The sequence below is a fragment of the Anopheles marshallii genome, chromosome 2 (genome assembly GCF_943734725.1).
Source record: "Anopheles marshallii chromosome 2, idAnoMarsDA_429_01, whole genome shotgun sequence".
In the NCBI taxonomy this organism is placed as follows: domain Eukaryota; kingdom Metazoa; phylum Arthropoda; class Insecta; order Diptera; family Culicidae; genus Anopheles; species Anopheles marshallii.
The window spans coordinates 208,948-264,061 of NC_071326.1; the positions used below are offsets into that span (position 1 = coordinate 208,948).

The 55,114-nt window shown below is 41.8% G+C and overlaps 3 protein-coding genes across 3 annotated transcripts; 2 read left to right on the top strand and 1 right to left on the bottom strand.

The window, feature by feature from the left end:
• Window positions 1-3,027: 3,027 nt before the first annotated feature.
• Window positions 3,028-5,918, top strand: LOC128708982 (lysosomal alpha-glucosidase-like). Its single transcript, XM_053803965.1, has 3 exons — window positions 3,028-3,142; window positions 3,207-3,950; window positions 4,009-5,918. The coding sequence occupies exons 1-3, from the start codon at window positions 3,028-3,030 to the stop codon at window positions 5,916-5,918; spliced, it is 2,769 nt and encodes a 922-aa protein (XP_053659940.1).
• An 8,880-nt stretch (window positions 5,919-14,798) lies between these two features.
• LOC128707223 (rab3 GTPase-activating protein non-catalytic subunit) lies at window positions 14,799-19,578 on the bottom strand. The gene is made up of 5 exons (XM_053802173.1): window positions 19,503-19,578; window positions 18,646-19,429; window positions 15,546-18,585; window positions 15,228-15,425; window positions 14,799-15,029 (listed from the first exon to the last, which is right to left on the bottom strand). Exons 1-5 carry the CDS (start codon window positions 19,576-19,578, stop codon window positions 14,799-14,801), a joined length of 4,329 nt encoding a protein of 1,442 aa, XP_053658148.1.
• Window positions 19,579-28,012: 8,434 nt separating this feature from the next.
• LOC128709998 (adipokinetic hormone/corazonin-related peptide receptor variant I-like) lies at window positions 28,013-52,147 on the top strand. The gene is made up of 9 exons (XM_053805037.1): window positions 28,013-28,223; window positions 42,982-43,172; window positions 44,652-44,879; window positions 47,072-47,273; window positions 47,752-47,905; window positions 48,009-48,205; window positions 49,359-49,499; window positions 50,538-50,788; window positions 51,947-52,147. Exons 1-9 carry the CDS (start codon window positions 28,013-28,015, stop codon window positions 52,145-52,147), a joined length of 1,776 nt encoding a protein of 591 aa, XP_053661012.1.
• The last annotated feature ends 2,967 nt before the right edge of the window (window positions 52,148-55,114 follow it).

A 55,114-nucleotide genomic window follows, 5' to 3' on the forward strand; every position in this document is an offset into this window, starting at 1 on the left:
GAGGTGTATTCAAGGTCGAAGACCACAAGGATGGATTGCAGGTCATAAGAGTTCGTCCTTGGATTACGTCACGTAGTCCACTGATGCTAGGCGTCTTGCCTCGCAGTTGATTGTAAAGCACATGCATTTCATTTTGTTTCATCTCTATCCTTTTCGTCTTTTGCGTGGCAGTCCAAATAAAGTGAACTAAATCCAAATCCATCTAAATCATAAAATGCACGATTAACAGAATTTCAACAAAATCAGTTTCGGCGACGGTAGTTCACTTTGATTTTTTTTAGGTCAACGCTCCCTCAAACCACTTCAATGGTCGCTTTTCTCTATTTCTGTATGCTAATGCGCAAATGTATATCCACGACCAAACGATCCAGTACGACCAAAACCAGTATAAATTCCATTCCAAACTTCTGTACATGTGAAACCGGTGGATAAATATGTGGGTCATAACAGTAATGGAATCGTGTGGAATGATGACACGTATCAGAAATGCTAGTGATGAAAGGATTTTAACTGTTTTGTTGATTAAGTAAGTAAGTTATACTTACACTTCCTAACACAAAACTGGATTGATTGTAGAGTTCTTTTTTACTTTACATTGAAGAGATCCAGAAACTAAACATACAATCATTGGCGCGTATGTTTATGGTACAGTTTATCAGGGGAAGAAAAAAATATAAACCTACCCGCATGGAAACATAAGTCAGTGCCAACGCACACAATCACAACTCGTTTCAGGTTGTTGTGTAGTGGTAGTGGAAGAATTAGAAGGCGCTTGTTTTGACCGATACGTTCAACCAACACACGCTCACGAACGATGACAACACAACAAGTACCACTTGTCAACGATCAAAACATAACCAGCCTTCACTGGGGCGCTTTCGTATTTCAATTTCAATCAAACATTCTTTCAGCAATACGCTAGAGATCCACGTCTGGCAAAAACACACTAGAGATGGTGCAGCTACATCGGAATCTCACTGCGTAAATTTTGACGAACGCATTTGACAGCTGCTCGTCGTGCAGCGTGCCGTTTCATTTTCATTCCTTTTCATTCGCACACAGCAACCATCGCTTCAACAAACAATCACACACACATTCGACACTTTCTTTTCTGGTCACTTTTCTATTCTCTTGCAATTATCCACTTCGTGGCATGAGAATGCACGCATTCTTCGAACGTTGCGAAACAAAACAAACCACCAGTTTGACACACGGCACACGCACACACTGCAACACTTCCGGGGGATTCTATCCCACACACACTAGCGCATCCAGCGCAAGAGCGAACGACCCCACTGTGCTGCGTGTTGCCTCATCTTTCTCGCTCACTCGCCAATCTTCTTCCTTACGTTTTTTTTGCCATACAACACTTTCACCCGAAAAACTGCATCCAATTATGCGCTTTTGGGCAATTCGCAGCAGTGACTCACTTCTATAGAATTAATTTAAGGAATAGACCATTTAACGTGCTCTAACGACCGTATTATGATTCAAGATTCTTCACTTCACTGTAAAATGCACCAAAGCAGCACACACACACACAGACGTGTACGCACACACGTACCTTTCGCATACGCACGGTACACACGGCATGCAGCTGAAACTGTTTTTTTTTTCTTTATAAATATCAATTCTAAAATGGCGTCTCACCGTCAAACGACACTGAACGAGGGATAAAATAACAGATGGATCGTAGCACTAGTGATGATTTACAATCAATGCTGATCAATTTCGGAACACTTTTCATGGATGATAGATGGGCTCCATGGGCCAGAACGCTCTGCAGATAGCAATAGTCAACCCATCACAATTGCGAAGGTCGTCAAAGCAAGCAATCACAATGGGATGTTATGACGGGCTCTACCCCCTTCGACTGGTGCGGCGCCTGATTTCGCACTTTCTCGTACCACTATTTTAACTTTTATGTTGATTCCCAGGGCGCTTTAGATTGCCGCAATCATTCAATCATGTGAAATCAGATCAAATTCTGCTTTCGTGCTGGTTTCATCTTTCGGATTAGCATTTTCTTGACCGCGCGTTGTACCTTCTACTCCCCTTGGCCCATTTGGCGTTATAACATTTTTCTCACTTAATTCACTTCAATTATGGCGCGTATTAAATCACCTTCTTTCCACACGTTAACACTCATCGATAGCAAACGCGCGTGCAATGGAGATTTGCATACGACGGCCGTCTTTTGCTGCCCGGATTTTATTCGATCGCGGAGTTTTTCATTCAACTAGCACGGCGCGACTTTCGCGATGGAAAATATTTTTTCTCATTTCCACCGAGGGCTCTGAGCGCGCAGTGAAGAGTGCAATCGAGCTCACCAACACCACTACCTGTACCGTATAATGTCACATTCATCCAGTGCGCTCTGTCACTCACACACTCGCCATTTCCGTACCAGGCTACATTTGACACCGAGCAAAAGGTTGGATCATGAGATTTCACTGCATTCCCGCCATATTGATACGGGAGCAATAATTTGTACTTTTGGTGGATTCAAATAGTACTTCCTCCTTTGAACTCCGCCGAAAAGGATAAACCATCAAAATGGGTGCATTCTGCTTAGCTAAGCATATAAAATGTGCTGTTTTGCTTTCGAAAATTCTTTGTTTCGAAATTAACAGAAAATGAACTGGACATCTGGACATCGGGAATGTCTGTTAGCATCATACCTACTCGAAAATTAAATCTGCACTGCAACTTTGCCAATCTACATTAATAAAAACATATGAAACATCTTTAATCAGTCACTCCCACACCATCACACCGAGTTGTTCCACTACGACACCTTATCACCGATGTTTCCGTCCTGATAAATTCTTATCTTTGAAGTCGGTTCGCCCTACCATCTAACGGCCATCGTATATTGACGAGTGTAATTAATGGCCAATCTCCGCAGTGAGTGTCAGTTTATTACCGCCTGCCTGTCGGAAGAAAATTTCACTTTGATTGATAAAGACGCTTGAACGCACGCGCACAATCTTTAGACTAATCCAGTTTGCGATCAATACTACAGCCATGTTTCGTCGGCAGGATGGAAACAGTTCCAAAACGCCACACCAGTACGGTAACGGTAACGATTTTTCCACCGAAATGCGCTATGACACCACCGTGATTCCGGAATTCGATAAAAGTGCGTTCGAGTGTGACGTCGTGTCGAGCAATCAAATTTGATTCACGTTTTTTTCATATTCTAGGACCTGCTTTCATTCACATTCTACTACTGAACAAGACGATACGCCTGTTTGTAGTGCTTGGTTTGGCCAGTGTCGTAATACCTGCATTTGCGTATCTGTTTTTCTTCTCGAAGGAAATTGGTCATGGTAACAAGCGCGACATCATCGGTACATGCGGTCATCCGACACTCTACCACATACCCTGCGGATACCCACACAACCTGACACAGAGCGAGTGTCACTTGCTGGGTTGTTGCTATACCAGTTTGGCCACGTGTTACCACTCATTACCGTCGGAGCATCAGTACATCATCGGGAGTGATTGGACTACGGGCGAGCCAGCCATTCTAACCCCACACAGGCCGATAACTCCTTACGACAAGTCGGCCCTGCAGGAGGTTCGATTCGATGTCAGCGTTACGGAGGATACTGGAGGATGGTTCAGGTTCTTACTATCGAAGATGAATGCAAACGAACAACCTCCACTGTCCACTAACACATTGACGAAGCTAGAAACGGTCGATCACCAGGTGCAAGTCTACAGTCCTACTTTCTTCATTGAAGTGAAGCGCAAGATTGATCAGGAAGTGATCTTTTCCACCGCGCGTGGTCCACTGGTGGTGACGGATAACTTCATAGAATGGACGCTACATCTAGGAGCAGACATTTTGTTTGGCTTAGGTCGTGCCTATCTGGAGCCCGGTACCAAACATTTGTTATTGAACAATCAGAACACCTCCGCAGTGCCAATCATCATGGGTTACAGTAAGTTAAGGTACGTCTAACAGTAGTATCGCGATGTAACCAACGAATGTCATTCTAGACTTGAAGCTGAAACTATTCAATGGACTAATGTTCAACACGCCCGGACTTACGGAGGTGGAAATTGTGGGATCCCGTCTCATCATAGTACGAGCACAGCTTGGCGAGAGTTTCGATCTTCAGTTTTTGCCCGGACCCACTCCCGCCATGCTGTATCGACAATCGAAGGCCATCCTGGAGAACCAGTATACTCCACCCTTCTGGGCGTACGGAGTGCACGTGTGTGACCAGTCTGTGAAACGCAACCTTACTACGGTGCGTCAGAATTTGGAGCTCCTGCTCAACGACACCGTCATGTTTGATTCACACTGTTTACACAACGATATGTTCTGGCTCTCCGACACGATGACTATCGACAAGGACGTCGAGTGGATGTTGCAGCTGCTGAGAGACGCCGGCAAGAAGTTTGTCCCTTCGCTTGTACTCACTATAGGATACGGAGGAAATCCAACCTTCATTGATGCGCGTGAAAAAGGCATCCTGCTGCGTCACGCAGGGAATCAACTTGCTTACCAAGGCCGTGTCAGAAACCGTACCGCTGTCTACGTGGACTGGCGAACGAGTCGCTTGGCCAATCTCACCGAATGGTTGGACTTGCAGTGGGAGAAGGTGGTCAACTTGGAGGCGGATGGATACGTGCTGGAGGAAGCTAGTCCACGGGATGAACGGAACAATTCGCTACCACGCCCAAAGCAGCTGATTTATCAACCGGATGAGTTGAATGCCACCTTGGCGGATTTGTTGCCCTGGAATACGTTGCTCTCGGACAGTCTGCAGCTAGCGCTTTCCCAACATAACCTGATCGGTGTCCAAGCACTCGATGTCGTGCAGAAGAAGATTGCTTCATCGAATGCTTTCGTTGTGACTGGAGCTTACGATGTCCGTAGTCGGGCGGCAATACTTCCTTCCAACATCTCCTCCAGCTGGATATCGCTACGTAGTGAGGTCGACCGTTGCATAGGTCTGTCGGTAGTAGGTGTCAGCTTCACCGGTACTCCGGTGTGTGGTAATGCACCGCTTGCAGGAGTCAATGTTTCCGAGGAGCTCTGCATCCGGTGGTACCAGTTTGCCTCCCTATTACCACTGTTTCGTGTTACAGCCGATCGCACACCGAATAAATTCAGCCAATTCGGACGACGCATAATGCATGGCATTATTCGCAAACGTTTCTCGCTGCTCGACTATATGAACACCGTGCTGCTGGAGAACGCACCCTATCTACGGCCAATGTTTTACCACTACGAGGAAGCCTACAACTACACCATGGATCTGTGGGAACAATTCATGCTTGGCGAGGCACTGCTGGTAGCTCCCGTTCTATTGCCCCAAATGACGCAGATAGCTATCTACTTCCCGGACACGTTCTACGAGCTCTGGGGCGGTCAGAAGATGCCGGGCAATGATGTACTGCAGTACGCGGTGGTTGAGTCCGATTTGCCAATGTTTTTGCGACCGGGATTTATCGTTCCGATGCGCGATATCGTTGAAGAGTTGGCTGATCTTGCCAACGGCACTTCGATCCCTCTGACAGCGGAACTTTCCCGCCTGAAACCGCTTCATCTGGTCGGTGCGTTTGATTGTAACATTCGTCGGTGGAAATGTTCGATGACGGGTCGCGTACTGTTGCAGCCTGGCTTCCGGCTGGACTTTGGTATCGATCTTGACGATCGTGTCGCAATAAGCGTCAAAGCGAATGTCACCTCGCTCGAGGAAGCCCAGCAGGTTGCTTGTTCCGAAGGTGCTACGTTTAACGTTACCATCGGCAGTGTGCAGGTTTATGGCCATCCAAACACAACTCAGACGCTGTCGTTTGATTTTGGCTACGATTTCTGCCAGCAGGATAGCAAACGGATGGAGTACGCCAACTTGTACCGCAAGGGACCGGAAGATTCGTTTGGAAATTCGTCCTAAAAGCAAAACCGGTGTGCAGGAAGGATTAGTCAGCGGGTGGAGATACAATCGAGCGAAAATGTCCATACTTTTGCTCATTCGCCCAGTCTTTTTTGTATGCGTGTGGCCTGCTTCAGCTTTTGATTTAAAGCCACCGGTACTTAAACAATTCGCCGTGCACCCGCCTGTCATGCATAGTTATGGTAATTGGATATTTTAATATGCATTCAGCGTGCTCAATCCAGCCGGTTTCATCTTATCTGGAGTGTGTTATGGATTTGTGCTTCTTCCATGTGCGGCGGAAATTCTTTGTGCGTTGGTGGTGCGCTTTCACACCGGGTGATTGCCATTTTGCTTGCTGAAGCACAATTTCTATAAGACAACCGCACATAATTTTAATAAGCGTACTTGGAAGAAAATGGATAATGTGGACACCTTTCCGGTAGAGCAAAAGGTCAAGTGTCGGTGTCGGAGTGTATAAAGTATAGTTTTTTCTTATAAGGTCCCTATCTTGCCTCGTGTCTCATGTTCAAATAATAAAATGTATTTCAAAACGTATATATCACTCGCGGATTATGCGCCTGACGATTACTGCCATTAATTCGAACATTCACCTAACGACGGTCAGCACCATGCAAGGGAAACACGTTTAATTAAAGCTATTTCGATTTGCCGTCAGTATTTTACGTGGAATTAACACCCCCTATCGAGTGAACAAAAGAATGGACATGTATTATTTATACGAAGTGTTATTTTTATGTCTACACTCTTGAGCTCAGCCCCATGGGATGAGTTCGCTTTGACCCTGCACTGCGTAGTCTTTAGTCCTCATTAATCAGCACGAACAATCCCTCGCTTGATATGTCTCTTTACTGGTTTCGGATCTAACCGGACCTTTGCGTCGGCAAGTGTTTTCATTTTTGTAGTATCTGTCCGAGGACGATACTTAAGTGAAGCAGAACGTGGAATGGAGCTCCCTTAGACTGTGGGAGATGCGTGGTACGTGGGTTGATTTATACGATACCTTCAGCATCCCGATGGGGTTCATAACCAATTTCATATTCTCCACAAGGATGGTAGATAACCTCTGCAGGCAAAGGTAAACATTCATTGAAGAATATTTGGGCAAACGTTGTGAGACAGGCCCACCTTCGTTAACCATCAGAAGTCGTAGTTGAATGAATTCTCCTTCGGAATTCTATTCGTATCAGCAATGCGCAGACTCACCTCTCCTGTTCGTAAAGGAGAAAAGAGCATTACGCGGGATGGTAATGAGTGTCTTTCGTGTCACTCGAATTTGTGAGACTGCTAACTTCCCCTACTGTGCGTGTCTAGCACATGCAACAAGTGTTATACAACCGGGTGGGAATATCCTGGAGAGGTGGCTAGACGATGAATCACGCAGGCACGGAAGGATGGAAGTAAGTCTCAAACACCGTCCGATGACAAGTTCAAGTTCGTCCCGACAGACTTTCGCTTCGGCACAAGTCTGGGCCCTTAATGTTGGCTTTCGAGGGCATCAACTTTAATGAAGGACGGAAATACAACGCGCGTATTGCGGTTCAATTGCTTAGGATCACGATCAGTTGCAGGCTTCCTGGAATTTCCCACTGCGTGGTGGTATTGGCGCAGGTTGGAATGTTATTTAATGTTTTTAATCATACTATTGAAGGCATGATTACATATTAGGTTAATTGTTTTAGGCAAATTTTAGGTCAATAAAAATTCAGGTACCAAGGTTATTCATTTCTTCAGCTGCAAACATCTGAAATCAGTTTTTTGTAGCTAATAATAAACCGAAATGCTTCTGAAAAAGGGTTGTAACGTGAGTAAACTGAATCAAACGCCCTATTCATTCGTTACATCACCATTTTTTTTCTTTTCTGGTGCACCATTCATCCTTTGCCGTTCTTTTGTTGATATTTCCATCGAATTTCATTGAAAAAAAAAAATGGCACCGAAACCCTCAGACAGCGTAACACGAACCTTACCGATGCGGCTAAGTTTGTCATGCTGTCCATTTCTGCACTGTGTAAGCCTTTTCGCCTCTTTTCAAGCACCGCGTCCAAGAGCGGCTTGACTGATGTTTTATGTGAAATCTGGAAAGGCAACAGATTGAACCTTCGCAATAGTCCCACCGTGTAACGTGATAGGATTTGATGCCATCTAGCGGAAATTAATCGAATACCGCGAATACCGGATACTGGAAGGTAATTCATGATTGGCCCGTTTTGGGAGGCCACAGTTTGGGTTTTCTGTTCTGCGTCTGTGGTCTGCCGCAACAAAATTTTCCTCTTCGTTTGTGTTGTAAGTAATGGAAATGTTTTTTTATCTCTTAAGGTTTCAATAACTCGTAGTCTGTGGTATCGATTGGTTGGGAGTTTATTTTTTAAATGTTGCATACCGTGTTACCGTTACGGTTGATGGGTTGAGAAGAAAATTCTGGGGTAAGGTTGAACAGCGCCACTCGCATCGGTGAGCTTGTAAAAGGTTATGGACCTGCGTTTGAAAGCTTTACCACAAACATGACTGAGCCTCTCGACTGGAAGGTATATTAGTTCGCCGTTAACAAACAGACAGTTGAGGAAAGCTTACTCTGACAGCTGTCGTTAAGGGATCTTCATTAGCTTGTTGAATTAACACGTGTGGCTTTCATTTCCCGCACACTCATTAGTACAGGCAACATAAAATCGAAAATTAATTGAAAAGAATTAAACTCAACATCCGGTACTTCCACATTCACAGCTGTAATTGGATGTCCGCAATGTTATGTGCGAGAATGTTCGCATGCACAGAATTTGCGGGTCCGTGTCTGAATGTGTGCTTTGCAGGTGGAGTGTTCAATTTGTATTGCTCGGTTCAAAAGGATTGTGGGCGCTATTTCGCTATCCTTTCCAATCTAATTCGCGAGTGGAATTTCATAATATGAAATACCTTGAACAGTGCCAAAAATGTCAGGTTTTGCAACTAAACAACGGTTCGAAATGTACTGTTGCAATACGACATACTCGTCGAAAGAGGCTTACATTGAGAAATATTAATGGAAATCGTTTGCAAATGTTGCAGCAAGAAACATTGCCATTTGATAAATATTTTTGTGAGGATTTTCTTCCCGTCACAAAAAAAGGATTCAGATTCTTTAAAAAAGCACCCTCCCAACGTGCTAAGTTTATTGTCCTATTATTTACGCACTCACCATACGCTTTAATGACGCCAATTGTTGCTTTTTCGTACTTCTAGTTACTTGCTTTATTTACACCAAGTTGCGCTTGCCACACGCATTGTTTTAGCCTCCCACTTTGCTTGGTACAGGAAATCACACCTTATTGTAACTGTGTGTTTGAAAATTAGCATTTTAGCCCCATTGTTGCCGAAAATAGAAGTGGCTAATGAAAAATTCATAATTACACCAAGCATTCGCGAAACGGAAACAAAATGAATCAAATTTTTCACAAAACTTTGGTCCATTTTGGGGTTGGGAAAATGGCACAGCAAAGGAAACGGGGCTGGAAAATGGCATCGAATATCAAGGAGGAGTTTTGAACGACTGGTCTTCCGTAGCACGGGGATCACATTTTTACAGTCGCTAATGGCTGAAACGCGTACCACGAAGCGTAACGCCAGCAAGAATGGGGTAACGTACGGAAAAACCCCCTTTTCCATCCTTTTACTGGAAAATCCCCAAGAATTTCTCTTCGTTTCGGCTGGCTTACCGGTGCGGTTGTTGGATGTTTTGAATGTTCCGTAGATAATAGGATGCTATTTACCGAAATGAGGTTTTGCTCTTCGTGACGAACCAAACGAACGAACCTTGCGCGACCGAACAAGTGAAACAATAGTGAAAAAGTTTCAAATTATGGAGGAACCCCGTTTGCAAAACAGTAAACAGAGGTAAATTTTTTCAATCTAGTACGCTATGATGGCGGCATCAACACGCCAGCTTCGATGAAATGTGGCGAAGGAGAGGAAGTTAGTGTTGTTGGGCTGCATAATTAGCCCACGTGGTTATCATGGTACTACATTTAAGGTTAATAGTAGTGTAATAGCTCAAGGGGAATGCTTCCCGTTTTCTGATCGGGAATTTATGTAAATGTTTCATCAAAACTTAACGGCAAATTGAATTAAGTTGAAAACTCATTAGAGGAGCTGTATTATTGCATGCGATATAACGTTACTAACACACCCGAATTAAATAAAAAGTTTGCATTGCGGTACCCTTCCCCCTCCTCCATCATCACCTTTTATCGCAGGACTTGCCTACATAAATTGACTGCAGCTGTAGAATCATCCTATTATTGTTTGTCGTATAAAAATATGCCGCGGATATAACCTGTAGTAAAAGTTTTCATAGACCAACGCAACATCAACGATCCATACCCATAGGATCCAGTACACGAACAGGTGAAAAGACCACTTAATTGTGTTTGCGTTGAATGCGTTGTGTGTTTCGTTCCACACATTGGCGCTTGTGGGATGGAAAATTAAACTTTGGCCTTGTCTTTTTTTCGTCATTTTAAATACTTTCCCCATTTGTCGTGCTCCGTTATCTCGACACATACAGGCAGCACGATGGCAACGCATATGATATGATATTCCCAGTGGATTAACATGTACCTTTACTATACGGTACCGACCCATTTCATTCAGCTTCATATGGTCGTCATGTTATTATGGCTTTGATCCGTGCGGGATATATTCGCGAGGACAAATGTCAACAAATGGTAAAACGAAAGTTGTGAAAAAAGTAAATTTTGCCTCACATGCTCCAACTGTTTGTGACAATGCGATGAATGTGGGTACAACCGTCAAGGAGATATTTTGTGTTGGTATGAAATTTGGACCAACAAAAAATTAATTTGCTTGCCCTAAACGTGTTATCAACTGTTACAAATCCGTTGTTTAGTATATTAATATTTACGATGATGCTCCGAACGGGCAAACGAGATTTTTGTGATGCAAATTGTAGAGCTGCCGGCGGATGTTTGCGCGAGCTGTTTACTTGTGATAGATCCGCCTGAAACTATGGAATCTTCCTGACAAACTATCAAAAAGTTAACGTCGCCAGTCTCAGCAGAAAAGAGGAACTGAAACAGAAACAGAAACTGAACTTCCCCTGACGTACGATGCTAAGTGACGTATAAACTGCGCAAAATTTACATGCATTTCCGCCTCAGACAGAGCCAAGCTGATGGTTCACAGAACACCTACAGTCTCCGGTAGGTAGACGAGTGGTTGAAACATGCAGCTGCTATTTGTTATGATACGAACTTGGTTTTCGTATTGCAATTCTGTACGATGCTGCGGGCAATGTTCTGCGTAATCAACGACGTCCGTTGAAAGGCTCTAATGGCGAAGAGAGGTTACCTTAATGTCGTGTTTGGATGGATGAAGGTTTTGCGATGATATGCGCGACCCAGGAAGACACGTTTAGTCACGTGTTACACGTTTAGCATGAATATTTCATATTTCAGGAGTGTGCTAAATGTAAATAGTTCTATTTTCTAATATAATACTTCGTCTTAACGCAAGCAAAGATTCACTTTTCTTTTCTTCTTTCTTCCTGTGTCTGGATTTTCCGCTTGTTTGTCGAAACATGCTTAAAAAAGTTATTGTACTGCTCAATTCTAAGAAACCATTCAGCGATAACACGACTTATTCACCAAACTGCAATCAACACAAATCCATTTTTCCGCCCACTTTTGCACCTACCAGCCAGCAAACAAACGGCCTTAAATAAATAATATCGCTACGGCGTTTTTTGTATCTCTTTCCGTTTCGTTTCATGGGTTTTCAAACATACCTATTTTCATTCATACATAATTCACTGTCGGTTTCACACGCGTGGGTGGTCCATGTGGTTTCCTCCGACACAGAACACACTTCACGCGCAATCCGATGGAATCGCGGATATAAACTGTGACGGCACACATTCTATTGAAAACGAGCTTTTGCGCCAGAGTCTTGCTATTGCTTTTCGCTATATTCGTTTCCAAACACATAGGGTGTTTGTTTTTATTTCACGAATAAATAAAAATGCATCTCAAATAATTTAATTGCTTAGTGTGTGAAAGCTTTTCTGCGAAATACGCTCGCAGTTGATTTGCGCTGCAGCACAGAAGATCCATGATTAACAATTTTAACGAATTTTCGCCTTAAGTCGTGGTAAGCAATTATGAACATTAAAGTAATTCATTCCGTGTGTGCTACCAACAAATGTTCTTGTTTACCATCACGAGCTCAAACCCACGTAACAAACCCACCTTTAATTAAAAAAATTCTACCCCACATAAAAGGACCCCCGCACCTATGCGGAGAGTTAACCGATGCGTAACAATTGCCAATTGCGGTTTCTCTGATACCTGCAAAAGGTGGCGAAATCTGTGGTATGATTTTAAGCCTATTTGTGTATTGATTGTGCTACCGTCACACCAGCGGTGGTGACGGTGACGTTCGCACACTTCCATCAAATGGCTCGATTTAATGCTTAATTAGTGCAGTGTTCAACCGATTTCTCCGGCATGCTGCTGGTAGCCGGTAGCGAGAGACGCAAGGAACGTTTACCTGGTTCCTACCAGATGAAACATTCAAAGGAATCCTTCCTCGAAGGGCGCCACACCGTCAGCTGTTGATTTATTGCGTGAGTGGCGTTCATTATACCGCTGATGTTTTCCCGTGTCGTTTCGGGGAAAGCTTTGCCGTTGAAACGGTGAAAGGGCGTCCAGCCAAGCAGGTAAAGGCGACCCCCTCACGATCTGTGGTAAACGGCTACTGGTGAGATATTATTTAGATCGGAAAATGCGTTACTTTAAGGTTAACTGCTTGCAGTGTAAACAAGGCATCCGGCCACTATTTGCCAAACCCACACACGTCCACGCGTAGTGGTTACGAGCTTCAATTTGTTGCTTCACCAGAGCGCAATTTGTTGGTTCACCAGAGCGAATGTAGCTTAGGTATTTAGTCGACGAGAGAAGAAGGAGTTCGGTTTGGCCAGATGAAGCTACCAAACTTGATTTGTTTGTTTCAATATTACTACGGCGACCGCATCTTCCGTCTCTTTTGTAAGTAGTGGTAGATTACCGTTAACATCCGTTAGTATTTGCATTTCTTTTTTTTTTTAATAAGAATTAGAAGTACGATCCCAATGCCTTTTATTCCAGTACAGCATCTATTTGATACTAAATCCATCCTTTTTGCGATATGCTACAACATTAAGTAGCTTCTGAAAGCTAGTGGTTGACCATAAACATTATGGCAACCGCCATCTAACGTAAATTATCGAAACTAAGGGTGACCCCCCCCCCCCCCCCCCATTAAAGTGACCCAAGGACATTGAGAAGGAATTGCTTTTGCCGAGAATGTTTTCTCTTTGTAAAGCAAGTAAGAAACAACTTTAAGAGCAATGATGGATGGAGAGTCTAATGAGGATGTTAGTAAGCTTCATTGCCACCTCCGCCTATTTAGACAACGTACCATCGATTCCGGGGCTGCGTGGGCAAAGCACTGCGACACTTTGAGGGTTAAATAAGACATGCCGCCGTTAGGATAAACGACTCGGTTTGATTAATGGGATAACTTGATTAAATGCTTGTCAGATGCGCCCAATACTTTCGTCTGGAAGGAAATCACGTCATCACGTTCACGGAACGTCACCTTTCAGTCTCAGAAACGAGCCTGACGCTGACGAACGTAAAGGGTCTGTGCTTTCGCGAAATACCTTTTGTAATTTCTTGCCTACCAATGCAGTGATTCTTCTTGATATCAGCAGAAAATGGTTTGGATTCATTTGTATTTCATAATCAAAATCGTGTCTTAACAACTTGTATTCGAAACATCGAAATTAAAATTGTACTTGGTACTCATCAATCATAGGAAAATGAACCATGCGCTGCAACGTATTCCCTGCCACCAGTTGTGTACTTTAATTCATCTATGTTTAAGTTATATTCAGATTTCCATGAAAGTATAATTCTTCTTCTTTTCAGACATTCCTTGGAAACCACCATATTTTTTAAAACGAAATCTGGCATAATAGGTGTGATGACACGCTTTACTTAATTTCATTTCCTGAAAGAAAACCACTTAAATAAAGCTGATGAAAAGTCATTAGATTACGAGGAATGAATACCAAACATTTTAAATCCTTTCGTTACAGGTAATTGAGCATAACAGCAAGGCATTCACCAGGCTGTTGTCGTGTTGCGATTCCAAGTAAAACCTTTGCCTTACTAACGAGCATGACCACAACCGACACTTGGGTTTGTGGCCACTATCACGCAGCTTTATACTTTCGCGGGCGGCTCCACATTCTAACCAATACTGTCTGACTCGCAAAGAAAATGCAAATATTTATTACGCATAATTTAATCAGAAGCCGCACGGGAAATAATAACATGGAACTGAAGCTCCACGCCGTATTTCTCGGTAATTCCTGGGGCGATTGCAAAACGAAAGCGGAATCCATTGCGAAGACTCAAAAGGAAAAGACTTAAGATTAATTTACCTTCACTCATTTAGCCACGATATCTTGTCTCCTTCTGCGTCTGGCGTAATCGTATCTTACGACAGAAACGATGATTAGAATGCACGTTTTGTCCAAGTCAACAGGTGTTTTATTAACATTTTCGAGACATATGTTAACTGTACTGTGGTTGGATTTCTTTAGAATCGGTGCTAGTTGGTAGGTCGTCTTGACACTTTTACGAAAACAAGCACTCAATCATGAATCATCCCATACGTTTAAAATTGAATTGTAATTATTCACAATAAAACGAACCATCTCCCAACTCTCTGATTGCTAAATATGCGGAGGCTGGTAAAAATGACAAAAAAGAACAGCAGACACCGATATCACGTGGTTTTTTTAGAAGGATCGGCTCTTTACCAACCGTCTATCATCCGCTACTAATGTCGATGGTCTTTGATGGTGGCGCAAGCGTCAAATATTAAGCCGGCAACACGTAATTCCTTGGAGGTGCCCTTCGCGTTGACTGCCACCGTCGACAGGCAGTTGAAGGCTTTCTCGGTTAGTTTCGTTATCTTTTCGATAAACAAATCACTGCCAGCCGCCGTTGCCAGCGTGGTTTCGTCTGTCTCGACGGAACGCAGCGGTGGTCCGTAATTGTTGTTGCTTACCTTGTGCGTCAAACATGTTCAGCCGGTTTGGTTTACACACGGCAAAGGAGTGGATGGGAATAGGGAAAGGATATTCGGGATGTTGTGAGTAAGCAGAGAAAGAGAGATAAAGTCGATATTACATGAGTTTCAGCAGTAATGTTTCGCTTTTTGCGTACGTCTTTAACGATTCAGCAAGTAAACCTGCCCAACACTTACGAGCGTATCGAGATAGTCGGTGAGCAGTGGACCGACGGCAGCGATCTGTCCCCAGGCCGTCGGATTCGCCTTGGTGTATAGTGCCAAACGTCTACCCGCTATCGTTAGCAACAGGTTGGAGAACGTTTGGTCCGGAATAACGTTCTCCAGTAGCTCGTGTGCGTATGTGTCCCATCCATAAGCATACAGTTCGATTATCTATAACAAATAGGTTGATGAGCGTTGAATAATTCGTATAACATAATGTTCTTCGGAAATTGCCAATAAAGGAGAAAGGAATTCTCGCAATGAAATGAATTTGCGTTATCACACACTTACCTGATGCTTGCGAATGTCACCAAACTCGAGTTCCCACCCATCTGCAAGCCGCTCGATCGTGTCCATCCAGCTGTTATGGTCCGTATAGTACACGGTTTCCAAATCCTCGTGGATCAGTTCCATTGTTGCCGTTACCGTGCGGCACAGAAACTCTAGTCGCGTTTTTCGCAGCAGTTGGTCCGCCTTGGGTAGCGCATTCGTAGTGCTCTGTTGGCGATTTATTTCTGAAAAAAATGCCTGATTCGACATCCCGTCGAACAGCTGCTGGATGGGCTTATTGGCGTAGCGCACATGGAACGACGTCAGTATCAGCAGAACCGTCGCAAGTTCCTGATGTAATTTTAACAAAGCCATATTCGCTGACGATTGTTGTGTAGCTAGCGTCGTTAACGGTACAGGTCCTTCCTGCAACAGATCCTCGAAACGTAGCTCCAGCTTGTCGTGGTCGATGCTGCCAGCAAACTGTTCGAAAAATGCGAGGCAACATTCAAGAAACTGTGGCACAAGTGCATCACTGATACCGATATCCTGCAGGCAGAGCTTCTCCTTCGGCAGCCGACCCACTTTGTTGACCAGCTTCTTTGTGGCTTCGAGTGGAATTTTGAGATGCGCGTTCCATATCATACAGCAGAGACCGTGTTTAATCGAGTACTGCAATCGTGGGATAGCTTTGAGCGATGCAAGCCCAGCTTGCAGACAGGCCACATTTGCCATATTTCTACTCCACGCTCCAATGTACTCCCAGGCGAGCTGCGCCAGCAGCTGACCAGAATCGAGACTAAAGGGAAAGTGCAGCCGAAGAATGTTCAAGTTATACAGCACCGGATCAAGCTCTTCTTGTTCGTTATCCTCTGCAGACGGTCCATACTCAGACGTCAGCAACAGATTTGCCTTCATCAACGCTAACCGTCGATTCCGTTCGCGTCTGTTGTTCTTCTCGGATTCCTTCTCGGGAGAAGCTTCTCCGGCCACCGGCTTCGGGTCGATTTCCGTTGCTTCCTGTGGCACCTCGATTACTAACATTGGCGGATCGATTCCAGTCGAGGATACCCATTTCGCAACTAATTCCGACACTATGCCTTTGCCACCGGTTAAAATTTCCTTGAGGCTAACGATCGGTTTTTCATATTTCAGAGTAGGCCAGCGTGGGTTTCGGCATCGAATGTTTTCTACTAGAATCTTCCCAAGAATAGCTACGTCCTCTAGTTTGTAGATCAACAGCATCCACTGACACGCTTCCTGCGACACTTGCTCAAACTGTTCACTCGTGATCTGCTCCTCATCGCTTCGGCGACGTGTTTCATGCCGTAGGGCTTCGTTGCGACACATCAATGCTGCTAGTAGCCCACGCAATGCACATGGTGACTCGAGCAAATATTCTCGCACCGATTGCCACCACAAACAGATGGCATTATTTTCGAACAGGATTTTATCTCGTGCCAGCAAACATATCTGATGCAGCACCGCATTAAATTGCGTCAAGTCTTCAATCAGTGTGGAAATATCGTTGTAGTTGAACGGTAACCGTAGCCAGTATGCGAGGAATGTACGCAGCAAATCCTCGGGCATAAGACTGCACGCCTCGGCCGCATCCACGAACCCAACCAAACGGTTCGAATCCGTTCGATAGAGCTTTTCAAAAATGATCTTCCCTAAACTTGCATGTGTACTGCCACCGTTATCGTCACGCAACAGAATAAGATCCTCATTGGTAACGTTGAACGAAGAAAGGTACTCCATGAAGCTGGAATTACGGACACCTGAACTTGCACTCTCGTCGAACTTAACGCCTTTCGAAGCCGTACTGCTTACGGTCCCAACTGTAACGTTCTGACCCGTCTGTAGTCCCTCACCCTCGTTCATCCTAATCAGTTCAATCAACTGCTCGATCACCGTAAGTTCCTGATCGGAAAGTTGTACATTCATTTTCTTTTCCTCGTCCTTACTGAAAACAATCTTCTCATCGGATTCGGAACCGTCCATCGATTTCTCTTCGCTCTTGTCCGCCTGCAATCTGGCTTTATCACCATGCTCGATCGTGGGCTTATCTCCGTGTAGATGCAGATAAAACATGACTAATCTTTGATAATTCTCACACACCACACGAAGTGGGCTTTTGCCAGGCGCCAAGCAGATCGATTGTGTTTCCTGATCATCACCGAGTTCGTCATCCATTAGTACCGATGCTTCCGATGGACCGATCGTAGTGTTCGTGATTGATCCTTCAACTGAAACTTCGGCAAATATATCCACCACAGCTGCGAACAGTTTGGGACGAATTTTGCGCTGCTTAGCCAACATTTCTACACACTGAAGGCGCACTTCATCCGTCTCGAAACACCGACACATGTCGGTCATTTCTTCCAACTCTTCCGACTCGCTACCATCACCCGATTTCAAACAAACTTTTAATCGCTTTAGCAAATGCAGATCTTTGGCTAGTGTTGACTTAGAATCACTTAATGCACAGTGAAATGGTATCACGATCTCTTTCAAACTGCTATCGGACGGATCGAAAAAGGTGCATCCGTGGCCAGTGTACTTAATCTTGCTTGAACCACTTGTCACTCCCATCTGGCTGTGGGTGTTGTATATCAGCTGGCCGTTCTTAGCTGCACTAAAGGCGGCCACCTTTGGACCACCAGAACGGAGGGACCATATCTCTAATACCGAACGACGCGGAGCATAAATAACAAGAAACAATGCTTTTTGACGATCCATCTTTCGACCTGCGCCTACGGTGGAGGAAGAGGAAGATTCCTTCGGTAGCTTCTCTGTTACCTCCACAAATCCGCACTGCGCATCACGATATCCCTTCCAAATGCGCAAAGCGATTCCGCGCTGGCAGTCGACAAGGATAATGCGCCCAAGGTGATCCGCAACGGCTGCCAGCTGGTAGTTCGGCGCAAGCCACACGGCAAATGCATTTCGTTGCAAATCGCATAATCCGAATCTGCATATTAGCGGTTCTGAAGGAGGCAGTTGGGGTTCTGCGGCAGTTTGTTGTTGAGCGGAAGCACCACCACCGCCAAGCCACGAACTGTAAAGTGAAACGCTCAATTAGTCCGCAATCGAATGAAGCGGTAAAAAAAATACTTACGGTAAGGCAGATTTAATTTTGCTAGCTACAGCTCTCGCCACATCCGCCAATACCGGTTGCGTAAATCCTTCCTTGGCGTAATGAAAGCCTACGTATGGTTTGCTACCGGCAGCAATTATCAGCGAGTTCTGCGGAGCCGCATGTCTGTATTTCGCGAAGAACCCACCTTCCAAGCTGGCCGTTAACAGATGATCGAAGGTGCAACTCTTCTGCGGTCCAACGACTGCGGCATCCACTATCGTCATGCCCTTTTCGTAACTCCATTTGCGACAAGCAATTGTTTCCTGTGCTTCATTCACCTTCGGACTACCGGCACCGTAACGATTGATCTGTTGTCGTAAGCTGCGCAACAAAGGGAATACCTGTGCGCCCTGTAAAATTACACTACAGGAAGGGTACAGCACGTAGAGCTCTTCGTTGATATGTTTTCCGCTTTGTGCCTTGATGGCTTGTATCGGTTCCTGATGGAAAATCTGCGAGTGAATGAGCGTACCGTTTTCACCGTAAAACAACACCTGTCCATCGTCGAGCCCCACAATGATGTAACTAAAGTCGACTATTGTCTGCGAGCTCTGGCCCTGGCCAACGATGGGCGTGCAGAGTATGCTGGTGATGATGCAACTGGAGCTATCGATCGCTCCCCGCCATGCTATTTTGTAGACATTGAGCTGCCGCTGTCGATCCCACCGAGAGGCCAATACTACCAGAATCGATCCGTGCCCTAGTGCCAGAATGTCTCCAGCGGGAGATAACGAGTAGCAAACTGCATTCAGCCAGTTTTCTTCTGCCGTAGTTCGTGAAACAAGAATAGCAGAAACATTAATTCTTTGTCAGCAGCGTTAAGTTTTCTAACTCACCCGAACTCAAACCGAACTGTTCCTGCACTTCGGTAAAGTTGTCAATGCTGGCGAGAACTTTTACTTCACAAGACATTTTGTGGTGAATTAAGATTAACAACGTTCTATCTCAAATTGTCTTCTAAAGCCACGAAATACTGGCAGAAAATATCAACGATCATGCTACATGGGTAGAGATCACACTATGACAAATCACTTTATGTTCTCCCTTAATTGCAACCATACAGTATGAATGTTGTATCGTTGATTTGTGTTAACAAACGCTGTTTATCAGTTTTACCTTCCAAAATGCCAATTCTACTATGAAAATTGAATGTTTTCAAGTAAAACCTTTATCAGGCAGCTAACTTATTTACGCAAACAGTTTCGTTGTTGACAGTATGCGTTGATGACAGCAATGGCACAATGGAAATTCCACCAGTTGTTCACAGTGACGTTTCGAACAAATTTGAAGTATTTTTCCCGCGTCCGTTGTTACCACGTGTTCCAATGAAATACTGTTTTTGCATTGAAACAAATAAATTCATCAGAGACTACTTGAGATATGTATATGAGTATGTAGTGAGTTCTCATTATACAATGTAACTACCAAACTCATGGGAAAGAGTGGCATCATGTAATGTAGTCCACTCAGTTCACTTCTAATTAAACTTTTCTACTTGTCAAGGGATGCTCTCTTGTCTAGGGTTAATGATTTGATATTTTATACGAGAATTTTATCATGTTTTACGCAATAGTAGACAAAAAGCTTTGCTTAGATTAACATGCTTCCGATGGGGTAAACAGTGAAGTTAGAAGATTTTAAAATTAGCCGTTATCTATATTTTCGAGACACACAATGAAAGAAGGCCTAGAAATAATAATTGATATGGCTTCGTTCTATTTATCGGCTCCTATCTAAATACAAATAACTTCAAACTTCCTGTTCGCATGTTCGCCAACACTATGGTGGAGACGCCTAGTATGTATTTGCGGAATAAGATTGTTTTGCCCGAAACCAAGTACATGCATTACTCATGTGGGTTTTTATTTCCAGGTAACTTCATTACTAATTGGGGCGGCCCGGTGGCGTGATGGTAGCGGAGCCGGTCTTCACACGAACGGACCGGACCAAAATCCCATCCGGGCCAATCCCCCGTAGCAAGGACTGACTATCCGGCTACGTGGTAAAATAAGTCGATACGGCCAGGCCGTTCTAACGAAAAAAAAAAAAAAAAAAAAAAAAAAAAAACTTCATTACTAACACTAGCGATTAAAACGCAGTATTTCTGGCGTCATAATTTGGTACTCCATGAGAACACCTTTTGAATGCTGCTTCTAGGAGCTTTAAACAAATAAAACATGTCATTGATAAATGTCGGCGCGTGATAGAATTTGTAAGTTTTGCATTCTTCAATATAGAAAACACAATTCTCGTTCTAGGTAACAGCATTTTATAAACATAACACGGTGCTTTTGTACATCCCTTGTTAATGATTCTTGTTCTGTTAGAGTTGAGGAGATGGTGTTGTGTTGCTACATGCAAAACGGCATCATGGATTTTCCGGTGACTTATCGAATTTGAATCGAGGTAAGGAACAAATCTTGCGCCTCTTGTGAACACTACTTGTGCAAACAGTTTGAAATAATGGAAATCTACAATACACTCAAATTACGTTCTATAAGCTCTAGATGCTTTACCGCTGCTAAAACGAACAGATTCTCCAGAAAGTATGTAAGTTAAATTCTCTAAAGCTCCATCGCAGCCCGACATAATTTCCTAAACCATAGTCTTGCGTAGGTGTCTGGTCGTGGAATGTGATGAACAGCGTATAGTTGAAAACCTCTTCAATGATTCCTGGAACCGTCAATCGTCGTGGTATCCTTGACGATGCCATACAAAGACATTAGATCGTGCACTGGTGAACGTCAAAGCTTTTGCTTTAGGGAAGGAAAATATCGATCATATCATTGAATGAAGCACGATAACTCGAAAGTTAAGCACAATCTTCGTATTTCTAGGATTCACTCAATGAGATTGGGACAGGCGTCGGTGAATTTGTCGTGGGTGTCAAGTGAAGGAACTGGGCAACTCAATATCCGGTTTAGTTTTGGATACATTGTTCCATCCTACACCTGGATTTCGTCGCTTATTGAACGTGAATAAATACCACAAATAGATTTTATTGATTTAATTTCTACACCAAGCAGAGCTATGCTAGTCGCATACATACAACTACAATACAATTCAATAAACATATGTTTTAAGGATTTCTTTGTAATAGCGCTGATTGTGTCAGTCATGTCAGTACAACAATTTCAACTGATTTTCAATTAAAGTAAACTCCTAAACAATATGTTAACCACTGCTCTTAATCCTTAACCAACCCACGTGACTGCGCTATAAGTAATGGATAAAAAAGTTCTTTATCATATAATGTTTTCGGACATACTTTGGATGTTTTAACATGCATATATGTAGACTATCCTTCACATGTTGCGAATAGCGGGATATCCTAACCATCGTTCCTGGCAGAAAATTTGATCGTTTTTAACAAATCTCCTTTCTTTAGTTATTCAATCTGGCTATAATAGCTTTCCAGCAAACTAAGCCAAAAGTGTCCCGTGTAGTAACATTGTATAGCTTCCGACAAGTTTGCTGACGGAAATGTTAAACTATTATGCCAACATTTCGAACGACGTCGTAATGGTGCTACCGTTCTCTTCCGTTCTGCCATGCTATTTACTTAAAGACTGTTGCAAGAATTATTTTGTGGGTGTGTTAGTTGGAATGGTTGCTGTTCATTTACTCTGCTAAGATGAATCCAAACAACATCGAAAACAATGCAACTGTTAGATGATTAACGTTGCTTGAATGTTATAGGAATAAAATGTATCTCTTTTGGTTTGAATTCTAACGATGGCAACAATATTAATAATTTATTTTCATCAATGTTTTTTTCGTCCTTTTCTTGTATTATAAAATTTGTTTCAAACGAATGACACCATGAAAACTCTCTTTTGAATTGTTATGAAGTTTGAAATTTGTAGTAGATGTATTATATTCAATTTCTTCCTTATAGAATGTAGTTTTGTATTTAATCGTATAAACCTAAATATGTTATATATATGTATGTACATCGCAGTACACAAAAATACATGCAACATAATTCACATTCCAAGAGCGTCTCAAATTCGTTGCAGACATCCTTGCGCTTTATGAACGGTTGATTTAATATCCGCTAGCTTACGTCTATGGTATTTGCCATCAAAATTCAAATCATTTCTTTTATTCACATTGTACCATGTTTACTGTGGTCAATCTAGATCTGTACGATGAACAATGGAATTCAACCATAACGGAATCCCACAGAAACTAATGGGTTTAAAACGTTGCCAATAAATTTGCATTTGGAACGGATAGAAAGTTTATTGATGAAATTGTAGGAATGCAGTCAGATATGTTCTCAGAAACACTGACTGTTGAGTAATATTCTGTAGAAAACGTCTCATTGCACAATAACCATTACATGGTTCAGACAATGCCGGCATTACGTTGCTAAGAAAGGTGTAGCTATGTGTTATTTAACGTTTTTGTGCAACAATGGCACACGCCCGAAACCTTTTAAAAGACTTACAACTTCCCATACAGCTTGAAAAGCTCTCTTTGTTATCGTTCAATGCCCTTTAAAAACGGGAACTTTTGCTAAACCATTCGCAACAATCGATGGTTAGATGCATACCATATATCTTTAAGGGGTCGATGATTGAAGGATAACTTCAATGGAAGAACGTTGCATAAAGTGAATCCCTAAATGCTACGAAGGCGTTGCAAAGAATTGTTCATAAGGTAGGTGTGTTTGTTATCAGTTTCAAACAAATTTATGATGCAGCACGTTGTGAAATGGAATCTTATTTGATTGAAATGCCACGCAACTATGAGCAATTTCGCAATGCAAAAAGCGTTTGAGTAACTGTAGATGTTAACTAACTGTTGCGTTCTTATAAAGAAAAGCAAGGCTTAAAATGTCACTTGGAGAGTCTATATGTAGGTGTTAGTATTGATGATCGAACGTATTATTTCCAGTCATGTTAGAAACCTATAGAAAGGTATGTTTTGACTATTAAAAAAAAAACACACGAAATGAAACATTGATCGTTGAAACAAACAATGTCGTCCAACTCTATCACGCTCGCGACAGTGTTTGTGCTCTGTGTTACTTTGGAACACGAGCAAGAAATTGTTGACCTTTGTACATGCCCTTTCAAAGCTTCACTTCTTCTTTTAGTGCTATTTTTGATCGTATTTTCAAACAAATTCAAAGCAGTTAAACACACGCTATGGACACAGTACGACATTGTTCAATGAAAAAGATGAACTCTTAGTCCAGCAATGAAAATAAAAGTCACGTTTGAACTTTGTCCCTTTAGGTCAACAGTGCACTGAACTTGAACAAGATAATAAAAGTGATGGCCAGTGATGGCAGCATGTGCGGAACTAGTAGAATCATCTATGCCCTGACTTGCCCACACCCTTATGAACGTCGATCAACATATCCCGCGTACGGTTGTCTCTAGGTCTACAGTGACGGCATTTTATAGGATTATGTTCCCTATTTTCGAAGCAATCAATTACCACCAACGAAACTTCTGACTACCGTTCATGCTTCAGCATCACATGTTCAGCGAAAGCGGTACGTTCTATCATTAGTTTCCATTAATTAGCGATCAGTTTATGTATGCGGCCGTCGGTAATATCATGTCCGAGAGCTTATTGATTTCGTCTCTAGCAATCGGATCGTGGCATGAGCTTCAACGCACATGCAGTCAAGATGTTGCACACCCGGAAGATTATTCAAATGATAGTTGATTCGTGTGCAGAGCGGTAGACAAACTGTTGCACTTCCAATTCGGAGAATTTCAAAGCAATCGGCTAGACCAACTTTGATTAATCCTGTACTATGAAGCATGGCTGCCAGGAAGCGCATCTGTTGCTGGCAATCATCAGTTATTCGCTGCTGGCTGTTGAAGTTGGGGCAACATAATAGACATTAATATTCATGTTCTTGGTTCTTGTTTCCCCACAAACGATGGTTCATTCGTTTGCTCAACCGCAGACAGGTGAAGTATGCTCAAATACAGCTTATTGCTGTACAAATTCGGTGAACAAACATCATTATCCTGTTTCAGTCTTGAATTAGTACTTAAAGGTAGAAATTTGAATATCGTTAAAGGAGATTGTCTTAAAGGTGATCTTAATTATGACAAATAGTATAGCAATGACGGATTAAGTGTCCTCCAAAATATTGTTTCCGATAATCAGTTTCTTTTAATTAAAACGATTCAATGCTTCAAGGAAATAAATAGGCTTGAAGATTATTACGAACGATCAATCTTCGACTACGAATAAAGAATATTTGTTTAATTTAATATAATCTCATACCTTCTTCTTTATCTGCGCAACAATCTCAAGAGATGCTGGCCTGCCTTTTTCTAGCTTACTTTGACTTTGTTACCTATAGCTGGATAGTCAGTCCTGTGTACGAGAGATTGGTTCGGACGGGATTTTGGCCCTGTTCGTTTGTGTGAATGTATAATCTCATATAGCACGTAAAAATTGTACCAAAAAATCAAAACAAGTTTGAAACCTGGGTATAAAATTGCACAGTTTATATGTGAAAAATCAAATTTAACAGAATAACAACAATGTCTGCGACCTTTTTGTACTCTTTTATATTATTGGACATTGTAGGATATTGTACTGTATACTAAGCTCCATATCAATATATAAAAAAAATGCAAGTCAACACTTTTCGTGCGAACTCAAAACAAAACAAAATCATCCTCAATTCGATGGCTTATTCGCTTCAATCGATCAACTGAATGACACACGCACGATGTTAACAATCTCATTGTTTTTTTGCTAGCAATTTCACTGAATGGAATAAAATGCTACCGCTTGGCAAGTCTTTTACACCCACCTTATATAGCATGAACGATTTGCGAATTCCACTAACCACCACCAGAAATAACAGGAAAAAAATAATTCAATCTCACACCGTCAGAGTCGACCGATGTGATAGGCGTCATAGGCGATTGGGCGCAATTTTAAATGTTGCGTTCAATTTGATTTATTCTGCTACTATTTTGCGGTTTCCGCGTGACGTACGATGGCGATTGGGCATTATTCACACGTTATGTTATGGTTTGTATCATTTTTATGTACGGTTTTTGGTTTTTGTTCGGTTTTAAACATGTGGATACACTTGGCATTAGTGATGATTCTATTATATTTCATTCTTAAGGTCTCATTTATGAGGAATTCATTTCAATTGGCTTGTCCGGAGAATTTAATTTGTCGATTAAGGACCAGGAACGAACGAGCAAGCAAAAGCTCATGCCATTTCAGCTGATAAAAATTGATGGGGTCACTGTCATGCGTCGTGCAGGAATCCCTCTACATGAAATAGCATAAATTTAGGCGCAATCGATATTCCCCATCACTTAAAGATCCGATTCATCTGTAATAGCATAAATATCATTCGGTTAACTTGTGCAGGGGGTTTCGCTAAATACTACACCAAAAAATCTGAACGTAACGAGGCAATCACGTAAAAGCAAACCGCTTTTCTTTACCTTTTCCAATTCGGTCTGTCCCAATAGGAAAGGCTATGGATGGATCGCATACGACTTTCCACGAAACAACCATCAGCGCTGACGGTATGGTCATTCCATTTTTCCAGTTGTCGACTTTACAAGCACATTTCTGGGATTATTACGATTGCTCGCGTGATGATGCGTGTGGTTTCGCATCGATAAGAGTCGTTCTCTTGAAGCTGAATCAATCGCACATAACCGTCCGAAGAGGTTCGGTTTCAATGGTAGCAATAACAATTGTACAATTGTCAAGTGTTGAAAACAACGATAGAAAAGCGACCATGAACAATCGTACTGTTTGGCTACTATAGCTACTATAAAGCATTGCCTGTGCTTTTATTTTCTTCGCAGCAGTAAAAAAAAAGCATAAAGGTGGATTATAATGCTAGCGTAGTGGGGCGTTCGTTTCCCGGAAAGAAATCAACGACAACCGGCTTATCGTCGAAATCAAGGCAATTCCCTGACGAAGGACGAGTACTTCCTGCAGCGCAGCAAAATACGCTCCCGGAAGCAGGGATTATACTTTACTGTCAACATCAATCAATCTGTGCCTCAAAGGGGGCTCGATTGTCTGCACGGACTTAAACGATGTTTTCGATCAAACTGGAGAGCTGAGACTACAATCGCCTGCACAATAGGACAATAATGAACTGCCGGATGGGTCGAGGGCATTGGCTGAAATAGCAAGCAACAGCTTGCGCGTACGTTTCGCAACGATAGAAAGGGTGTGTAGGGAGAAGCATTCCATCTTTCAAGTCACCGTGGGATATAAAATGATAAACCTAGAATGGCTTCTCCAAGCTAAGGAATTTTCTTCAAACCGGACGAAGATTTGGTTGCTATTTCGCATGCGCTGCAAGGGGAATCAGTGTCGCAGGATGGACGAGTGCCGCTTGTTGTGAGTTCCATTTCCCCAGTCTTTGAGCTCACCTTTGTATCGCAGCATCCAACTGATATGGTTCTCATCCATTCCGGTGCGTTTGCAATAAGGACTTTCACAGCACACGCCAGTCATCCGTTCGACTGTGACCGAAGAGCGTGTGGCTGTGCAAAATTGGATTAAGTGCACTCTGCCGTGACTGATTTCCCGCGTGAATTCAAACGTCTAACGCCGTTACCTGTTATCAGATACTGCGTGAAGCATTGCGCACTAACAGGAGGAACGTCGTTTGAGGTACTGCTTAGTGTATAAACGAATTCGGAGTGCCAAAAGCAAGTGTATCAAGATATGCAGCAAATATTGATATCTTAGCAAAGTGAAACGTCATTTGATTACAGTTGTGGTGAATTGCTCTCTAAATAGTGTAGCAACGTGTGACGACAGCGTAGTGCCGCATGCAAAACAAATCAAGTTGGTTTAATTGAAGGAGTCGTACCGCCTGTATTACCGTCGAAATTGGCTACTCCGACTGAAATGCAACTAAAGGAATTATCGGTGGAATATGCTAGTGAAAAGTAATTATCTTCCAATTGTCACAATTCAGTGCAGTGGTCAGTTGAATCACATACCAATACAGTCGGGTTGGGAGATTGTGCAGCATCCTGTCAATGCTTATGGGTGTGAATTGTCGGTGTGCTAAAATCTATAACTTCCGTTTCGTGTGTGCAATGGTTCTCGGAAAGTCAACTACGATCGCGAGTACCATTCGCGCTGTGCTCTGTTAAAGAATTTCCCCCTAGAGGGGGTAGTTGAGCGTGGAATGGCCCATTCCGGTGTTAGTGCATAAAGTTACACTTGGCAAGCAAATTAACACCTCGCCTTGGAGGTTTCCATTGCCGTCGAAAACATCAGCCCACCGGTGTATTGCCACCGGAGTGAATGATTTTGTGTGCACGATAGTGAACTTGCTGCCGGTGGAGGCAGCTCACTCTGGATGTACCTGGCAGCTGGATTGCTTAACATCATGGATATCTCCCTTCAGCATGAATATCTGCAGGAGTATCTTCAAAGTGCGGCTGTCAATGGTAACTTTTCCGGCACCAACCCGTACGGGTTGGGTGTTTACGGTGGACTCGCACCGAACGGATCTGCCTTGGTCGGAGGACTCGACAAAAACGGTTCGGAGGTCACCATCACGGCTCCAGGTAATGTGCGTGAAACGGTGAAATTGATAGGCTGAAAATTGTTCCCACTTAGTCAGACACAAGTTATTGACGTCAAACATGTAACATTTCAATCGCGATGCCATCAGTCAAGTTGTTGATACGAGCTACGAAACTACTGCAGGGAGCCATAAAACCCAGAACCCAAAGTCGTGTCTATGATCGGCTTGTGGTGCTATTGGTGCAGCCCAATAGAACCACGGAAGCACGGTAATAAGTCGTTAAAAAGGTCGCTACTATTGTGGTACAAGCCATTAAGTATTTGTAGCCGTGTCTAGCGCCGATTGTATACAGCGCAGTTTATTTGAGCACATAAATTATATGACCCGCCCTCGAACCCTCCAGAACCAACTACTCGTGCCGTTTTCCACAGTTTCCACAAGATTACGTGCTCGATGGACAGCAATAGTAGTAAGTTCCTTGAAACGATTATAATTTCACTCTGTTTATAGGAGAAAGTTGAATGATAAAGGTGCTGCCGACAAAGTTTTGTTTAAGGTGCTTACCAACGTCTAGGGGAATTTGTTCGTTTTCAAAGCAGGATTGTATAGTTCAACATGAACCTTTTTTTAAATGTTTGTAAAATGTCGTAATTTTACGCATTTTTTTCCACTTTTAATTGCCTTACGGTACCGATCGTGAAGCAATGTCACTGGTAATCTCAATTGACTCACATCAGTGTTTTAACAGGCTGCTGCTCTGCGAAGTGAATTATTAATTCCAATATACATGCAGATCGAATCAATTGCATAACAACACCAATCAAGCGCATCATTTCTCAGTATAAATGCAAGTGTGCGCAATATCTGATGGCGAATGAACGCAACATACCACGATGGTTGAAAATATTGATCACAATAAATTTAACAACGAACCATTAGCTTTGTTAGAATCCATGAGGTTGTGGTGGGTATATATTGCCCGTATCGGTTAACAAGCCAGAGTTCCTTGTAGGCTTTATATAGTAAACTATCCATTCATTTAACAAACGTTTTCAACCCTCGCATCGCAGAATAATAACGCCAGTACACGCTAATTAAATCAGTTCTATCCATTAAATTAAACCATAATGGTAAAAACATTATTCATGGAAGTTGCGTTGTACAAGCTGGTTACACAATTAAAATTTTTGTGTCGGCATTGTAACAGGTACACATTACAGTATTCAATCGACCAAAAATGACTTTCATCAATATATAGCTTTTAATATTTTTTTTCATTCAATGAACATTTCTTTATTCTATAAACTTTTTTCTTTTTTCTATAAACGCCTAAAGGTATGCAATGTGCCTCATAAATACGAGCATATCCCCTTTTTAATTAGGAGCTTGGCGATAACCTTCATTTCTTGCACCTGTAAGATTGATCTTGTAGCCTTTGATGTTGAACGGTTGATCGCCTAACCACAATAAAATGTATCTTAACGATTTACAGATACCTTCAGTTTAAATTTTCATCATGGTTTAAAACCAAAACACCGAACATTTACCGCTTAGCTAATAGGATGTCTAACTGACGGAAGCTGTGATGCTCCGGGAAAGCAAGCCAACTTCGTTATCGTTAATGGGTAGTTTGGAATCTACCCGTGGCATCGCAAAGGGTATAATTTCATGGAAGGACAAGTACCAAAGACGACGGTTTAGTACAAACGCAGCATGTTGGAGAATGCCATCGAAGTCAGTGCCGGATAAGCAAATCATGCAGCAAATAGAAAAGGCAAAATACGAATCACAAAAATCTGATGGAATACTTTGGATTACGGTTCCATCCAATTTACGACAAACCAATGTTTGTGGTGGAATCCAGAGAAGTCCAATTTCACTATACAATGTCAATATTTTGTCCATTTTGTCCAGTTGCTAAAAACTGTCAATTCATAATCAATATAAGAAAATATCGTACATATTTCAAACATGTTTGAATTACAAATTCTAAAAAAGCGTGTTTGTTTTGAAAAAAAGAAAGGAATACTGAGAATTATAATTTTTTGAATATCCGCTCAAAATGAACCCACCACCAATGGCTTGCAAAATATTTCATGAAAAGTCGTCATTTTTGCTGTGGTTTATCTTATGAATATTGCCTATACTTTACGTCTCTGATACTTGAGCAATAGCATTCAACGGCGGATAGCTTCAAAAGCCAGTTTATACATCTTTCAGGTTCTTCTGCAAAGGTTATTAAACCACCACAGTCATAAATCGTCAACAGACTTTAATTTCTCGTCCACCATCAACCAGGAAGGATACGAACTTGTTGAGGAACGTATTATGCACTCCATATTTTTTTTTGCAGCAGGCAATGGCGTACGATAAAGAGGAACAGCTTGTGGGAATATTCATGCAATAGGGTAATCCTGCGTGTCCCAATATTGCGCCATAAAATGCACCATCTATTGATATTAGATGATCTTTATCGCGCTGGGAGAAACTAGTTCTGTCGTGCTGGTCGATGATACAGGTTTTTATATCCTTCTTCCTAGTGGTACTCACACGGATACCATTCGGTAGCCAAATGTCGTCCATAAAATATGTGTACTTTCCGGCAAAGAACAGCTGGTATGGAAATGGGGAATAAAAAAGACCTCACCGTAAATCCTACACTGTTCTAAAGCCATCGCATGTCCCACGAGAAGCTTCTTGTTTGATATAAGAATGAGACCATGTAACAGAAGCACTACTATATCTGATTTGCTGTCCCGAGACAGCGTTGCAGAAATTGTGTTCAATGAGGACTTATGTTTAACCCGTTACCCACGCCACACATCGATCTTGCTACATGCGTTGGATGCATTTATCATGTGGTATCGCAAACTCGCAATACGATCCGCAACCCCTTTCTCCTACCAGTGCGGGAGACATGGGCTGGTGTAAGGCACTCCATCGATTTCATAGTATCGCTACAGAAGCAGGCTGAGGTTAGTGGCGAAGGTGATTTCCCTTGGTTTTTCCCCGTAAGCTCGAGGTTCGAGCAGAAAGTTTACACAGGATGTAATGTAACCTTTTTGCGGTCCAACCGACGGACCAAATGGATTTCCTACCGGTAGTGACGGCAACGCACCACCATAAAAACATATCAATAACCCACTTGCTCACATGAAAATGAATGTCAACAACCTGTTTTGTGGGCTTATCGTACTTTTAACGTTTTTATATTAGAACTGTAATCCTTTCGCTTAACACCCCATCCGTCTTAACAATCCTGTGCAACCTTCTTTATCCATCGTTGATCCTTCCTTCCTTCCTTCCTTCCTTTATCAAACTTGTGGCTAAAGGCAAAGGTGTTAGATAATTCCACTGCTTATCGGTTTATTATCGTGAGGATAATAAATTTGCTAAAGCCGTCAGTCGTGCTGGGGTTACTTACTTTCGGCAGCATCTTTAATTTTAACAGCAACAATGCTTGGGGCTGACTGGATGACTAGAGGCCTAGTGTAAAAATCCGTTCAATTTTTCTACACGTCTGATCACTTTTTTCAACCAAAATGCTAACGTTACACGGTATGTGCCGTTCGAGAGTGGTTCACGTGAAGACGAAGTGAAAAGGATACGATGTATAGAATTAATTTACACCTCCATTAGAGGGTTCATCTACATTATTCAACGTTAGCAACATCTGGTCTCGTTTGCTTTAAAAATATCGCTAAGGGATACAAAATATAAAGGGCAAACGTGGCAAAATGTAATGTATACAAGTTTCACCATTACGACCGTATAATGCGAACCCGCCTGAAGGTATGCAATTCAACATTATAATCACCGTCTGACAGCAACTCTCAATGTTCTCGAGAATATGAAAAATGACATAAAAAATAATGATTGCACACCTTCAGGCTTAGAAAAATCAGTTTTCAAAGACAGAGTAATCAATCCAGGAAAATAAATCGCGAGTGCTTAATTTTTACATCACTCTCGTTATTTATACATTCATTCCTTCTAAAAACGACTCCTAATTTTCGATGTTCGACCATTTCACAAACGCTCGATTCACTTGAATTTTCAACAATAAGCCTTTAATTTCAATGCTTTCCTGTGCTTCTTGCTTTAGTAGATCCAACGCACCGACGCACACCAGCCTGCTAATTCAGCTATTTTCCATTGTACACCGTGATTTTCAGACACTGGAGCTTCTGCCCGCTTAGCTCCTATTAAAAGTCGCCCTGCTACTAAATTGTTCTATCGACGTGGGTAGAACAAAAACTATCAGAATAAAAAAAAAAAATCTTTAAGATTTTCTTCTTCGCCAAAAGAACAATGGTGCACTTTTTTCCAACGTTCAACGTACAATGTATTAGCAGATTTTTCGCCTAGGGGTGAAGGCTTTTGCAGCCTTATTTGAAGAAGTGCTTAAATGAATTTTGCAATTAAAATGACTAGTCAAAACAGATTTGCCAAATTTGCAACGGATCGAGTCAAAGCAAGTGATGATGATAATGCCGTTGGGCGTCAATGGAACGCTCTAAAATAGATGAAATGCTTAGCACCGTGAGGCAGATGGAGGATTTTTCTTTCTCACGTACAAAACTGATTGTCGTTTTTCCTGCACGATAATCATAATTGTTTCTATAGCGTGGAAGCTTTCCTGGTAATACATACCATTGTTTGTGTTGTGCGGCTTTATGTCACGTTCTAGTAGTAAAGTACATTTGGTGAAAAATTATAATACATTATAAAGATTTATTCGCGAGAACGTACAACGAACCTTTCGTTGCCCGTGACGGTGAGCAGCATTTCTTTAATCTGTGTAGGGTAAGAGATTTAAGGACAAAGTCCTCCTTGGATGGGCTGCATATGTTTGTCCACATGGGCTTATTCCAGCAGTGTAAACACCCACGGGATGGCCCAGTGGATCAATGCAGTGTAAATGTTTAATAACACCATTCTTGGGCGGCGCAGTGCCCAAAATAACGACTTTAATGAAGTGTCCATGTATATGCCCTGGTGTCTTTACCCCACAGCCTCTCTGCAGTGGTGGCTGTGAGTGATCCTCACGGTAAAACCACACCAACCAACCAACCAACATAAAAAGGTTAAACGAATACATAACCGAAAATTATTTTACCTTTTCGGACTTACCACCAGCTGCTATCCCACGCGTTTTATGTAGCCTAGAGGACCGAGGTGGTTCAATTTTTAAGGTTGAATATCACTTTTTGGATAATGTTTATTTTACGCTATATTGTTGTTTGCATATTTCACTTTTGCCTTTTTCATACCAATGGTGAAACGTGGTGAAAGGTGAAGAAAAACTTGTGTCCTTTTATGATAACGATGCAGCAGAGGGTTTTTTCGCCATTGCTTTCCACGCCAATGCGTATGAATTGTAGAATAATGAACCACATCAAAAACGAACTTCTCTGTCGGGGCCATAATTCACGTCTGCCCTATATTCCATGTTTTGTTCAAGATGCGACTTTTGTCGTGCATTAATGAAAAGTCCTAGCACCGAATACAAAAGGGGTTTACATTCAACCATATGCTTTGCTTGTGCAGTCAGCTACAGCTCAGAGCGACCCGTTGGTGTGATTTTTAGCAGCATCGGTTTTTCACACGACTGCACTGGTCTACTATCAGGACTAATTCTCCATACGCAAGACTGACTATTCGCAAGAGCTACGGTGAAGCGAACTACAGAGCATATAATTAGATCACAGAACTACGTCTTGGATTGTTCATACTAAAAGGGTTGACCGAGATAACACAAAAGTTATTTCAAAACCAACAATTACTTACGAAAAATACAATTTGACGCACAGATTGCATACATCGAGGCGTATTTTTTTCTCTACATCGTTCAAGCCGTGGGTGGTTTTAATAGGTATAGTTTTGCTTTCATCTCATCTTCTGCATCTGCTTTGTGTGCCGGTGACAGGTAAAATGTGGATGGCAACTTGCCACTGTAAAATCATTTGCCTTTGGGAGTTGTCGTGACTAGGACGGTGGAAAATTGTTTGCCAACGTGACAAAAAGTTGCTCTCTGCTAATGTTGGATCGTTCCAGCCACTTACCTCCAAAACCACACAACGAAGTTAACGTATCCTATTTATCTGACGATGCCATTTTTTTCCTCCCTGCACCTTACAATGTTCTAATCCTTTTACTGGTCCACTAAGTAGGTATTCTGGCGGGTCGTCTTTCTTCGGATAGCTTGCGGCTGTGCACCGTTGACATGGGATGAGCTTAACATGATCTAAACAAACGCAAGGGAGAGGATGAAAACGTGCCGGTGTGAGTTCAAAAGTAAAGAAGTGAACTACCTCCTGCTTTGGATGACTTTCTGGGTTCACGCCGGTGGACACCGTACGTATGGTGTGTTAAAGTGAGCCGGTTGCTGTTCCCGAGATGTATAAATATGAAAGCACATCAAGAAACTTGTGCCGTTTTCCACTGTTCCCAATTTGAGGACAACTTTCAAGAAGCATGTTAAACGTTCTTATGCCTTACCCTTTCACTTCTGGAAAGAACACATGACTTCGGTGAAGAATTTTAACGTGATAAAAAAGGGTTTACATGGTGATAAGCTATACGTTTCGCTGCCATATCAGTACATGGTATTCTGACGGTGTATGAAACGATCGAAACACGTGTATGATTCACGTTCTCTTCACGATGGATGTGGCGAGTCATTTGTCGGCGTTCCATCATCAATCGATTCAAGAACGAATTGTGCCATTTGTTTCCATGGGATGTGCGATACCATGAATTTAAAGCATTAAACAAACGTGTGTGAATGATTTAACACCCAAAAGCGGGATACAAACGTCATCAATGAAGACACATTGATTAAGGTCCTGACGTGCGATCAAGTAACGAACGGTTTAATCCACCGTGGCCTTAATAAATTATTGATATCTGCAAACCATTTCACTATAGCGCCTTACAGATGCTTTTTCGGCCATGCTGCGATAACGTTTGAAAATTCTACACCTCAGACAATCGAGTTCGAGTGCTTGAAACATGAATGATTGATTGAGAGCTCCGGTTCGGTAGATGAAATACAAATATTAGTATTCCTAAACTTTGCACAACCAGTGATGCGTAGTGTTTACTTAATTCACCAAAAAGAAGCATTGCAGCGTACGAAATTAATTACTTTTCTTCAAGCAAAAACAGACGATTAAAATACTGGACCACAAACTTCAAAGAAATGGACTCCAAATGTACCATTGGGTTGTATATGTTTAGACACACGCAGTGTTGATTGCATTGAAGAATTGAATAATGAAGGTGAAAATAAAGAAAAGTCTTGTAATGGCCATTGCATAAACTTAGGCGTCATTGAAATTATGAGATTAAATTAAGTTTGAGATTTCGTTCAATCTGCTAATGGCACAAATAGTAAACTAATTAATATTTTCAAAACCAAATCTGATGAAATAAATGAGCAATTCTTATCATAATCTCTTCATATTTTTCTTATTTTTCCTATTTAAAAATAATCGATAATGTTACGAATAGTATTTTCCTTGTAAAACATCAATGTTGTCTCTGCATAACTGTTTGCAGATATTAATTCCTCTCTTATCGTAATTGAAATAAAACGTAAGGTATGGTTCTGTTGCAGTTGTTCAGCACGAACGCTTCGGGCTATTTTGTCCAATGACCGAGAAAAGCTTAACGGATTATTTAATCGCTAGAAGAATTATTTATCTCGGCAAAAATCCGGTACCATTGTCCGTACGCGAATGCAATGGGTGACACATTGAACATCCCACATGTGTTGTGGGCCATTATGTGAGCAACAAACAAATTAAGTACTGGGACGAACAATCCATGGACGGGTTTTCCCTTAGCAATTTCTGGGAACCAATGCGGGCCACCAGTAACCGTTCATTCCGCCTGTTAATTAAATATACATCCCTCCGGCAGCAAACTCACGGCAGTATAATGTGGTTAGATTATCCGATCGTAGATAGCAGACGGGATACGGTGGGTGAAAAAGTGGTGACCATGCTGATTACGACTAGTAGCGTGTTAGTCGCAGAGGAATCATTCATTAAGGAAAACATGTCGTTTTTAGTGAGTTTGCTCCATATAACTGACGATGCGAAATGCTTTAGGAATCATAATGTGAATTATAATTAAAATATTAAATAGAGAAATCCTGTTAATTCTCCAAAACCTAATTTCATAGTTTATGTATACACTTGTGTGATGAGTTTTGAAAACTAGCGCAGATCGCCAAATAGCAACGTCGATTACCACCGGAACCAATTTAGCAGCAAACGACGTGTGTGCGCTAGGTCGTAAATCTATCCCTAATTTCCGTTGCATTAATTTTGAGGTACATTTACAGAGGTGCATCAAACACTGTTACTCCGTCCAGTGTGCTGCTTTGCTGGATTAAACCAGACTGCGCGGCAGTGGACATCAAAAGCATATTCTGTTGGTCTGGCCCACGTAAGGAAGGATACATCTCCACCTAATTCTGCAAAGTGTCGAGCGCAAAAGGGTTTCCCCAACGCTGGCAGAAGCCCACTCTCGGGGCACATAAGGATTCGCGAGTGGGCGAAGTTTATGTTCTGCTTCTGCACTGGCCTTTCTGCTCCCATTTGCCGGAAGTGTGACACGTGATGCAAACGACGATAAATTCACCCAGTTTGGCACGCAATATTGCACAGATTCTCGGTCACGAACCGCGGTTTAGAGGTAAACGGTCGCTTGGTTCGATGCCAAACAATACAGCCAAACGATTAGTTTCCACGTTGGCTAAAACAATGCACCATTTTCACACCAGAATGGATGAGATGGTCTGAAATTGACACCCAAACTCGTTAGTGATCATGTTGCGTCTTTGTTTACTACTAAATGTGCACATATTTTAGATGTTAAACCTGCTTTTTGTGTAATTAAAATCGATTGCAGAACGCATGGCTGCTAAATGGTGGTCAGTTCTCACTCATGTTTTACTGCATGTTATCTCTATGCATATCAACGCAACCTTACATATTGTTTAGAAATTTATTGTTGATCTTTTTATTTCATTAAAGTGAGAATAATTCCATTGAAAATATGTGCATAATTGTCTAAACTTTCAACTGTGTGTAAATAGACCAAGTTTGATGTTAATTGCATAACGTAAGGGGTGTGCTATGAGTATTGCATACATTTAGAATAAAATAAAAATCACCACACCTACTGCTATTTCAGCCAACTTTATTTAGCGAATGAAGCTGCCCAGCTCAAAGTCTCTGTAAAAACAATAAACAACACCCAACTTTATTTACATCTAGGTTTTCGGTAAATCTGTAGGATTCCACTAATTAACGAAGCATTAGTAAAACGGTATTGCTTTTTTCTGCTAGACTTTTCTGTTACACTGAACATTAAATCTTACCTTTGATGTTTCGCACAATAAGAACAACTTTTATCCTTTAAAATTATAATCAAATGCAAACTAAATACATCCTGGTTGCGTTGCTGTAGTGATGCTAACTTTTTGCCATTTCCTGTCGTGCAGCCTTCAATTACATAACGGCAAAGCACCAGTAAGTTTGAGCAACTTTATGGAAACGGCAATCCACAACAAGGTAGCACGATAATAATCATCAACTGTATGAGATTTACGGTGGAAGAAGTTAAATGATGTATCTGAGATGGTGAGCGAGAATTAATCGTTGAATCTTTTATAAGCGCACGGTTGAAAGTTCTTACACGGTGGGAAGTTGCGTCACACCCGAGGCGAAAGAAATGTTTTATGTTGTCGAATGTTTTACAATTTATTCTTGCCATAATTTATGTTGCGTTCACTGGTTTTTCTTTAATGTTTCCCTGTCTCATAACATTATTCCCCCTGTTAGGTACAAAAGTTCAACAAATTATGCTCCATAAACTAGGCAAGCAATACAGAGGGAAAAATGGCGCAAAGTAACACATTTTTGATCAGAAGACCAGAAACAAACTGAATCGATGAAGCGAAGCAACACCTGACGGTTTTTCTAATTTATCAACATTATATATGCGTTAAGTTTCATCCACTAAATTGAAACCGAAAAGCACTTACACTTTGTCGTGTCTTCTCTTCAACAATAGCACACGTTCCAGTGGACTCCAACTGTGTGTGACATGCGTTACAAAAACTTTCAAAACCGCACACCGAAATTAATCTTCCGTCTGACGGTATCCCTCCTTTGGGTGCGAGCAGATTTATCTTCAACACATCCTGTCCTGCCTGCGAATTAGCAAAAGAAAAACAAGAATTAAAAAACAAACTTCTGCTTCTGTACGTAGTGAAGAAAACAGGCAACCTAAAAACCAAACCATGATGGGCACGTAATTTACCCCCAGAACTGCGATCAGGCTGGGGCTGCTGATCTGCTGGTTCCACTTGTCACCGAGTTCATTTACTTTCCTACCCACTCGCCACATTGCTTCAGCGATAGCACTTAGACAAAAAATACTTCGTGTTGCCAGAGATTCCTTATGCTTGGGAGGGAAAACTTTCCATTCGGTTCATAAACCGTTGCTCTTTACGCGACACTTTGATGAAAACATGTTGTCGTACAGAATGCGTAGGAGATCCAGCGCTTAACAAACTGAAAACGATTGCAAATAAAAATTGCTTCCCTAGCTGAAAATTTGATTCGTGGGCGCATCAGCGAGACCCATACAAGACAAACATAAACCAAACTTTCCATTTACCTTCTTGATTAGAAAACCGTCAATCGATGGCGAATGGTTCGAACCACCCAAGTCGCGCACTGAAATGTTCACGTGGAATTCCTACAAAATTGACAGCTTTTCCGATGCAGGGATTATGTTTCTTAAAGCGAGAAATGGACACGTTAAACATTATTAAAACACTACCCGTGGTTCAGCACAAGCCGGTTAAAATAGGTTCACAATCAATCCACTGTAATCGGAGTTACTAACTTATCTCAGTAATGTTAAAGTATGCTCGCCGGGATGCAGGAAAAGGTAGCCAATTTATGTTGCTTATCTTGAGGTTCTCCCATTTCGTTGATAGAAAAAATCCCGTTGATCCTGTGTTCGTAAAATATCCACCTATCGATAATTATGTTACGTTTTGCCTTCGTTGACTGCCTGTAAGAACCTGCTATCATGCTTCGTGGAGGTGGATATTCGGAAGTTCGGAGAAGCTTATGTAACGTTTTAACGTTTGTTTAATAAATCTTTAAGAAATACATAACATTATGCTTGGAGCAGAAGGATGAGTCTATCTATGGTCGGGTGAAACTTTTTCTAGTATACCATTACCAGTAGTGTAGCTTGTTCAGTGCAATCCATTCAATGTGACACTAACAGTGTGGAACGTACTTATGTTCTGCAGCCACAATAAATTGAAGGCGCAAACTTTATCTAGCATTTCTTTTTTACTTTTTTTCCAAGTTAAGTGCTATTCATTGGTGTTTGTTGAACGAATAGTGAGTCTTTTTTTGTGCGAAAAGTATAAAGTTTTAGTGGTGGATGCACTCACAATGTGTCGCTTGATTAGTTACGAGTAGACTACTACTCCAACATGAATAAAGTTGTCCTTTAACCAATTTGAATCGTATAGTTCTCATATAAAGTTTTCATACAGTTTTAAGCTGTTAAATGAAGCATGAGTCGTTAGAGGGAGAATGTACATTGCATAACTCTAGGCGAGCTGCTCCACTCGGACGATCCTAAAAATGTGTATGCTTCCGTTAAATCATTCAAAATGGGTAATAAGACCAAAAAGGAAACAGGTTTTATCATGTATAATGTGTATGCTCCAGTATACAATAACGTCCCTTCTTGATTGCCCTAATCCGGATTTGTCCGTCCCATTTCAGCAAATGAGTGAACATTTATCAATTTGACCCATGTTTATCTCAAACGGTGCTCACTGCTCCAAACGACAAATCGTTTAGCATTTGTCAACCATTTGACATGTGAAATTTGCACTGGAAAATCTATTTTTGCTTACTGTTATCTTCACTTCACCACCCATATAATGCCAACCGTTTGATGCAACTAATCACGACGCAGAGTGTCCTTAATCATGAACTTAATTACCTCCGGCTTCAATCAACTCACTCGATGTCGCAGTCGATCCGATTTGAAGCAATAAACCAATTAAATGTTTGCTCACCACACCATGAATCAAGCTAACCGAATGGGAACGATAAGCAAAATCACAGATGTTTTTCTGCCCATCTTTTCGACCGGTGCCAAGATTTACGAGGTGGCAAATGGCAAATAACGATTCTGAAATCGAAAGACTAATAGCATTTGCCTACCGGACGGCATTTATCTTTATCGTTTTTGCTTCCCCACTAACTAGGAATGTCTCGTCGAAAAGTTATACCCGGATGAGGTTCCTTTTCTTTCAGCAATGGTGCCAAAGCATTCAATTATGCAAATCTCATCTGCACTTTTCCTTAGCAATTCCATCATATAAAGCAAGACACACAGTGCGGAGAGCGGTAATGGTATAATTGGTACACACCGCTGATCACGGTAATGAGCTATTTTGAATTCTAAATTGTTTTTATAAGATGAACACAAACGGCAGATATACGGTTAGACCGTTCTTCGAGGAATTGAAAAAGAAAAGAGACAAACGGAAACGAAATTTCTAGAATTCGCATCGTACATTTTGCTTGACCAGTTACCTTGGTGACAAAAACAAATATCTTGCAGCACCAGATTCACTCACCAATGAAGCGCCGTTTTGAAACATAAATGCTCCAAACGTTTGTTCATGGAAAACGGGAAAAACATCCACCCTGGTGGGATTTTCATGGGTGCTGTTATGCATTGCATTACTTTCTTGTTGCGTTGTTGCCCACGCACCCAACGCAGTAATTGCTTTCCAATCGAACGCCTCCGTTGGACAGTGCTAAAGCCGGTGTCCTTAACCGAATTCATGATTCCTACACAGAGCATACTGACACGATCCATTGCTATTGTACTGTCTTATAAATAAAAATAAATTACATTCGTAGCTAGAAAAGAAAACTAACAAAACCAATCAAATTTTCTTCTTATGGAGCATCCTTTCTACATACAATGTTTTCTTTTTCAATGAATTAGTTTTCTTTAGTTTCAAATCAACCCAACCGACAACTCTGTTAAAAGTGTCTAGCATATTGTTAGTTGACTTGCATAACTGCAGGCATTACGGTTGTATTTCATACTTTGTAAACACCATATTTACCGCCCATCGTGCAATTCGTATAACGAATGGTTTGACGTGATTGTCGTGTGATTGTTTTGACAGCTTCGTAGTTATTTTTAACAAGACACTCCTGTCAGTCAGCCGCGTTTGAATGCAATGCGGTTTATTTTTATAAAAAAAATTCAAAACAATACCTGTTGAGAACGAACACTTTTGACAAGAAGAATAAAAAATGGAACTGGAAGGAAAGAAATAAAAATGTTTATCAAAGTACAGATACCTTTGGATTGCAATCAAACACGTCCAACGAATCGTGAGCGTTCAGAGTCATTGCGTCTATTGCCATCGTCCTCAAGGTGATTATTTCAATTGTTTCCATAGCGAAACACGTTAAACTTATAGAAATTGATTCACTCACGTTTCAAAAATGCTTCGACTGTGAAGCGGTTTTAAATAGAAAGCTAAATGTACGATGCCAGGAAAGCAACAGTGGGAAAATTTTAAAATACGACGAATACAACAAACATGGCTCTTCGGATCGTACCGCATACAGCTCAATCTCAAAACTTCTTTTACATTTTTTTTTCGCTCTAAGCTAAAGGTCAAATAGAATATGGGAAAATAAAATCTCATATTTCATATTCTCTAGCCTTGTTTATCCAACCGATTCAAGTTCAAGTGCTGCATGAAGAGGTACAATCGATCCAGTCAATGCTTTGACTCCTCAGTCCGTCACAGACAGGCCTTCCTTAAGTTATATGAACTAATGTATTGGACAATGGAAATTTTCCTTTTCTGTGGATTTGTGGTACGAGATGTGGGCAAAGCATAATAACCCTTCAGCAACATGCATGCAATTCGTGCCATTATGTTTCTAGATAAACATGATTTCTTTTAAAGATGTTCACTTTCTGGACAGCGAAGAAAAGGATCAAAGTGCTTGAACCAGCATGGTTGAGATCAATTTTCAGTCATCGATGATAGCAGATAGGCAACAACCATTAATAACAAACATTTGTTTTACATATTGCATACTTTCAGGCAGTTTTATACAAAACTTTTTCTCTTAGTTTTAAATTTAGTAATGTTAATGTAGCATTCGTTCGGCTATTGTTTAAATGAATCTTAAATGGTTGCACTCACTCTATACTCTGGTCTGTCTATGTCTTATGACGTTTCCATCCGTCAGAAGATGGATAAGGCAGCCCTATACTATATAGCAAGGAATCAAACACAATACGGTTATCTTAAGAAATCGTTCCAAGACTGTCTTTGTTAAATCTTCTATACGCAGCATCTGAATAGGGTTTAGATTTCCTGTAGCATCAAACATACCATCTGCTAAAGACAACATTTATCTAGAAAACCCCTCGCCACGCCGGAAGAGGTTCGGAATATTCGACCCTAGTTATCATGCGTCGTGTTCACTGTACGAGCTCAACAATGTTAAAAACGGTAACTAATCCCCTCTACTTCCTTTACTAGTTTGTTGCAAACCCTCCGCAAAAGGACAAGGCACATTTATCTCAAGCTGCAACAGTTTAAAACACGTCCATACACCACCAAACCGATACATTGACAGCATATTTATCTCACCAGCCTTTTTGGTTACTTGTCACGTTGCAACTCTTTACAGGACACACTGACTCCACCGTAGCCGTCATAATTGTGTACTGCGTCCTGTTTGTGATAGCGGCCGGCGGCAATCTGTCGGTTGTCATAACACTGTTCCGCTCCAGGCGCCATCGTCGTTCGCGTGTCAGCCTCATGATCTGCCATTTGGCCGTGGCTGATCTAATGGTCGCGTTCATCATGATTCCACTGGAGGTAAGTGAAAGTTTACTGCAACCTGCAACCATGCGGTGGCGATTAGCGAAACACAGCACCGGGGATTGGGGCACTCGATAGAGCGATGCAAACCACGACATGGTTTCAGAATTTCATTATCCTCTTTTACATATGCTACCAAGCTTCAAGCATCAATGGCTGGGCATGCGAATAACCATGGTTTGCGTATTAAATGCAAAAGCATGTTTCCATTTACACTCACCATAAAATGATTGTATTGTTTTCTCTACAAAATTGTGTGATTTGAAGAGAGAAAATATTTCCCCGACCAATACTTGATTACTTGGTTTGGTTGGATTCATTTCACAAATTACAATTTCAATAAAGCTATAGGACTATTTGAACGTTTTAGCTATATGATCATTCTAAGTGCATTTACTAACAGAGTCATCTATGAGCAAAGGAGAATAATAAATTCTGAAGAAAAAAGTTATTCGCCTTATGGTGTGATGCTGGAATCGATTTCCTAGGATCAATTTCCATGGAAAGAATGGCATCTCACATAATCCTGTGTAATCGATTATGCAATAGCTGAATTAATATTGCATTGAAACGTGCTCATATGAGAGCGAACGACATCCTGTAATTTATTAAAGCCTCCAATATTGTTATTGGAACATTGTTATTGTGAACATTCATAATGGATATTAATTTCCCTGTGATTAATTTACGTTATAATTAAACGCGCTTCGTTTGATAGATATTGGTCCTTTAATTGATTGGCACTCGCGGTAAACGAAGGGGCTGTGTAATGATATTATTATGTTACTACTCTAGCTAGCGTATAATACATGAAACCTATACATATGTCCTGGCGCTTTGTTTGATCGTTCAAAGAGTTTAATGGAAAACATTTCGTGACGATTATTTGATTATCATTTTCTTCCTTACAAAGACCGTACAGAGCTTTGACGGTCATAGACAACTGACAACGTTTAAATTGCATTTCCTCGTCAAACATTTACCCTAGAATCAATTGCTCCTGAAAGTCAATTTCTTGCTTCGTAATGTGCCGCTGCAACTAACTCTTCCATTAACATCAAGTTCCGCAACAGCGGACGAAGTTTTTCTATCAAATGTAAGCTTTTAATCGGATTATAAATCGTTCAATTGATGAGCAGATGCACCAAATTCTATCTTTGTAAAGACAGGAAAGATGCTTAACAATGTCAATGTCAATTCTCTAAAGAAACAACAAATGTTCTTCACATCGTAATGAATTTCTTTTGAATTTCTATTACATTTTTAATGTTTTGAATGTCATGTAAATTAATCTGTTGTTAAATGAAAATTCCTAGAAGAAATACCCTCGCCAGAGAAGCCCAACGAAACGAAAATTAATTGAATTATTTTCTTTGCTTTGATTTGTTATCCTATAATCTTCATTCCGTTGAATTTTTCTCGATTGTCTGTGCTGTAGAATAATTTGATTCATTGCAATCCCGTGCCACGTTGCAGGTTGGCTGGCGCATTACGGTGCAGTGGCATGCCGGGAACGTTGCCTGCAAAGTGTTCCTGTTCATGCGCGCCTTCTGTCTGTATCTTAGCTCGAACGTCCTGGTGTGCGTGTCCCTCGACCGCTGCTTTGCTGTGATATATCCTTTGCGCGTGTCAGCCGCCCGGAAACGCGGTAAAATTATGCTCGGCGGGGCTTGGTTCATTGCGTTTGTTAATGCAATGCCACAGGTGAGTACCATGCTTCAATTTGTGCCATAGGAATTTAAACTATGACTACGTTCTATTCACCAATGTTCAGTACGGTTGCATCACGTCACATAAGTCAGATGAACGTTTGAAACAAAATTATTAAGATTAAATGTCACAGTCATCAGACTCTAAAACTTGTACATCATCAAAGCCTTGCTATGTTTATTTTTGTAAAGGTATCCAAGTGTGTTAGATTACTTACTTACTTATCCGGCGCAACAACCGCTTCGTGGTCTTGGCCTGCTCATGGTCGAGCCGGTTGGCAGCCAGCACCCTGGTGCATATTTCAACAACAATTTTATTGTCGGTGCTGACTTTTGACCCAAGATAGGTGAAATTTTGGTCTATGTCGAAAGAGAGCTCACGTATTTGTTCGCCACCCCTGACGTATGTTAGAATTTGTAAGCAGGGCCGCCGGTGGTACCAAGCTTATCTCCAACCTGAGGTTTACTGCCGTCAGCTCAATTCTTTGGTTAGCATCTGCTATGTAGGAGAACCGTAAACCAATGAAGTCTATGTCATAAGCGTATGCCAGGATCTGGTTTTACTAATAGAAGTTTCCACCTCCGAGTCAGGGATGGCCCTCTCTAGCGCTATGTTGAATAGTATTAGCCAGCCCATCTTCACCCTGAGAGTTTTCAATCCACCATCTTTCGCTTTATGTCATGTAACGTTTGTCATTGTAAAGTGTTGTTGTAAAGTTTTACACCCGTGAAGTCGTATGCGCCCTTGAAATTGTGTTAGATTATTCACTGTTAATATTCCCATGATATCTTCATTCCTTTCTTCACGCTTTGTCCTCAGTCGAAACGATTGTCTTTAGTTTTCTAACTCCTAACGACGACGTTAGTTTCTGCCACCAACTCTCTCTTATTGCCACTGTTGTGTTATTTCTGTTCCAGGTTCCATCAAACCTGCTTTACATAAAGCTGTCGGACATACGATTGTTTGCATGGTACTTTCGTTCCATATCGAACACGTGTTTTCAGTTTGGAAAAATTCACAATGAATTAACATGAAAAGCAGAACCTTCAGCATTCTTCTCTCATTTCGTTCACTAATCAAACTTCATGTGCAAACATCGTTAACGGATAACTGTCGCTAATAAAACGTTATGCTCGTCTCATTAAAAAAAAATGCGAAATAAAATCCACCGCGCCGCAACACGACCGGCTTTCAATTTTGCCGAAAGAATCCAATTAAACTTAGTTCAGACATGTTTGCACATTCGCAAGGCTCACGGGTTCATAAAACGGCTTGTTCATTCTTCTGCTGCGCTCGGTTAAGTAATTAAAAAACTTTCCCAATGCCAATTTATTTAACTCATTATCTCGATGGTATTCACCCATCTGCATGGATAAAAAAAGTTGTGTGACCGGTACAATTGTTGCTTAACGCCGACGAAAAAGAAAAGATAATTTGGAGAAGGATTCAGGTTGGTTGCGGTTTCGTTTCATTTCTTTTTACATAAAACATAACCGAACCTCAAGTGCACATCTTGGCGGACAGGGACTTAGAATCTACCTAGAGTTCATCTTCTTTTCTCCTTTTCCATCTTCGTTACCCTCCGAGGAGGCTCACCTATTAACGGAAAACAAAATGCTTTACCACGTACACAAATAAATGTATGCGTTATTATTCGAGCTTATGCTTTGTCCTTTGCTAATGGGCTTTGTGGCCCTTGCAGTGGCACATCTCTAACACGATGTCCTTCGCCGCATCCCATCGTTAGGGGGCAGGGCGACTAGAGCAAGGCCAGCATGAAACGTTGGACAAATATAAATGAATCTCGGTCGAATGAATCTTCCTATCGTCAGCCACTAGCCACTGAGATCCGATTCCCTACGCACATCGGTCGCGTACAGCCATCTTAGAAGGTCCTTCATTAGATTTTTACTCTTGCAGAATGTACGTGTCTTTTACGGTCATAGTTGCTTGCGTTTCTGCAAACAAAGCAAATCAAGGTTCTGCTCGTACGTTGACAGTCTCAAGCTTTATGCCGATTTTCTCTGCCTTTATTCCCATCTCCATCTGGCAACCGTTTCTCGTGACAAATCCTTGTTATGTGAAGAGTGGTTAATTTTCCTTCCCTTCCCAGTACCTTCCTCCGGTGGTCCGGATTGGCTTGCATTGGATTTTACCGTATATTGTGTGTCCCTTTTTTTGCCCAGAGTATTATCTTCCGCGTGCAGCAACATCCGCAAGTGCCGGGGTTTACGCAATGCGTCACATTCGGGTTCTTCGCTACGCCGGGCCTCGAGACGGCCTACAACCTGTTCTGCGTGATAGCCATGTACTTCCTGCCGCTGATGATCATCAGCGGCGCCTACACTGTGATCCTGTGCGAAATATCGAACCGGTCGCGGGAAAAGGGTAAGTCGTAACGCGCAAACCACTCACACTCGTATTCGTTTTTTTCGTTTCGTAGAGGGTGCTACTCCGTACGAGTAGCACATCTTACCCGACACGAAATTGAATTCGATTCGGGTGAAATTCGGCCATGCTCAAGTGTGCCTCAACAACACACCTTTTAGCATGAATTGCACGGCTAGTCGACCGTGTGGTTACGTCAAGCATCCTCCACCGGAATTAATACGCACAGACTGATGTGCGCGTGCACGACAACAAATGGTATCGCGTTTCTTACCCGCATAATTCCATGAGCGTAACGTTTAACTGCTGAAAAGTACTTTAATTAGTTTCAATTTGCACCTTTTAGTTAGTATGTTTACGTAGATTTGAACTTAATGTAATATTTCAACCATACCCAGTAGAAAGAAAACACATTCGACATTCCTTTGCTATGGCGTTGTTACTGAAAATACTTTCCTACTTCCTGCCACGCATACAGAGACGAGCGATTCCAACTCAACCGGAACGATGCGCCTTCGATGTAACGACCTAACGCATATTGAACGGGCGCGTCAGCGTACGCTACGCCTCACCATCACCATTGTGGTCGTGTTCGTCTGGTGTTGGACACCGTACGTCGTCATGACCCTCTGGTAAGTACCATCACCCTGGTTAACCAGCACGGCGAAACGCTCCAATGCCTGGCAGTGATGACGAAAATGCGGAATTTAATGGAAACGCTTTGATACTTTGCAGGTACATGTTCGATCGGGAAAGCGCTGCGAAGGTCGACGTTGCCGTACAGGACGGATTGTTTTTGATGGCCGTTTCAAACTCGTGCATGAACCCGTTGGTGTATGGTTCGTATGCGATGAAATGTCGGCTACCCTGCCGACGCCGCAACACACTTGGAGGCGCTCAGACACCTAATGCAGCACAGCGCCGCTCCACAGGTACGTACGAGTGGTCGTGATTGCATGTGAGTACACGTGTTTGGTTTGTTTAGTATTCACCGAGCTCCCATCGGACAGGGTGCTTCTTTTCCTGTAATGGGTTGAGAATTTGTTTGTTTCGGCTAGGTTTCCCCAAAGCCGACAGTAGATGGGTCAAACAGTAAACTTCCGACCTGCATGTGTGTTCCTGAAAACATCCTGTGACTCATTATCCCTTTCCAGAAATTAGAAGTTTCAGCGGCTATGACTGCATGACGCCTGTAACGGGTAGCAAGGGAATGTTGTTTACCGGAATAAGAAGAATGTCCGAAGGATGTGTTTGCATCAAGCATTCTCACGAATTTCTCTTACGTTATCATGAAGATGCCTCGTCGAATTCTGTCAAACCATACCTGCACAGAACAAAGCAACTATCCTAGAGCAATGCTTCAACTGTTACTGAAAAACAGCCTCATTCATGTTGAACAGAGACAAATGTATTATCGATTCTTTAAATTATTTCCAATTCCAATTGATTCCAAAACTAGGGGTACGGATCAGTTTACTGAACGATGTGTTAATTGCAAACATTCCGATGCTTTGTTGTTTAATGCATATGAAAGGGCCATAAGTTGGTGATTGAATGGCAGTGTATGAAAACTTGTACAACAGCATAATTGTATTGTATTGTATTTGACATTATATTTGTTTCATAGAACAAAGCATGGTAATATAGCTTATTTTCATTACTATCACTTACTAAACCACTATCATGTGGGTAAAACAATTAACCCACACATCCCTAAACCGTGATATAGTGTTTCTCTTCCCAAGTGGTTCAACGTTTAGCGGTTTTCTAGTACACGGCTCATTTTGTATCTATTTAACAAATAATCCTACGAATAATAATGCACAAAGCATGGGATGGCAGTAAAGTAGACGCATGTTTTGCATGATTTCTTTGTTTTATTACCAGTGGTGGGTGCATTGTGTTCGTGAATCATTGCTAATCTGCATTCTCGAATCAAATCGAATTATTTAGCGTTCGATGAGTTGCATTTGCATTTAGACCGATGTTTAGACGTAGCCGAAGAAGCGCAACATTGAAAACATCACGCCTCCTTTGTTCCCACTTTGCCCTGGTGGCGCTTACCATGGATCGCTCTATTTCCAGATGCCGTCTCGGGGATTATTGGACCACACTCGGATCGTCTGACCGGACGCGATAATAAGGATGAGCTGGTAGCGGACCACCGAAGCATAACGATGAACCACCTCAATCAAAACGGTACCATTGCCCTACTACAACCGACAGGTACATCGACAACCGAATCCGTTCAGCAAGCGTTCGTCAAACCGCTCGCCTCGAACGTGCACTTTCACAGTGCACCAGGCGCCTCCATCACTCGTGAGCTACCGGGCGTCTCCATTACCGTGCTGGGGAACATTTTTTCCCCATCCACGTGCTGTCAATCGCAATCGGGCAGCTGTGATTAATGGTGATGCTGATGATATTGTGCGACATCACCATCACCTTCAATGCGCGTAGATGTACTTGAAAGTATGAATGGATTTGAGTGATCCAAAATATGACAACACACTTTGTGATAAAATGTGGCAACAAACATTATGTGCAGACAGTGCGTTGCATAATATCTCGCCTGCTTCCCTTGAGCGCAACGCAAATACAATTAAAATCGCCCGCGCAACTACGGAACTAATGATTTTATAATATACAACAGTTGCCTGTGTTCCGGGTTATTCTGTCAGTGGTGCCACATAATTATGATTTCGTACGCTATCAACGTTAAGCACTTTATGGAATGCTGTGATAACTACCAACTGATGTGCTAATGAGTTAAATTTAATAACACAATATACAATTACGTCGAATAAACATCAAAGAATGCAACACCAATTCATGAACCAATTAAATCAGCCTTTAACCTTATTATTAGTTCCTAATTAACTGTAACATACAAGTATGCAAATTATCATTGCTTTGCACATTCTCGGATCAGTTGATAGGTGGTGGGAAAAAAAAATTATCATAAGTGTAATTTCCAACAACAAAATTCCCCAAATTATTTTTTAACTGATTTGGAAAAACACATTCTCCGTTACATTCTCTTAATTTAATCTTAATTTTGGGTTTATTTCATTCAAGCACTTTGGAGGCACACCGTGGAAAACGACAGCTTCTGCTCATGAACTCACACTCTACGCTTTGCACAAATTCAATCTAGTAAAAACAAACGACTGTAACTGATTGCGTCCATCTTGTTTTATTCTGTTTCCCCTCATCCCACTTGTCCGCGCGACCGGAAACAAACGAACACGTTCATCACCTCAGCATCTCTACTCCGTTCAACTGGTGGTGGCACTGGTGGAGGAGCGGGTGCAGGTGGACCCGGCACAAGTGGGGTAATTGCTGGAGGCTCCGGAATGGCTACGACAGCAACGACCCGATTCTATAACCGTCTCGGTAGTGGCAACAACACCAACTATCACGGCAACACAACGAAACACACGTCGGCGACAGGAAGCAAAGCAGGAACGGCCACTCCGGTGGGCAGTTCCCATCGAAAGGGTGGAGGGAAGGAGGTAAGTGTTCGGAGTGTTCCATTCCTATTTCGCTACACTATCTTCCTTGTCTTTTGCGTTCGATTACTGATCATCCGACCGTGACGATGGTGGAAATTGATTGGGTTAATGTGGTCCAAAGGTTTCTTCCTGGGTCAGCACAGTTTTCGTGGAGTTTAGTGACGTCTTTGTTGAGTTTAGTGCAATTCCTGGAACGCAGCTGTCCTTAGGCTGTGTGTACAAATGGTCTACGATTGCTAATTTTACCAACTTCGACGCGCAACAGATCTGCCCGTCACTTTCCCTTCCATATTTAAGGGTTTGCTTTCAGGATTTGACGTAAGCCAGCAAGAAAATGCTGCGAGCGTGAAATACTCGATTTGTGCCGGTCTTTTGCCTTGTGCTAAACATCCGTCATTCAACCCTGAAACGTTACTTAACGAAGCTGCAACATACCATCATCCCTCTGCAACCTTTTGAAGATTTTCTTGCACTTACTTTATGACTTTACGGTGCAAATAAGCGAACTGTTTGTATCTGATGTATGGATGGAGTGATGTACAGCGCATCATAGGAACTGTTGAATAATTTAAATGTCAGACGTCTGATTCGTTGGCAAAAAATGTCTTGATTCATCCAGACTGTTCGTTTGTTTAACATAATACCACAACTGTAGAAACCGAGCGGCCCACCGATCCCACTCGACAGGACCGAGCTGGAATCCCATCCGGACCGTTCGCCTGTAGCAAGGACGGGGTTATCCGGGTACGTGAGAAAGAGCTAGAAATGGCAGGCATAATATGACTTTGACTGAAAAGTCCATAGCATTGAAATTTCAAAAACCAGTAAAAACGATCCAAATCGCGAGAACCACCTCCATACCGTTTGCCAACAAGCACCCATTCCATAATGAATTCCAGCACGTGGCAAATCGAGATGAAAGGAACGAGTTTCAATTTGTGTGTTAATTTTCTGACCATTCCCCAGCGGACAAGCTGGTTTATGATTGAAGCCACTTTTTTAGGACGAAATGTTCTCCATGCGCGAACTAGGATTTAGCCTGCTTGGTAATCGTTACAGTTCCGCTCTTCCAGATTGCCGGTTTGAAATTAGCATAACTATCACACTTACTCACCTCTTGCGTTGGTGTCGTTTGTTTCGCTCTTTCCCATCTCGCAGCACAACTCCCGGGCGGGCTATTGGATCGGTGGTAGCGGGGAAGGATGTCAGCCAAGCTACAGTGAGTTCGCAATGCTAGCCGACGAGCATTCGCTGATGCTATCCAGACCATCCTTCTATTCCGACCCGACACCCCACGAGCTGGACTCATCGGTTGAGTGTGGATTGACGCGCAGTCTGGACACTGGTGGTTGGCGATGATGATCACAGCACTGCTGGTGAGGCACACCGTACGAAACGATGGCGATCGCTACGGTTGTACTAGTACGCAACGAACTCATTAAAACCATCGATGCACGACACCATCATCGCTCATTGATTTCGCGTGTAGAAAAGGTCTAAAAAGGATCCCCTGTTTTGCTAGCCGGAATCAACAGAAGCGTGCGCTAAACGTTAACTCACGCTAAAGAAATTTTCATCTCCATGATTTTTCATTATAATAAAAGTGAAGGGAAAATTTATTGGATAACAAACAGCTTTGGTTTCAGGTAGGATAGTAATGGGAAATGTAAGAGAAGAAGATCGGTGAAGCGATTCGAAAAAGAATCGATTTGTGACACGTGACTAGTGATGAGTGAAAACCTTGATACAAACTTACTTTTAAGTAAAACCTGCAGCAACCGAACCGATAGCCTACGATTGCAGAATCGAAACGAATGCATTAAAACATAAGCGAATTTGCAGCAGGTCTAGAGCCAGTAGTGCGGATATATTTATATACATTTGAATTGAACAAAACATGCGTATTTTTCGTACGATAGCTCTCAATTTAGTCAATGTACAAAGCTCGACGGGAAATCGATGAGTGAAATTTAAATCCAATCCACTAGATAACAAGCTTGATGGAATGTTTCGTAAAAGCGAATCAGCACCAGCGACATCATAGCGATGTAATCCGATGTATTACACAATGTTTTGTGTGTATAAAAATTAAAAAAATAACGTTGTCGTTCACAATTCGTATCAATCGTGTTTCTCGGGTGCACAAGAGCTGGAAAAAATACTGAGAAATAAAAAAAAGTTTCAAAATTCATCAGAATGCTCTTTTTCGAACTCTTTTTCATCATAATACGAAAGAACGGACAAACAGTTGACAGTCGGTAGCGGGAAGGCAACGCTCGTGGCAATAATTACATCCGGAACAACTTATTTGACTTTTCAGGGGGGAACATGAATCAACCTCCCCTGACGCTCAATCGAATCGAACCGTGATGAGATTACAAAAGAATTAAAGAGAAATGAGGTTGATTTTAATTGCATAACTTCTGCTTACAAAAATACGTCCAAAGTTATGCAAGGCGCACAACGATATTGATTTTTTTATTTTTCATACTAAATTTAAAAACATTCTAACAAAATGGATTACTTTCTTCGCTGAAATTACGACAACAATACAAAGCAACCATAACACATCCTGAACGGTTTAACAATTTGCTTTATCTCATTCCATCCCATCGACGAAGATAAACTGTCCCGGTGTCGTTGGTGACTCACATCTCGGTACTCGGATTGAATATTGCTCACGGCTGTCACGTAACAGAACGAGCCCTGTCCAATAAATTACCAATCTAAAACCGATATCGAAGTCAAACCCGACCGATTGCAATGTGTTTTAAATGGATCAACGAACCGAAAGGAAGTATCATTTCGCCGTAATGCTAAGTCCGTTTCAACCGCATCCAAGGCCAATTTTATCCAACGGGTCACATTCTATTATATCCAGTTCTTAACCTTTCCAAAAATGCTTGCAAATGGTGGGTTTAGATATTTTTATTGTGGCCGTGGGTTGATAAATAATTTATGATAAAGCGTTGAAGCGTTGTCTTTTCCAACTTTTTCTTTTTTTGTCCGTAATAAATAACGCTCAGTGGGTAGCTGGATGGCAATCGCTTTGTTTTACCGATAATAATTTAGGAGCCATAAAAAAGATTCAAACTTCTCTACTCTCTAACTAAGTCTCTCGAGTTAGTGCAAGGGAAGATTTATTATATTCGTTTTGTGTTATTCTTCGATTTTAATTTGGAATCACACCATTCCCTTGTACAGTATCCAAACTAGCAGTACCCATCACAGACAAAATACATCGTCTGTCCAGAAAACTTCACTTACAAAGAACAAATTAACAAGATTAAAAGTCCAACTACAATCATCGGTCGTGAAATCCAACAATTCAAGGAAAAGCATCTCCAATCATTTACCTATCGGTTGTTTCAATACACAATACGTAGTTTTACTCGTCCCCAATCCCATTCCTTTCGAACATTTCCTAGGAAACTTAATCTTAAATAAACGATAGCATTCAATTTCCTTTCCATCTAGGTTCAAATCAGTGCATTAATTGGCATTGCTCCAGAGAGCAATCATTAGTGCGTGTGTGTATTTGTGTAAGCATTTTTTTCTTTTCTTTGCTGTGTTAACCAACAATACGCAACGGACAAACGGCGCATTTTTCCTGCATGTGGCCGGTCGTTTTACCAGCGTTTGCTCAAACAGACGCCAGTGCATTGAAGTTTAGTAGCAGTTGCATACAAAGCTAGCAATCGAAGGATACGACACGAAAGAACCGAGAACGAATGGTTATGGCTTCTGACAAACACGCAGCAAGAAAAATTCAACGCTTTTGCTCGGCAAGTGTGACGAGAAAATGTTGGAATAACACAAACAGCAAAAATGCAACATTTTAATCAACAATGAATTTGTACGCGTTGAGTAATTAAAAGTTTCTCGGTGTTTATAAAGACTCTCCGCTTCATTTGTTGTTGTTGGCATGAGCTATCAGTTCATTTGGCACAGTGGCACAGTCACAATCGCGCTACCACTTACAAAGATAGCGAAAGGGGAACACTTGTTGGTCGTATTGTTGTACGTGTCTTGGAAGAAAATGTCCCTTTTAAGAAACATGTTGAACATTTCCCCATTGTCAGCACTGATCGTTTGGTGAAAACTCTTGCGAATATTGTTGTGCCTTCTACGTCGAAGGAACGCTTCGAAGGAAAACTGAAACCACAAACAGCACAGATATCCAGGTCCGAAAAGAAGCAATGAGTTTGGTAGATTAAACACAGCAAGCCACATTTTTGAAGGTCTTTCATGAAGTTTGTAATGGAGTTGATGAGGTACCCTTGTCATTTCGGAACCAACTTTTAGGCAAACGTCATCTGGTCACTA

Bases quoted from the DNA above. Each gene is read 5' to 3' on its own strand.
- LOC128707223 (XM_053802173.1), bottom strand. From the start codon at position 19,578: ATGTCTTGTGAAGTAAAAGTTCTCGCCAGCATTGACAACTTTACCGAA. The intron at 18,586-18,645 runs GTAAGTATTTTT...TTCACTTTACAG, and splicing joins AAAATTAAATCTGCCTTACC to TTCGTGGCTTGGCGGTGGTG. The intron at 15,426-15,545 runs GTAAGTGTGTGA...TATTTGTTATAG, and splicing joins GTGACATTCGCAAGCATCAG to ATAATCGAACTGTATGCTTA.
- LOC128708982 (XM_053803965.1), top strand. From the start codon at position 3,028: ATGTTTCGTCGGCAGGATGGAAACAGTTCCAAAACGCCACACCAGTAC. The intron at 3,143-3,206 runs GTGCGTTCGAGT...TTCATATTCTAG, and splicing joins GATTCCGGAATTCGATAAAA to GACCTGCTTTCATTCACATT. The intron at 3,951-4,008 runs GTAAGTTAAGGT...ATGTCATTCTAG, and splicing joins GCCAATCATCATGGGTTACA to ACTTGAAGCTGAAACTATTC.
- LOC128709998 (XM_053805037.1), top strand. From the start codon at position 28,013: ATGTACCTGGCAGCTGGATTGCTTAACATCATGGATATCTCCCTTCAG. The intron at 43,173-44,651 runs GTAAGTGAAAGT...GCCACGTTGCAG, and splicing joins TCATCATGATTCCACTGGAG to GTTGGCTGGCGCATTACGGT. The intron at 44,880-47,071 runs GTGAGTACCATG...TTTTTTGCCCAG, and splicing joins TTGTTAATGCAATGCCACAG to AGTATTATCTTCCGCGTGCA.